The 59,528-nt window shown below is 40.5% G+C and overlaps 4 protein-coding genes across 4 annotated transcripts; 2 read left to right on the forward strand and 2 right to left on the reverse strand.

The window, feature by feature from the left end:
• Window positions 1-365: 365 nt before the first annotated feature.
• On the reverse strand, window positions 366-15,075 carry LOC139465833 (deoxyribonuclease-1-like). Its single transcript, XM_071247768.1, has 10 exons — window positions 15,030-15,075; window positions 9,661-9,773; window positions 7,540-7,628; window positions 6,189-6,275; window positions 5,005-5,117; window positions 4,183-4,295; window positions 2,568-2,722; window positions 1,538-1,634; window positions 1,336-1,387; window positions 366-793 (listed from the first exon to the last, which is right to left on the reverse strand). Exons 1-10 carry the CDS (start codon window positions 15,073-15,075, stop codon window positions 366-368), a joined length of 1,293 nt encoding a protein of 430 aa, XP_071103869.1.
• A 3,711-nt stretch (window positions 15,076-18,786) lies between these two features.
• Window positions 18,787-22,402, reverse strand: LOC139465829 (uncharacterized). The gene is made up of 6 exons (XM_071247764.1): window positions 22,227-22,402; window positions 21,911-22,021; window positions 21,507-21,578; window positions 21,030-21,200; window positions 20,254-20,318; window positions 18,787-19,722 (listed from the first exon to the last, which is right to left on the reverse strand). Exons 1-6 carry the CDS (start codon window positions 22,327-22,329, stop codon window positions 18,787-18,789), a joined length of 1,458 nt encoding a protein of 485 aa, XP_071103865.1. The 5' UTR covers window positions 22,330-22,402.
• A 12,531-nt stretch (window positions 22,403-34,933) lies between these two features.
• On the forward strand, window positions 34,934-39,890 carry LOC139465832 (uncharacterized). Its single transcript, XM_071247767.1, has 4 exons — window positions 34,934-35,058; window positions 36,058-36,173; window positions 36,455-36,595; window positions 37,252-39,890. Exons 1-4 carry the CDS (start codon window positions 35,042-35,044, stop codon window positions 38,214-38,216), a joined length of 1,239 nt encoding a protein of 412 aa, XP_071103868.1. The 5' UTR covers window positions 34,934-35,041; the 3' UTR covers window positions 38,217-39,890.
• A 4,636-nt stretch (window positions 39,891-44,526) lies between these two features.
• On the forward strand, window positions 44,527-48,777 carry LOC139465828 (uncharacterized). Its single transcript, XM_071247763.1, has 6 exons — window positions 44,527-44,629; window positions 44,835-44,945; window positions 45,068-45,172; window positions 45,302-45,496; window positions 46,048-46,112; window positions 47,842-48,777. The coding sequence occupies exons 1-6, from the start codon at window positions 44,527-44,529 to the stop codon at window positions 48,775-48,777; spliced, it is 1,515 nt and encodes a 504-aa protein (XP_071103864.1).
• Window positions 48,778-59,528: the final 10,751 nt, after the last annotated feature.

Here is a 59,528-nt window from a genome sequence, read left to right on the forward strand (position 1 = left end):
GTTACTTAAATTTCAGGTTAATTCCTTACGCCCATTAAGGAGAAGTGTGCGGAACGATGGTCGGTCGGTAAACTCGTCACGTCGTAGGCTAACTGGTGAGCTATAGATATGGAATTAATGAGTGAGTATGGTTTTACGCCGCTTTTAGCAATATTCCAGCAATATCACGTCGGGAGACACCAGAGATGGGCTTCACAAATTGTACACATGTGGGGAATCGAACCCGGGTCTTCTGCGTGACGAGGGAACGCTTTAACCACTAGGCTACCCGACCGCCCCTGGAATTAATGAGAACAAGGAGTGACAGACAACATATACAGACACACAGTGTTAAGTACTGAAGAAACACGCTCACTACTGTCGGATCAACTTCTACGATTTGTGACCTTCACGTGACATGTCAAAGGAGCTCTTAAACGGCACGTGATTGTGACGTCATAGGACTTCTTGGATTCCACAGTGCATAGCCCGTACACATACGGCGGCTTGTCAAACATCCCAGAGTCCATGTATGCCTTGGCCATTCCGATAGACTCGGTAAACAGCACCTCGGGAAATAATTTCTGGAATTTCTGCAAACTGGTCACCACGTCTGACTCATGCTCCTTCACAGCAATCACTTCCAGCAATGTCTTCCTGTCGCCATCTCGTTTGCGTTCAATCGTGAAACCAGCACCTTTGGCTTTCTTGGTTCGGTACAAAGCTCGAACATGGCTGACACTTGAGATGTTCTGCATCTGTGCGATGTTGAAGGACAGCTCCGTATTTAGCATCTTTTGCAGTTTCGTATTTTCTATGTGAGAAAGTGTTAAACTCGTTATTCAAATGCAGAGTTAGGAAAGTGGCATGTTATTGTTTTAGCACAATCTTGGTCAAACCAATGGATGTTACGTTCTTGTCGATAGTAAACCTAGGGCGTGTATGATTTAAGGTCGCCTTTAGCAATACCCCGTCTTTTCACGGCCGGGGGCACCAAGAAAGGGTGTGTTTGTTTGGTTTAACGCCGCACTCGTAAATATTCAAGCTAATCGAGTCTGAACCAGACAATCCAGTGATTGATATCATGAGCATCTATCTACGCAATTGGAATATGATGACATGCATCATCCAAGTCAGCGAGCCTGGCCACCCGATCCTGTTAGTCGTCTCTTACGACAAGAATAGTCGTCTTTTACGACAAGAGTGGGTTACTGAAGACGTATTCTACCCCGGATCTTCACGGGTCGAATCGAACCTTGTATTCGGCTTGGATAGCCAAGACTTTAACCACTGTACTACCTCATCGTTCCAAATACGTCTCGAGTGCATGGAATTATGAAATAAAAAGAAACTCACTTTTCCCCGCAATGGAAAGTTCAATGGGATAGTGGTCGCTGACATCTTCGGCCTGAAACAATGACAAAGTACATAACGTTTTAAAAAACACAACGTAACACCTACTTTCGAACAAGTTTGGTAAAAATGTTGACAGTTAATCATCGAAACAAGCGAGCCTGTTTGATACTACATAAACTATAAGCCGGAGGGAAACACTCACCTCTTCCTGGGAGAGACTGAACTCCGTGTCAAAGCGGAACACCTTGCAGCTGCCTGGAACTATGTTGGTCTTCAGCTGGTGCCCGGTCACGACAAACCTGAAGTACCAGTGACAAGGCGTGACAAGGTGTGACATATATACTTCATTGTGATATAGGGCTATCATATATCCCAACATTTGATCAGCAACCCATGCTTGCCGTAAAAGGCGACTATGCTTGTCGTAAGAGGCGACTAACGGGATTGGGTGGTCAGGCTCGCTGACTTGGTTGATGCATGTCATCGTATCCCAATTGCGTGGATCGATGCTCATGATATTTATCACTTGATTGTCTGGTCCAGGCGCGAATATTTATACAGACCGCTGGCATATAGCTTGAATATTGCTGAATGCGGCGTTAAACAACCAACCAACCCAACATTTGATTTGATATGGGGATACGATATATCCCTACATTTGATGGCGATATGAGATTTATGACATTAATGTATCTCTTCACTTGATCGATGAAATCGGGGTACCATACCCCTCTACCTACACATACATAGTGCCATATCTCGACGTCCAGTATGGTAACGTGTAACACATTTTGAGTGGAGACATACAGTCTGAAAGTTTAAAAATATTTTGTCACGTATGTGAATTTATAAAGGTATTTGAAAGTTTCGTCTCTTCAGTTAGTAATAAGGCAATGTTTATTATATATTTTCTTGAACACAGATAACCATAACTAACATTACAGATGCTGTGAATTTGAAATGTAGAATCCGTGTATCCAAATGTATGTTTGTAAAAGTAGATTTCAGAATTACCCTTTGGCAGTTGTAAAATAAATATACTGCCGGACAAAAGAAAGTATACACCTTTTTTTTATTGTGGCTAAAATGACATGCTTATTCGATGATGATGATGATGATGATGATGATGATTTTATGGTCAAATCCAATTGTATGTTTTCTTCTGGCCGGCAGTTAATATTTAAAGATATTGTATCACGTCCTTGGTGATTTTTCAATGTCAAGAATCGAACCTGTCGTAGCTGCAGTCGGTGCTGCTGACGGTGGTGTCTGCGTTGTCCTTGATGAGCCAGGTGAAACGACGATCACTCCTCAGGGATATCCTCTCCCAGTCTGAGCCGGACACGAAGTCGCCGTCAGCGTTGAAGTCGCCTGCGATGATGATGTTCTGTCGGTGAGGAAATAATCATACAAGCCAAATTTCATCACTTATTGTTTTTCAAACTTTCATTTGAGATGCACCATAGGTAATCTTATCACTCTGATTGTATACAGTCAGTCAGTTCTCACTAAATGCATGACGTAGGTTGTATGGAGGAATCGCAGTGTAAACCTAGAATACTACCTGTTACGTTTTGAAACAACGCGTGGACGAAACATTTTACACCTGTCAATTGCTTACGGAAAGTTTGGTTTCACGCAGCTTTTAGCATCATTCCAGCTATATGACGGATGCCGGTAAGTAATCGACCCTGGACAAGATAATCCAGTGATTGATATTATGAGCAGCGACCTATGCCGTCGGCGTACATCTTCCCGAGGCAAGAGAGTTAACTGACAATAAAAGTCAAGTTTCCACCCTTGCCGAACTAGGCTGGTATTATGGAGTTACATTATGGCTGGACTAACGAGTGTATGCGTAGTCCAGTCAAAATCGCGCACCGAAATCGAAATTCGGTTCGTAAACTGTCGTGTAGATTTCGATCGATTGCAGGATTTGCAAAGCATGTGCACCGCCAACTCGTTGTCAGCAGATACTTTCCAAATCTTTTTTATGTTTTAAATCAAGGTGCTCACGTGATTTGATGCATTTCGCGATGTAAGACCCGTTTTATCACAACATAGATCTTGATTATCGATCAGATCGTCCTGAATGGGCGACACCATTTTGTGATACGAGAGGTTGAATCTGATTGGCCCATAGGAGAGGCTTAGAAGGGACATAACTGGTAATAGCTACTGGTGGCGCTACGATCGAGCCCAGTAATTCCAGCCTTGTTCGGCAAGGGTGGAAACTGGACTTTAAAGTCAGTTAACTCTCTTGCCTCGGGAAAATGTCGGCGTACGATGATATGCATCAACCAATTCATCGTGGCTGATCACTCCATCCATTTGATCGCCTCTTAAGACCAGCATTGTATTGGTGAATATATATTCTAACCCGGAATCCCCAAGAGGTTCTAGAATGTTAAGATTGGCGAATCCAAAACTGGGCTTCAGACACGGCATCGTGTGGGAATGGCATCTGATTCTTCAGGGAGTCAGGCTACCCCACTTGTTTGTTTGTTTGTTTGTTGTTTAACGCCGCACTCCAATATTCCAGCTATATGACGGTGGTCTGCAAATAATCGAGTCTAGACCAGACAATCCAGTGATTGGCATCATGAGCATCGATCCACCAAATTGGGACACGATGACATGCATCAACCAAGTCAGCGAGCCTTGACCACCCGATTCCGTTAGTCGCCTCTAACGACAAGCATAGTCGCCTTTGACGGCAAGCATGGGTTGCATGGGTCACGGGTGATCACCCCACCGGTCCAGCTGATGCCATGTGTATCATTACGGAAATGTTCACTTCCAAAGTTGGGCAAGCTTCGTATAGGTCTGCTGCCTAGTTCAACTCACCTCGATGCCCCAGTGTTTCTTGGTTGCTTCCCACACGTGCACGAGGGCGTTGATCTCAGCTACAGCTTTGCTGGGCGACGTGTGGATGGCGATAATAGCAAAATCGTCAATTTCTACAACAAACATTTGCAGTGAGTGAGTATGGTTTCACACATAGTAATCATATCGGGAATCGAACACGGGTCTTCGGCGTGACGAGTGAACGCTTTAACCACTAGGCTACCCGACCGCCCCCCATATATTTGCAGGCTGAGAAAAAGTTCTGCAGTATTTTTTGTTGGCTGTTATATTATTTCTATATACTACTAAATGACAACACATTTGAAACGCACAGTTGTTCAACAATCCACATAATGAAATACACATGATATGCAAGGCTGACGGTGGTTGAAAGTAAACTTGTAATACATTGTTCTAGATATTCACCATATGTTTACACTTTCTTATATCACGAAAATCGATTTGTGTATAATAACGAAGAGAATGGTTGTGTCATCTGATACATTTGTTTGTTTGTTTGTTAGTCGTTTAACGCCACACTCAGCAATATTCCAGCTATGTGACGGCGGTCTGTAAATAATCGAGTCTGGACCAGATAATCCAGTGATTAATATCTTGAGCATCGATCCACACAATTGGAATACGATGACATGCATCAGCCAAGTCGAGGAGCTTGATCCAACGATCCCTTTAGTCGCCTCTTACGACAAGCATAGTCGCCTTTTTGGGCAAGCACGGGTTGCTGAAGGCCTATTCTACCCCGGATCTTCTCGGGTTGTCAACAGTTTATCTACCAGCAACTGCATTACCGAACCAACGTACCCAAGTTTGGACACGTGAACCTGACGGCGTACGGTTCTCTCTCGAAGGAGTCCGTGCCGTCATCGACGCCGTCCTCGTACTGGTAGCTGCCCACGATCTGGACTCGACTGGGTCTAAAGACAGAAAGTATAAGTCATGATTTCGGACTAAGTACTAATAGTGATGATTTTTTTAAAAACAACTAAAGAAAGCGTTTTAATCTTGTTATGAAACTGAATGTGTTCCAATGGTATGTCATATGACATTTCTGTCAAAAGCAGAGTCGATTATACGGTTTCGACTACATCGTGAGCATGTGTTATGTATCACTATCAAATAGTGATGACACCAGGTGTTCGCGAAAAGGTGACCGTGTCCGGCCCCTCCGGTGACACCCGTCACAAACACATACAAAGGCGAATCAATTGTTCACCTGAAAGACACTGGAAGTCAAACTAGGGAATTGCATCGGACATAATTGTCTTCACTCATGTATGAAATTTTGAAATGGCATCCGCATGTCTACCAGTTTTGCTGAGGCCTCGAATATTGTAACCTTGAACAAAAGTTGTGAAAAGTAAACACCAAAATTGATTGTTGGAAAGTTAAAATCATCCCTCTTGTCATACAGTATCCGGAGAATATAATAAGTCAAAGTCTGATTTGAATAAAAGTGCCTCTGAAAACCTCGAAGTCCGTTTTCACGCGTTGTAGTCAAGCCTCTAGAGTTGAAGTTTTAATCCAAGACTTGCTAGATATGATTCAAATGAACAATTAAATTAAATTTCAGAATGGTTCTATAAAACGTCCTCAAAAAGGACCCTTAAAATGCCTTGTCATTTTCGTCTTTCAACCTTGCATTATTCGCTTAGTGCATCTTCCCGAGGCAAGGGCGCTGACTGACTATAAAAGCCGAGTTTCTACCCTTGCCGAACTAGGCTGGAATTCCGCGGTTACATTTTGGCTGGACTAACGAGTCTATGCGTAGTCCAATCAAAATCGCGTTCGTTAACAACATAATTTCGGTTGACTGAAGAATTTGCAACGCATGTGCACCGACGTGTGGGCATCGACAGATATTTTGCAAATATTTTCATGTTTCTAATCAAGGTGCTCAAGTAAATTTGTCCACTTCGCGAGGTAAGACCCGTTTTATCACATAGAGATCTTTATTATCGATCAGTTAGTAGGTGAGAGGGACTCACCTGTAGAGGAACGCGTACTGTTCCTTCGAGACGGTCCTTCCTAGCCTCTCGCTCACATCGGCCACGAAAGGGTCATCGGGGTCGACTCTGCAACACAGCATTCAGTGTGTCAGTTTCAGTCAAACACTTCAGAACTATTTGATTTAAGAAGTGCATTTGTGATCCTAGAGAGTTGTCATGTCGACGACACGATCCTTATAAAAATAATACGCTGACACTAGTCCATTCCATAATGTTCAGTCACTATACAAAGATAATAGGCTTCTTCATCAAACTGGCGTTTGTTGTTTCGTCTTACAGAAAGGCACATATATTTGACAATTTACTTCCCTCAAGAAGTGGTGAAAGTGATATCAATACGATATCCTGGCTAAGTATTGTGAACATTCAATGATAACTACATTCATAAACGTTTATGGGGGCACAGTAGAGATTCAGTACTCAATTCCTGCCTATTTAGAGCATGATATGGAAAAAAACGTTTGTAACATCTGCTTCATTGAAAGATGCTGCTGAATATTTACACGCTCAGCTTCGTCTTCAACTTTCATTCCAATTAACAGTAGATCAAACTGCTTCAAACAAACGTTGGTGTGCTTCATGACACGTTTCATCAGTTGAGAAGGAGGCGGCGACTCGGAGTTCACTACGATTAATCAGGGGAGCTTACAGCAAGGAAACAGTATACGACCTTACCTCTTCACTGTAGACTGTTGATGGCGTTAGGCCATGTACAGTATAGAAGCGTACTTGTTCAACATGGTGAGTGTAAGATCACGTTACAGGACGTAAAGAGATCTACTTGTTCATCATGAGTTACTGTTAGTTCATGTAACAGGACGTCTAGAGGCCTACTTGTCCAGCATGATTTACTGTTAGTTCATGTTACAGGACGTCTAGAGACCTACTTGTTCATCATGAGTTACTGTTAGTTCATGTTACAGGACGCCTAGAGGCCTACTTGTCCAGGATCTTTACTATTAGTTCATGTTACAGGACGTCTAGTGGCCTACTTGTTCAGCTTGAGTTACTGTTAGTTCATGTTACAGGACGCCTAGAGGCCTACTTGTCCAGGATCTTTACTGTTAGTTCATGTTACAGGACGCCTAGATGCCTACTTGTCCAGCATATTTACTGTTAGTTCATGTTACAGGACGCCTAGAGGCCTACTTGTTCAGCATGATTTACTGTTAGTTCATGCTACAGGACACCTACAGGCCTACTTGTCCAGGATATTTACTGTTAGTTCATGTTACAGGACGTCTAGAGGCCTACTTGTTCAGCATGATTTACTGTTAGTTCTAGAGGCCTACTTGTTCAGCATGATTTACTGTTAGTTCTAGAGGCCTACTTGTTCAACATGGTGAGAAGGTTGTCCAGCGCTGTCTTCCCCTTGTCTCGGATCTCCTGGAGCAACACCAGGTCATATCTGTGCACCACCTGCAGCAAGAGGAGACCCTTAGTTCATCCTTCTACATGAACAACCGAGTCCCAATGCATAGGTCTTTTGCGAAGACACAAGTACTCTCTGTGTGACACATGCTACTGACAACGCAAACACTTGGGGTGGTATAGTCACTCAGGGGAGGTACAAACACTTGGGATGGTATAGTCACACAGGGGCGGTACAAACACTCAGGGTGGTATAGTCACACAGGGGCGGTACAAAAACTCAGGGTGGTATAGTCACTCAGGGGCGGTACAAACACTCGGGGTGGTATAGTCACTCAGGGCGGTACAAACACTCAGGGTGGTATAGTCACACAGGGGCGGTACAAACACTCGGGGTGGTATAGTCACTCAGGGCGGTACAAACACTCGGGATGGTATAGTCTCTCGGGGCGGTTCAAACACTCGGGATGGCATAGTCTCTCGGAGCGGTACAAACACTCGGGATGGTATAGTCTCTCGGGACGGTTCAAACACTCGGGATGGTATAGTCTCTCGGGGCGGTACAAACACTCGGGGTGGTATAGTCACTCAGGGCCGTACAAAAACTCAGGGTGGTATAGTCACACAGGGGCGGTACAAAAACTCGGGGTGGTATAGTCACACAGGGGCGGTACAAACACTCAGGGTTGTATAGTCACCCAGGGCGGTACAAAAACTCAGGGTGGTATAGTCACACAGGGACGGTACAAACACTCAGGGTGGTATATTCACTCAGGGGCGGTACAAACACTCAGGGCGGTACAAACACTCGGGGTGGTATAGTCACACAGGGGCGGTACAAACACTCAGGGTGGTATAGTCACTCAGGGGCGGTACAAACACTGGGGGTGGTATAGTCACTCAGGGGCGGTACAAACACTCAGGGTGGTATAGTCACTCAGGGCGGTACAAAAACTCGGGGTGGTATAGTCACACAGGGACGGTACAAACACTCAGGGTGGTATATTCACTCAGGGGCGGTACAAACACTCGGGATGGTATAGTCACTCAGGGGCGGTACAAACACTCGGGGTGGTATAGTCACACAGGGGCGGTACAAACACTCAGGGTGGTATAGTCACACAGGGGCGGTACAAACACTCAGGGTGGTATAGTCACACAGGGGCGGTACAAACATTCAGGGTGGTATATTCACTCAGGGGCGGTACAAACACTCGGGGTGGTATAGTCACACAGGGGCGGTACAAAAACTCAGGGTGGTATAGTCACACAGGGGCGGTACAAACACTCAGGGTGGTATAGTCACTCAGGGCGGTACAAAAACTCAGGGTGGTATAGTCACTCAGGGCGGTAGAAAAACTCGGGGTGGTATAGTCACACAGGGGCGGTATAAACACTCGGGGTGGTATAGTCCTTCGGGGCGTTACACACATTAAAGATGGTATAGTCACTCGGATGGTATAGTCACCGAGTGTGGGTACCGCCACACACACTCGGGATGGTATAGTTACTCAGGGCGGTACAAACACTCGGGGAGGTATAGTCAATCGGGGTGGTATAGTCCATCGGGGCGGTATACAAACTCGGGATGGTATAGTTACTCAGGGCGGTACAATCACTTGGGGTGGTATAGTCAGTCGGGGACGATACAAGCCAGCCGGGAAAGAAAGGTGACTTGTTGACTGCTGAGCCCCAATCGCCCTCCTCCAGGCTTTCTTCTGGCTATGCCCATCCAGCTCCCCCCCCTTCCGTGAATACAGTGTGGATCAATAAACAGGTTAGCTGCATTGAAAGAACACATAAAATAGTCGCATCCACCTGCATAACAACAGAATGTGCGACACGCTAGAAAAAACATCGCGTCGCAGTCAATAGAACCTGCTGGTAACAACAGAAATATGGGGTGGTTCCCCTTGCGCCTGTATAGGCACAATAGCCGCAGAAGACGCTGAAACACCCTGGGTGACCTATTTTCGTTGATTGTGTATTGTTTTCAGGTCCGTGGTTCGAATCCCATCGCGTGAATCGGAAATGTTACGGAATCTACATCATTGTTATATGAAACAGTCGATGAACTTACCTTCGAAATAATACTGGTGACATTTTTGTTTTTCATCTTCTTCCTCCCAAACACCTGTATGTTGAATGCCGCCACCCGCAGGGGAGGGGCAGCGAGCGCGGGGATGGAGTCATCTGGGAGGCAAACAAAACGTGATATGAATGTTAATCGATACGACAGGGGATAGGAGTAGGGTAAATGTTTTATTACATATATGTGGTCTGTAAGAGGAACGAGTATTGTCGCTGACATGTATTACACATTTACTGAAACTCCTAAAATTATCGATCTCGAAATTCAGGGCAAATTCCAACAATTATTTAAATTTGAGTGCTAATGTAATTCAAAATATCCAAAATAGCCCACACGCTCAGCAGTACTTAAATATATATAGTGAGTGCATTAGACTAAACGTGCTGTGTTTTCAATGTAGAGGTAGGTTACCTGTAGATTTAACCCCGCTAAATTGAATTTGGAAACGAACGCGCAGTGTGAGGTTTCAAATGTTAAATTTAGCGCGGTTAAATCTACAGGTAATCTAGCTCTACATTGAAAACACAGTACGTTTATCTCCATTCTACCATGACTAAATAATATATAAAACGCGAACTCTTTGGTCTTAGCAAATATAATGAGTGAATCGACATGGGTTGAGTCCAGTGTTTTGAGTGGGTTATCGATCTGAATTACGGAATCACTAAACAAATTATGGCCTGTATATACTCAAGCAGTGTGTTTACACCGTAATACTTCACTCGAACATATGACAGGCATTGAAAGCATATAAGCACGGCCCCCTGGTAAGCTAACATGAGGTGGGCATCCGTAAAGAAAGCAGAGCAAGCTTTGCAAGGCTTTCGCTCGACATCGCGCGTCACCATTATGACGTCATATCGGTCATTGTGACGCAAAAGATATGACGTAACAGTCGTATATAGAAAAGCGCCAAAATTCTAAGCTCTCTGTTGTCTCCAAAACGTAAATACATTCCCTTTGTAGATTTCTGTGGTGTTTTCTGCATGAAATGTATTGCCACACATCCTTTGAATATTTCAGTAACCGCATCTGTGCATTTTGCAACCTGTTATTTTAGATATAATTATTCAAATATGCCTACCGACAATGACTGAAAATAGTACTATTCTATGAATATTAGCTTCCGCGGTGATGCGGCTGTCAAACCAGATGTTTCAATCAGAGGGGGTTTATTGTGATTTAATAGCCTCTGATTGACCAATCAGAATCGGGTAAATTTCAAATTCATGGTAGAATTAGTTAGTGAGTATGATTTTACGCCGCCATTAGAAATATTCCAACAATATCTCGACGAGGACACGAGAAAGGGGATTTACACATTGTACCCATGTAGAGAGTCGAATCTAGGCCTTCGGGTAATGAGAGAACGCTTTTACTACAAAGCTACCCTACTACCCTCTTTTCATAGAGAAAAGATAGGTTTAAACAAGACAATCACTAACAGTAGGTCTCATGTATTTTCCGCTGTTGAATTCACTCATTTGTATAAATGGTATTTCTTGTTTATTGTTTAACGCCTCACGCAATATTCCAGCTATTTAACGGAGGGCTGTAAACAATCGAGTCTGAACCAGACAAACCAAGGGTTGATATTATGAGCAACGTCACGCGCCGTGATGCTGTGACACCTATTCAATTCTAACCCAGAGACCCCACGTTGTCTGTCTCACAGAGGTAACCCAGCAGCGTTAACGTTGCAAGGGTTGTTGCATTATCCAACCAAAGGCTTAATCCCCTTTCCCTTGTCCGTGCACTGGTAACCACGGTGATAAACACATAACACAACCGATGTCACCTGTCCTCCGTCAGAACACAGCGGACATTGATCCCACCAGCAACCACCATACAGATAAATGAGAGACGTCCCGTCGACCGTCAACCTTGCACATGGTCTGTCACACAGTCCCTGCACCATATTAGTTCCCTCCCGCCCAGCCCTATCTGTAATGCTATAGCTCTACATGAGTGAGTGAGTGAGTTGGGTTATGCGCCGCTTTTAACAGTATTCAAGTTATATCGCGGCGTGTCAGCTTAATGTGGGAGGAAAGCTCGAAGTTACCCAGACATTTACCACTTCGGTGAAACCCACGAGCACGGGTGTGGTGCTGACAAACCGAGAAACATAATCGGGACGAACCGGGATTCGAACCCACAATCATAGGTTTCTGGCGTGTCCAAGGGACGCAACTCTGCACAGCGAATCGCGGCGCCTTAGACGACTGGGCCACCCGTGCCCCTAGCTCTACATGAAGCAAGTCTTGAGTTCCACTGGTTACATTTAAATCTCTCATCTCACCGGGGTTACTATTTAATTTAAATTCAGCTGCTTGTTTCTATCAAAATTATATAATTTCAGATACTAAGCGTTAGTGTACTTTGCATGTGGAATCTGAAATCGTCTTGTTCACGAATAATGAAATAACCGGACGGCTGCAGACGGCTACAGAGGAGAAGATAGAGGCGAGGGTTCGAGGTGTGGGTGATGGTTTGGGAGTGAGGATCGGGCCGGGGTAGATTGGGCCGGACCGGGGAGACGTTCGTCGTTGTACAAAGAGCTGATTGTACATTTTTCAATTTCTGACAACTGAATAATATTTGTGTCGATGAATGGTTTCTTTTGAGTTGACGATAGGCATGACGAGGTTCCGTCAAACATAGAACATCGAAGGTAAAATGAATAGCCGGGGATAAGCAGTAGTCACAGGTTCAGGCTAAAATATAATCCTTTGTACCCGTTTTAAACCCCGCGCCACATTTATTGGTCCATGACTGCCGGGAAGCTTACAGGTCTTCGCGCTTGCCTCGCTTTGCGTTTTACTGTGTGAAAGTTTAAAATTCTAGTGGTATTTACCGCGATTTCAAAGTGCATTGCGTTTTACTGAGGGTTAGTTATAAACCTCTTCGCATTGCCTCTATTTTAAAGTGCATTACTTAAGCTGGTTTTGTTCCCTGATCCTTCCATGTATTTAGTTATTAATAAAACAGAGTTTGTTCTTACTTTGTTATCACGCTGCATGGGATTAACCGTTACTGTGTGTATAAACGCGCTTACAGTAGTTAGTGACTGATACTAAAGTACTCACGGAAATGAAAAAAAAACCTGTTCTCAAATTAAAAATCGACACAAAGTGTTACGTAACTGTAAATACGAAATAACAAAACAACTCGAAAAGTACTAGTCTGGATTTGCTAGTTTGATCTCAGTGAACAATACAAAATGTACTTTACAGGAGGTAATTTGTCGGCACTTTCAACATTCAAAAATAAAATAACATCCAAATTGACATAGCAGAAACAGACTATAGGCATTATGCACCTGTTCTCACCTGTCGTCAAGGTGTCATAGGTCACCTTGATCTACTTACACCTGGTTATGCCCTGTTTCACAATAGTCTGTTTTATTCACATTTTTACACACTTTTACGTGTAAAAAGGCATAAAAACATTTGATACGCTGTATTTGTGCCACGGCCCAATTAGTACTAATTTAGTTGTTTGAATATTTACATATTTTGTATATTAACTGCATTTATTTAAGATCTGAGGTCGAAAAAACAGGTTTTTTCCATTTCCGTGAGTACTTTAATGCATATTTTTGTTGATGCTATTATGATAATATTTTTAAATATTCACAGTGGAATAATTAATGTTTGGAAATATTGGAGGATGGGTCTGTACAATCTAGTAACATTAATTGCAACATAATGCGAGTCACAAATACCGAATATCAAATACAGTTTCCACTGTGGGAAGACAAAATGTCTCTGAAAATTTGCAAAATCTTATCACACGCCCAAACATCTCATTGCTTTTAGACCAGGGGGGATTATCTCTCACAGGTTAGTCCTTGCCTCACTTAGTAATACAACTTCTAAATGCCTCTCAAAAAAGGTATTGAGCTGTCATTGAGTACTATAACTCAGGATGAATGTGTATCTATGATCATGTGAATTGTATTCGCTATATCCAAATGTACGAAAGCTCACTAACATGTAAGTAAACTCAGTTCACTGAAATTTAAGTACGTAATTGAGACAATCGCAATGACCAGTTAACAAGAAATCACTAAGATAATAATTGATAGTGGGAAAGCCAAAAACATTATTGCAAAATGGCATTGCACTTGTGTGAATGTCGAATATATTCCCAACGGTCGGTGTGGCCGTAGCCTTGTATACCAGTGTTTTAAGTACCGAGTGAAACGAACTCGGTGACACCATGCACTGGAAATGTTGTTTTGTTTCATGTCAAACAACTTTCATCGCTTCTGATGATGTTATCACCACCCAGAACTATTAGCCGTTCTGGAGCCAGGGGCAACCAGATGCTGTCAGGTGGGCGCCTGTTTTTGTAGTATGTGTTGTTGGAGAATCGTTTGTTCAAATGGTTATTCATATTCATATTCATATTCATATTCATATTCATATTCATATTCCCCCCTCCCCCGGCCGTGTCTGCCCCTTTCACATAGATACAAGTGTACAGTTTTATATGACAGTGAATGCATTTCCAGAAGTACGTACTACATTCTAATTGGACAATATAAGCAACAAATATGATCTCGTTTGACTGGACATGAATAAATTGACTTTACCCGATTGACCGGTTGACCTTTATCTTATCTATGTATAATGAAGCTGATACTTAATATGGACAGATATCATGTCGCTTGGAGCGTCAATCAGCAATCCTTAATTACAAATGATGGACAACGTCACAAAGGACGGACAGGTCAAGCTGGACACTGAATTATCTAATATTACATTTATTGCGTGACGTCAGTGCGCCAACTGTGCTTCACGATCAGGTTTCAACGATTTAACTTCTAACTTTATATTTCTTAATGCTTATTAAGTATTATTCCGTGTGTATATTTTGTAAACGTCTACATGTAAAAGTAGTTTATGACAGTAGTTTTATATGATCTGATAGTTCATTCGTGACCAACTTGTGTTATTCCCGGACAAGTCTTCTTGCAGGTTACGGATGGGGCGAGCGGTGACGAATGCTGATAGATCGATCTGTGGAAGTGTACAGCTAATAAAAGATTGACCCTTGCTGTCTGTTATTGTTTTCTAATCGCCACTCATTACTGCTTTACCTTTTCTAAACAATAGATGGTGGCAAACTGACGAGACCCGGATCACGTTTCATAAATGACGATACAGTTTCACAAGATGTCCATTTTCAATAATAGACGTCGATAGAACATCAACAACATTGCCGATAGGACATACGTACATACGTGGAATCACAGGTGCGGAAACGTCCCGTCAACATTATTATCTCAAGGAAACAATTGTCCATAATGGTGCCTATGTGACGACATTATTGAAACACTGTCTGGAACTAACCTTCCAACGCCGCTAGTCTTTTTGTCCCTCGTCTTGAGGTAGCCATGATGTATCCACTGATAGTATGGACGACAAGCGATTGGTTCTGGGGAATATTTCGATTATAAAAAGGGAAGCCCTATTCACACGAGGTGACTTTTCCCCGGGGGGAGGGAGTCAGGTACAAAGGACATATTCATAAGGGTCGCGGGACAACTGGTTTCACCTGTTTTTTATCTCGAGGGGGCGCATAAGGACACGTGGGTCATATATCATATGATTCTGGACGTCGACTTTGTCAAGTGATAAATTATTGCTGTGCTTGAAGAAATAACTGTATTTACACTGTTAATAACAGGGCAAGGCTTTATCGTGTTAATGTCTCTGAACATGGTGTATGAAGTTAGCATTTGTTACACAGGGATTAGTACTGCCAATTATACTGGTTTTCAAGGATATATATATATATATATATATATATATATATATATATATATATATATATATATATATATATATATATATATATATATATGGGGTTGGGTGAATAGAAATTCTGTAATAAGCTTGTTTGTATATGTGTTTTTCTTTCCAACAACCGTGAACTTCCGTCATGCTGCGCTGAGACAGAAACAGTCCGATCATTCTCAGTTCAAGCCTGAAAAGTTTCTCAGCGCCAGTACCTGGATTCCCCATCTCTAATCAAACTCTGCCCCTCACTGCAGATAATCCAAGCGTACCGAATATCGCGGTTCAGCGCACAGTGCGAGGTCAGGCAGGAAACGCTTCATATTGGTGAAGCTTATGAAACAGCTGGGATCGCGAGTGTTTGGTAATAACATATCATGGTGTGGAGTGCAGGAGGGGTGACGCTTTTAATTTGATGAGTCTTCGGCAGGGAATATGTCCCATCCGCTGGTATGATAGTATAAAATGAGGTGCTTGATAATTTCGGCGATTTGGAAGACATTGGTAGTTTGGAATTCGTATCCTCATATCTCATGTTTTTTGTAGACCATTGTGGAATGTAAATACGTAACATTATATGTAATTGTTCTGTACAACCCCCCCCCCCCTCTCTCTCTCTCTCTCTCTCTCTCTCTCTCTCTCTCTCTCTCTCTCTGCATTGACGTATAAGTTCATTAAACAACATAATACCCCGACTCTTGGCTAGGATATTCAAGCAATTAATATGTCACATATAATCCTCTCTCTCCTTGGAGAATCCATGAAGGCTGACATAAAAGTCATAACAACGGGTAACATTTCTGTGTAATAAATAATAAATTCCTTAAATATACAGTGTATACACCACAACATGGTCTTGGTGAGACTGCGCGAGAAGTTGCTTTTAGTAACATAAGAAAAATGATAGTTTAATATTGAGTCACACAACAGACCGTTATGGTGTACACACTATAGTATATACCAGTATTACTTAGGTGTGCTTGGTACGTACATGGTTAATGAATTCAGTACACTCAGTTGTCTGAGCTGAGAGGGCACGGGTGGCCCAGTCGTCTAAGGCGCCGCGTTTCGCAGTGCTGAGTTGCGTCCCTTGGGTACGCCAGAACCTATGATTGTGGGTTCGAATCCTGGTTCGCCCCGATTACGTTTCTATGTTTGTCAGAACCATATCCGTGCACATGGTTTTCACCGAAGTGGTAAACATCTGATACCTGCATCACTTCGGACTGCCACTCCTCGATATGACTGGAATACTGTTCAAACCGGTGTTAAACCCAACTCACTCACTCACTAAGCTGTGATATTTTAGCATATGTATATTATAAGAAGATGGTTCGAATGTTTCCCTTTTTTACATCACCGTTTGAATTAATTGATATGTTATTTTCATGTTTTAATTGGTCTTTTATAACCCAAATTGTGTGGCCCATGTTCATCATTGTAGAATGTATATAAGTAAAAATATATGTAATTATTTGTACAACCTTTGAGACCAGAATATATACGTTAACACACAAAGTGAAAATCAATTCTTAAATAAAACACCGAACGGAGGATAAACCAATCGGGGCTACGCTCCTCGTGGTTTATTCTCATTGCTATGTTTTATTGAACGATAATCAACACACATTCGTCGTTTATTTCTTAAATATAGTAATGTTTGAATTTGGCGCTACCGTGATTATAAGGACGACCAGCACACCAGTCCGCACTGGAACCCATTTCCTTCCATTGTGACACTATCAGGTACATTAAATCATTAAGAAGGTAAGAATAATTATATCTTTAAAAAGGATTAACATAAATATGCACTGCTTCTTACAATAACATTACATGTGGCATGATAAAACATATTTTCGTGGAAGACTTAAATGATAATATGTCCATTATATATTGTTTATTATTTAACGCCGCACTCAGAAATATTCCAGCTATAAATAAGTGAGTCTGGAAAAGACAATCCAGTGATTGACATCCTGAGCATCGATCGGTCCACGCAATTGGGATAGGATGACCTGTATTAACCAAGTCAGCGAGCCTGACCACCCGATCCCGTTAGTCGCCTCTTACCACAAGCATTGTGGCCTTTTACGGCAAGTATATATATTAACACAGACTGTTCGGTTGAATTCGGAATCCTCGGGAAACTGATAATTTGCTAGTGGTTTGTGATTATGAACGACGATAGATCACTAACATATTTCCCGAAAAAAATCAGTGACCGTTTGTCGTCGATGGTAGCCATGATCAATCCAACGCCGGGAAGTTGCCATGTTGAGACCATATTGTTTTTAAAAAAAGTTGTTGAGTAGGTTATCTTTTGATATATGTTTAGGACAAAAACGTCTGAATAAATAACTAGGTATACATAAGACTTAAGAAAATTAAACACAGATGAACGAATAAAGCGCAAAAATGTGCATCCGCGAGCTTGAGCTGTCACTGTGTGGCCGGGCCATTTCCAACATTCACGGCCGAGTCTTCTTTGCGTTTACGGAAGTGGACGAGAATTGCCGATTGCATCAGCGCGTGACGAGATGACGTCACTGATACGCGCCTTCAGGTGAATTCAATAAGCCGTTTCTCTACGGTAGAGGCCGCCCCTCACACAACTTAGTGAGTGAGTATGGTTTTACGCCGCTTTTAGCAATATTCCAGCAATATCACGGCGGTGGACACCAGAAACGGGCTTCTCACATTGTACCCATGTCGGGATTCGAACCCGGGTCTTCGACGCGAAGAGCGGACGCTTTAACAACTAGGCAACCCGACCGCCCCCTCACACAACTAAGGCATCTTACGTGTTTAATTTTGAAGGCATTTTATTTAAGACATTGAACATGATACCTTGTACATTGTTCATTTTACACGGTACGTTTGACATGGTACATGATTCCTTACACATGGTATATTTGACATTGTACATGATACATTGTACATGATTTATTTTACATGGTACATTTGACATGGTACATGATTCATTTTACATGGTACATTTGACATGGTACATGATTCATTTTACGTATACATGGTGCATTTTACATGGGAGATGATACATTGTACATGGTCCATTTTACATGGTACATTTGACATGGTACATGGTTCATTTTACATGGTACATTTGACATTGTACATGATTCATTTTACATGGTACATTTGACATGGTACATATGACATGGTTCATGATGCATTTTCGTGGCACATTATATAGTTTACATGAAAATGGGATATTATATATAGTGACATCGAATTGCCGTAGCGCATAAATCATACCACGTGGTACAGGAAATGTCATTCTGCATTAAAGGTCTCATTCATAGCTGATCTGATCTAGACGGTCCATCTCATTGCAAATTTCCGACAGTGATTTCGGGTTGTTTCTCCCAATTGTTAAAATATAGTTTGCTACATTCGTTGCGGTTTTCTGAGATAGATCACACTCTATATCTGTCAGTTCCTTTGTGAACAACCTGACACATGAATCTTCCACCACCTGGTTATGACGGATGGGGACTCCAGGTGCTATCTCACGTGACATGCTCCGAAGCATCGGTAGCAGTTTCCGCAGTGCCTCTGACTGATGCTTTCCATGATGTATGACGCTATTCAAAAGTTCCTGAACAATGGGCCGGTCGCGCTCATCTACCTGCTTCAATTGCTCCAGCAGGTGCTTCAGCATCATCTCCCTACCCTCTGTCTCTCGGTTGACGTGTCTAGATGGAACCATTCCTGGAGTCCAGCATCCGTCAGCGGCGTCCCGTGTTGGTGTGCCATCTCCACCTGTCTTGAAGTCCATATTCTCATGTGCAGTCGTGCATTCCTTGACCTGATTCCCGAGTCGGATGTCCTTTGTATCCGGATGCTTGCTGCTCGCGTATTGTGCAGATGCGCAACCTCCGGTGCCACCATTCAGATGGCTTCCACCTGTGTCAAATGGGATTTGAACAGGCATTCCTGCATGGTCAGTATTGTCAACATCGACGCGAATTGTAGCAAGCTCATTGACACGGACTTGGTAAGGAATACTGCAAGCATCTGAAGATTTATCGGGACTTTCCCCGTGAAGAACAGGCTTGGAACATGATGCATTCTCTCCTTCTGGTGACACAATTACCCAGTCACCTTCCACCAGGTCGTCTGTATTCCCACATTCGGTTTCTACATCACACCTGTCTACTGAAAGACGTTTGGACTGAAGATTCAAACCAGGCCTGCGAAGCTCTACACAAGGCATACATTCTTCAAGCTGAAATGAAATAATATGCTAAAAAGTATATGGGAACAATCATCATTAAGTGTTAAACACTGAGTAGTGTATTGCAAGGATAGCTTAGAAAAGTATTATACTATTCAACTATATAATAAATATTTTATTTAGTTTCTGTTTCTTTCCCACTAAATTGCAAACGTCGAGATTTGACGACTCGTGTTCAGGTTCAGGAGGATGTCCCACTTAATCATCCTCAATGCCTCGATGTGTACATGTATTGTCATTCAGGATTAGTAGCTGCAGAATTTACTGTTTGTTTGTTTGTTTGTTGTTTACGCCACACTCAGCAATATTCCAGCGAAATGACGACGGTCTGTAAATAATCGATGTAGGGTGTGGATTTGGCGGATTTGTAATATGCATTATATGTAAGCATATTATTACATTATCATTATACTTAGCTTGACAACGTATCGAAATCACAGGTAACTGATTATGTATATCATGAGGCTGAGACACTGATTCACTCGTTGCTCGTTTTTGTGTGAATAGTCTGTACGTACTTACCTGAGTTTCGTCACTTGTTCGAAACAATATTCCCATAGTATTGTACAGGACGGATAAGAAGGATGCTGAAACAAGCACCACATGCCTATGGTGATGTAGCAAAGTTGGAAGAACTTGCATGACATAAACACATACAAGGCGTATGTACATGAAGAACGAGTGTTTACAGGATGAATAAAAAAACCAGAATAAAACTGCCCATCACATAATCTATTACAAATTCAATGCGTTAATTTTATCGATTGGCATAAAATTGCCAATCACATTCATTTAACATTTGATCCCAATATTATCCGGTTTGAAATGATATAAAAAATGTTCTTATCATTACATCCTGAAATTAGAACTATCAACAGAACACCCAATGTCGTGCCACAAGGTACCTAGATCAATCTACTGAACAGACATCTTGCCGAGGCAAGAGCGTTAACTAACTGTAAAAGGCCAGTTTCCACCCTTGCCGAACTAGGCTGGAATTCCTGGGCTCGATTGTAGCGCCACCATCGACTATTACAAGTTATGTCCCTTCTATATCCCTCCTATGGACCAATAAGATTCCTACTCTCACATACGATCTGATCGATAATCAAGATCAATATTGTTATAAAACGTGTCTTACTTCGCGAAATGCATCAAATCACGTGAGCACCTTGATCAAAAACTTGAAGAGATTTGGAAAATATCTGTTGACGCCGAGTTGACATGCTTTGCAAATTCTGCAATCGTCCGAAATCGGCCTCTGGAAGATGTTGAACAGACAACTGGGATTCACTTACGTTTGCTGTTGTCGAGATGATGGTCGTCATTGCCAGACTCTGCAGCAGCGTCTCGTGTGTGTTGTTGGTCCTGATGTTCGACCATCACGTGTTTTTCACTTGCGCTGTCAAGTCGGACTCGTGATTTCCTTTCTGTCAGTGATGTGTCTTTAATACAATCATCACGGGTTCCTGGACAATAAGACAGCAGTGATAATAGCAAAGGATGCGTTTGAGAACACACTGCACACGTACTTCACAGGGAACATCCATATATACGATAGGGGGCGATGGGTTAGCCTAGCGATTAAAGCGTTTGCTAGTCACGCCGAAGACCCGGGTTCGATTCCCCACATGGGCACAATGTGTGAAGCCCATTTCTGGTGTCCCCCGCCGGGATATTGCTGGAATATTGCTAAATGCGGCGTAAAACCATACTCACTCACTCACTCATATATACGATAGGGAAATGACACTGTGCACTTATCTATCACTTACCCAGCCTTGACTTGAGGGCAATGTTGTCTTCCTGTGACCCAATTCCATTAAAGTGAAAGTAGACGTGATTATCTGAAATTAAGAATGTCAGTGTTACACATCGGGATTGATACATAGTCATGGCATGGCCTAACGGGAGTACAGCTGTGTGGCGTTAGGCAACAAACGCACACTTACTTTTATACGCAAATGGTGTAAATAGCGGGTGCTACTAATGGAGCAGGACATGCTTACCCTTTTCGCAAGCATCTGATTTGCGGTGATGCATTCATATAATATTCACTGCCATTTGCCTTTTACGCCTAATGGAATCTGTTTCGATGGATAACAGAGACAGGTTGATCTCTGGCATTGACGTTAATTATATATTTAAGTATTACAATGTCTCAAGTACCAGTACTTACACGTGTTGCCCATCCCACCATGGATTACTCCACCCGTGTTGGCAGTTTCGACTGAGCCTCCTTGGACACCATGGATGGAGGTTTCTGGGACCCCCGATTTCCGACCTGATTCTACAACATCATATATTGAATCCATGATTAGAACTTATAGCTTGTCTCTGTTTCTACTTTCACTTCGAAAACATTGTAATATCTCCACGATCAATTCAAATGTACATGTAAATATGCACAAAATTAGAGGATGTATGCCATCTATTAAAGTAAAAACATAATCTGCTGTCGTAACTTTAGGTACATAATGTGTTTAAGTACTAACCATCTGGTAAGCCTCTTGAAGACACAGACCTCTCCACATCTTCGGACCTTGGGTGCAGCTCTACAACCTTATTGTATTCCATGTTTGTGCCCGTCTTCTCCATCCTTGCCTCGGGTACACTCCTGTAAAGTCTCCTTTTTCTGGTTTCTGAGGCCCTGTGTCCTCAGAGTCCTCAGAGCATGTATGGAAGCCAGTGTGCAGACAACAGATTAATAAACAAACAAACACTGTCCTTATTTATTAATGATCAATTTCTAACTACCCTTTGTTGGCATTGAAAATAGATACTCTGTATATGCAGATGCAGTGCTGATATCACTGCATACACTCGTGATCCACCTGTAACCTTTATGTAGTCTAAACACAGTACGTTATTTTGAAACGCATAAGCGATATGCACATGTCATTTGTCAGTGATATACAGATATATAGAGGTGTGAGCAGGGTATTATTTCACTTGATATTGATATTGTTGCTTATTAAGTATTTTGACAAACAACTAATAAAACGAAGTCGGCTTCCTTGTTGGAACGTTTTGTATAGTCTATTGATAAAGGTGTACGGGAAATCCCGAGTGAAATCAGCAAAGTAGGTTTAAAGATAGATCCTCTGCCGTGTACATAACCACGAACTGTCACCTGGATCAATCAATTGAGAGTCTTTTTTGGAGCATGATTCATTTGAATCTCGGACCCCGTTACCTTTTTTTTAATCTAAATTCCAAAAAAGAGCCGAGGCCCATTTAGCATACAAGCCGTGGGCTCGCGCTCAGAATATGCTGATGTTCTCACAGTCCCCTTTCAGCTGCTTTTCATCATCCGGAATAATATTAAAAATTATAACAGTTATCGAAACAATTAAAATAGGGATTCAGCCTCTTCTTTTGAATAACATGAATATGCTGTATCACCAATATTAATGGTAAGATTTGTTTGTTTGTTGTTTAACGTTTAATTCAGCCATATTCAAACTACATGACGGCGGTCTGTAAATAATCGAGTCTGGACCAGACAATCCAGTGATTGACATGAGCATCGATCCCTGCAATTGGGATACGATGACATGCATCAACCAAGTCAGCGAGCCTTACCACCCGATCCCGTTAGTCGCTTCTTACAAGCATAGTCGCCTTTTATGGCAAGCATGGGTTGCTAAAAACCTTTTCTACCCCGGATCGTCAAGGGTAGTTAATGATACGAACAACAAATAATGATACAATTAGTATTTAAATTATAATGAATACCATGCCACGTAGCTTCTGTGCTTCATGAAAACATTATATTACGGAAAGTAATGCTTGCGATATTGAACTACATGTGTTTAACGAATACGCAACACGCACAGAGGGAAATTTTATACTTTACTTCATTTCTTTATTTCATTTTTAACATTGACCTATGTTTACAGACAGGGTAACATCAAGTACCATCTTTTAACGTCTTTTGGTATGACGCGGCTGGGGTACGAACCCCGGACCTTCCGCTCTCCGGGCGGACGCTCTACCATTAGACCACGGAGGCGGTCTCAGTGATATTCAGATATATTAGAGGCGTGAAAAGGGTAATATTTCACTTGACACTGATATTGTTGCTTATTAAGTAGTTTGACAAACGACTAACAAAACGAAGTCGACTTCCTTGTTGGAACTTTTTGTATAGTCTATTGATAAAGGTGTACGGGAAATCCTGAGTGAAAACAGCAAAGCAGGTATAAAGATAGATCCGTCTGCCGTGTACATAACCACGAACTGTCACCTGGATGAGCAATCAATTGAGGGTCATTTGGGAGCATGACTCATTTGAGTCTCAGACCCCATTACCTTTTTTATCCAAACTCCAAAAAAGGACCGAGGCCCGTTCAGCATACAAGCAGTGGGCTCGCGCTCAGAATATGTTCATGTTCTTATAGTCCAATACAGGACTGTTAATAGCCCGAGGCGCTACGTCTTTTCAGCTGCTTTTCATCGTCCGGAATAACATTTAACACTATAACAGTTATCGGAACAATTAAAATAGGGATTTAGCCTCTTCTTGTGTAAAACATAAAGAGGCTGTATTACGAATAGTAATGGTAGAATTGTTTGTTTGTTGTTTAACGCCATATTCAAGCTTTATGACGGCGGTCTGTAAATAATCGAGTCTGGACCAGACAATCACGTGATTGATGTCATGAGCATCGATCCATGCAATTGGGACACGATGACAAGCTTAAGCATCAATCAAATCAGCGAACCTGGCCACCTGATCCCATTAATCGCTTCTTACAATCAAAGTTGTTTTTTATGGCAAGCATGGATTGCTGAAGACCTTTTCTATCCCGGATCTTTACGGGTAAATAATGATAAGAACAACATATAATAATACAATTATTATTTAAAGTAGCTCCGACGTTCATACAGTTCGGCCCTCACTCTACGAAGGTTCATACTCCAATGAACTCACACAAAGTGAATGTCAATTCTTAAATGTGAGTGAGTGAGTAGGGTTTTACGCGGCTTTTAGCAATATTCCAGCAATATCACGGCGGGGGGACACCAGAAAAGGGCTTCACATATTGTACCCATGTCGGGAATCGAACCCCGGTCTTTGGCGTGACGAGCGAACGCTTTAACCACAAGGCTACCCGACCGCCCTAATTCTTAAATGAATACCATGTCACGGAGCTCAATTCGATACATTACATTATCGAAAGGAATGCTTGCCTGTCCGATGCTATAATGAACTACATGTGATTAACACGCACACGCACAGCAGGAAATGTTATACTTTACTTCGTTTCTTTATAACATTTTTAACATTGACCTATGTGTATATGGTGTTTTACTTTATCGTAAAGATATCACAACAGTCATTGAATAACGCTTGAGATGTGTTGATAAAAGTGAGTGAGTATGGTTTTACGCCGCTTTTAACAATATTCCAGCAACATCACGGCGGGGGACACCAGACATGGGCTTCACACTTTGTACCCATGTTGGGCATCGAACCCGGGTCTTCGGCGTGACGAGCGAACGCTTGAACCACTAGGCTACCCGACCGCCCCTTCTCTTTAGAAGAAACGGTATGCAGTAGTATCACGTGTACTTTGTCGTTGCGGATAACAATGGCCTTGGAAGTTAGCTATATCACTGACTACTTCAATCATAGATAATTAAATAAAAGCATAGCGAAAGAGTGATCAAACAAGTATCTCATATGTGCAGATATGATGATGAAAACATCGAATACGTTTTCACGTCCAAGCATTTGCGGCAGTGTTTGGCTCCGTTCTTCCCTCATTTGTGACTGATGGTGCAGCGGCAACCTTCGTTTCTGTTTGTTTCTTATGTACTGCTTGTTTTTTCAATGTCGCCTGTATATCGGCGATTCTTGTCAATGCATTCTCAACGCTCTCAGCAAGATCCGAAAACCTTTGATTCAAATTTTGAACATCATCCACATCCCGAGGTGAGGTGAGGTGAAATGGGGTTTAACGTCTCGTCCAAGATTATTGCACTTATACAGCGACGTGCATGTACGTGTTTGTGTTTGTGTGGCTGCTTGTACTAGTCCGGACTGATGCCGAGTTATAGTGCTAGCTCACTGAGATACCATGTCGCAGTTTAATATGAATACCCCACTCAGACACAGTATACTGACTCCGAGCCGACCAGTCCTTGTTTTAGCCCCTTAATGTCGAGCGCCAGACAGGGTAACAACAAGTACCATCTTTTAACGTCTTTTGGTATGACGCGGCTGGGGATCGAACCCCGGACCTGCCGCTCTCCGGGCGGACGCTCTACCACTAGACCACAGAGGCGGTCTCCACAACCTGATGACAATTGAGAATGATTTTATAGGTCTACCCCGTACTGTAAACTACTTGTGACGCTCGTTTATCTCATGGGTGCAACATGTGGGTGCATTCTACAAATATCACCTGGGGAAAACCCTTCCTCGCGGTTAACCTATATTACGCTGGGCATGCCCATTCTTTTATTTTCATGAGTCATGGTTAATAATACACATAAGCTGATATAACGTTACTTGATAAATATATACTTTGATCGGTAAATAGTAGAAATATGCATGAATAAAATAAATAAATAATATCTGACATACCTGACAAATATGAATATTAAAGAAGAACATAAAGATTAACTTTCGATTCCTGAAAATGAAATCACCGAACCCGGTGGGCTCAAAGGTTATCTAATTACTTTGTCATGACAATATCTATACCTAACACAATGCTCCACAACATCATACATATTAATGTCTAAGCTTTTAATGATCATACTAATATTTAAAAGTACTGAATAGTTAGTTTCACACCGTTGTGATACGCCCCAGACGTCGAGCCCCGACACAAACTTTAAAATATTCCATTGAGCGTCCATATGAAAGAAAATTCCTTTAAGTGTACATTAATTTAAATGTCATTTCAATATTATCTAGGCGTAGATAATTGACATGCAAGTCCAGCAGTGAAACAAATAGATAGTTTAAACAAGAGAGTGACGTAACAGATATGTATTAATTAGCTTTGATGCACAGAGCGTCTTTCTTCAGTGAATGCTATTCCATTCCAAACGAGTCGATATTTCTAAAATCACAAGTGGATCAGTCGTCTAAGGCGCAGCAATTCGCTGTGCACAGTTGCGTCCCTTAGACGTGCCAGGGATCGTGGGTTCAAAATCCAGAACCGCCTCCGTGGTCTAGTGGTAGAGCGTCCGCCCGGACTAGTACATATTAAACTGCGGCATGGTATCTCAGTGAGCTAGCACTATTAATCGGCATCAGTCCGGACTAGTACAAGCAGCCACACAAACACACACACGAACATGCACGTCGCTATATAAGTGCAATAATCTTGGACGAGACGTTAAACCCCATTTCACCTCACCACCTCAAAATCCAGATTCACCCTGATCATGTATCTAGGTTTGTCAGCACCATATCGCAGCTCTTACCTGTAATATTTCGAATTCTGGATTTCCTCCCACATGAAGCTGATATGGCGTGATATAACTGAAATACTGCGTTAAACCAAACACAAACACAAACATTTGCGTAAATATATGCACAATGAACAGGATACGATTGTGAAGGTAGTTTTACAGATAAGGCCTTGATGTCATATGCCGTACATAGAGCTTCGACTCTCTCCCGGGGAACGTACTCATTTGGGAAAAGCCAGGGCATGTGTCTCTGTATTTAAACACGTGGGTCAGGATAACCGTATCGCTGGGGTCGGGTTGTTAAGTAGGACCCTCAGCCTTTTATCGCAACATATGACAGCCCTAACAGTGATAACAAAGTGCCTGTGATAACAAAATTCGCCGACCGCCTTGGTCTAGTGGTAGAGCGTCCGCCAGGAGAGCGGAAGGTCCGGGGTTCGATCCCCGGCCGCGTCATACCATAAGACATTAAAAGATGGTACTTGTTGTTACCCTCTGGCTCTCGGCAATAAGGGGCTAAAACAAGGACTGGTCCGCTCGGAGTCAGTATACTGTGTCTGACTAGCGTATTCATGTTAACCTGTGGCATGGTATCTCAGTGAGCTAGCACTATAAATCGGCATCAGTCCGGACTAATACACGCAGCCCCCCCCCCCCCCCCACACACACACACGTACATGCACGTTGCAATATCAGTACAATAATCTTGGACGCGACGTTAAACCCCATTTCACCTCACCTCAAAATTTGTCTGTCAGAATAATACTTGAACCTGTCGAAGGTATGTACGTATAATAAATGTAGCAATCTAATACGTACAAATTCGATGTGAAATATTAAATATAAGTATATGCGTCATGGCAGAAATATATCATAGATGTGTACCGATGTATATTACTCAATATTTGATAAGGATCACCACTTTAAAAGGTGATGTGTCAATTGTAGCCAAAGTAGCCAAAGACATGTTTATTGAACAACAAGTTCGTTGTCATGTGCAACACAATACCCACAAATAACATGTGGCCAGAAAATCAGTCACATCACCCAACAAAATGAGGGTACCTGACCAAAACTGATCCATTACGAAAACGAAAACATATCAAAACGTGATCCTCAGTTACTGGCTTTGATTGTTATAGAACATGGCGGACTAGTTCCATTGTCGGAATCGGAATTTCGACATGGTATCTATGCAGATAAACAAACTAACACAAGATGCGTGCCCACAAACAAATATGCCTTCTATTGTTTATTTTGTTATAACTAGCTGAAGTTCAGAAACTAACTGGCAATGATGCCACCTTTGCAGTGGATACTGGCATAATTAAGGGTCTTTAAGCATATTATTACAGAGACCAAGTATACCGATTGACCACCAGAGATTTGACAACAGTGCACAAAGTAGAAGAAGAAGAAGTTTATTTCTGTATAAAGGCCACAGGCCCAGGTACAATATAGATACATGTGTTATATACTGGTGCTGGTACAATAACAAGAGGCACAGAGTGCAAATAAAGTGCAATTAGAATTATAATAATGAAGAAGAACGTAAAGATAGGGCATCTTTCATGTATTTAGCACATAATGACCAGGTTTCAATGGTAGACGTTTGTATTAAAGTTCTGAGTGAGTGAGTGCGTTTGGTTTAACGCCGTTTTTAATAGTATTCCAGTTATATCACGGCGTGTCAGCTTAATGTGGGAGGAAAGCCCGAAGTGATGCAGGTCACAGACGTTTACCACTTCGGTGAAACCCACGAGCACGGGTATGGTGCTGACAAACCTAGAAACATAATCGGGGCGAACCGGGATTCGAACCCACAATCATAGGTTTCTGGCGTGCCTAAAGGACGCAACTCTGCACAGCGAATGGCGGCGCCTTAGACGACTGGGCCACCCGTGCCCCAAAGTTCTGAGGGAGTACTCATTTTTTAAGTTACTGTTGGGAAAATATGTGTCTTAAAATATCATAGGTTGGGCATACTTACCCTAGATACACCCTCCCGCCTACCTATATTTTTCATAATTTGTAATTCTCCAATTCTTTATAATGTTAAACAGCTCCTTTGGTCTCTTTGGTGTATATGAGTTGCGAAAGTTGACTTTATAGTGGAGTAAAAATCTAATTTTGAATGTTCATTTAACTTATATATACAATATAATAATATGTAATATATATAATATATATAATAATAATATATAATAACACATATCTATACAACTGAAAACTCTACTTGGAAGGCCCATAACAAAGGGAATATATATTCCAGCATTTCAAAAGACGATAAACGAATCTTTGCTTGCTGTGATCTGTGTATGACTAAAATATGTGATTATTTACAACATTAAAACGTCCTATTATGAATGCAAAATACATGTATTTGTTAAAAGAATGAATTCTATAAAATAATTTAAATCTAAAGCGTACAATGATTCATTATAGTACCTCAAAGATTGATTTTAGTTCACCCTTTGTCTTACAAATAGAACCATACTTATGCTATCTATGACAGAAGTTAAGGTGATAAATAGGGCTGACACATTTTGATATCAATAAGCAATTTCGGCGTTTCAGTGTTCAAAGTGAGTGAGTGCATGTAGCAATATTCCAGCAATATCACGGCGGGGGACACAAGAAATGGGTTTCACACATTGTACCCATGTGGGGAATCGAACCCGGGCCTTCAGCGACGAGCGAACACTTTAACCACCACACTCCACCCACCGCCCCACGTGATCAAAGTTCTTAGAGGGAAAAAGGAACACCAACTCAGTACTTTGGGGTATATACACGTTTTATTAATACAAGTAGCTATGTACAAGAAGGCATATATGTGCTGGCTGGGCTAAGAGCAATTCCAATCCTAGAATATTCATCCATTGTACTTTTCTCCATTCCATTATGATAAATATGCTTGACCAAATTTGTCACCAATCAAGTAAAGTTGAAGTTACTATCACATAGATTGCGATTGGCGTCTTCTCCAGCGGTTGGATTCAGTGTGCTCATCATAATAGAATAACGTAGAACACAGGATTGGGGGAGGCCATATGGTTTCAATAACATCAAATTGCTAATAACATCAAAGGCATATGACAAAGAAGATGTAATAAATATAAAAATAAACTAACAAATGAAAAAAGAATGTATACACAGTTTAGGTTGTCTGACAATAGGGGTAAAATGCATTAGAAAATGTAAGGATTAAGATATCACGTTTTATATCACTTTTCATGTGTCTGTACAAGATCACATAAAACAAAGGTGTTATTGCTAATATTTGACATAGCACGTGCAAATACATGACACCCATAAGAGGTGGCGCTCGTTTTAATTTGAGCAAAAAGATCCTTTATCTGCTTCATGGGCATGTCTGCATCTTGCAATGTATTACAACCTGGAAACATAATGCATTACTGTTAGTCCATCTATCTCAATAACATCAGTAATATTACCATATCACATGTATCAACACCAAGTTACAACACCATTTTCATAATCATAAAAAAATGCTAAACGAATAGTCCATTGTACGATTCCGACAATGACTTAAATATGTGTTAGCCAATCTCTAACAAAACGTTCCTGCAAGCCGTAAACATGTTTTGAAATGTTATCCATATTGCAGTTGTTTTCCATTTAAAACAATTCCTGTAACAATTCACTTTTGATTTAGTACTGTAATAGAAGTTTATCATGTGTAATACTATTGTGGTCATGGAAAGATAGTCTGTGCACTTTAAATACATATTTCACTATTCTGCAAAAGGTACAGTAATAGTAATAGCCCATCAATAGTTGAATAACGGAATACATTTAACTAAACTAAACTTGTTTATGGTTAGAAAACGTTGTTGATGAATAGCAAATCCCCCAAACATTGATGTTAAAAATATATCACATGATCTGATTTGATAAAAGTGTTCACGTCCATCAAAGCTATGCGATATTATTTGACAAATATTAATCCGGATGCTGAAAACCACAAAATGATTTGTTGTTTAGTTATAACCTGGGGACTCGTGCATATTCCATGCAGAACTTACTAGGAAAGACCCTGCCAGTTTGGATCCATCCATATACCCTCCTGACGCCCCTGTCGTCATTGTTGTGCACAGCTGTTCATCCTGAACTGATGAAGCCACATTGTGTACATTTTCTAAAACTAATCAAATCTTGAATAATGATATCTTACAAGCGCATTACAACAACTCCATACGATAACGTCCAAGACATCAAAAACTCAAGCTAGGTAACTTTATAACTGTTTGTCTTCACACCCCTCTTGAGGCGTCAATCACTAAAAGTAATCATTATATTGATCCATTCTCGATTAATTAAGCAAGCACAATCACAAAGGAATCTTAGACATCCATAGCATTAATGCATCTTTGTCTATGCCTATATACAGTGAAACACCGAAAGCCTATCTACCTGTGGGATGGGGCGTCTCCTGTGTGTGTCTCTGTGCCTCTTCTAAGGCCGGTGCCACTTCATCCTTACCCGCCAAGACATCAGGTAAATTGCGTTCTTCTCCTGTGTGAACCATTCTGAAACACCGAACACATGTGATAAGCATATTGAATGGCGTTGAGTTGAAAATCGACCCACGCAATTGCACGAGGACATGCAATCAACCAAGTCAGCGAGCTTGACCACCCGATCCCGTTAGTCGCCTCTTACGACAAGCATGGGTTGCTGTAGACCTTTTCTAGCCCGGATATACAGGGGTGGGGCATGTGAGTACTTTAGACAACAACATACGGCTTGATTGATAATAAATAGGAGCTAACGACCCACAAAGTGATGTTTTAGGAGACTTGAGGTCCACTTTTAACCATGCTTTACATCGATCCTATTAATGAGAGAGCGTGAGTGACGAGAGTTTTTTTACTTGCCAGACCTTAAAATGAAATTAATACCTTGACCTATGTTGAGACTTATCTGGTAAGTGATGCAGCTGTAGTTGTTACAGGTAGATGTGTCATCAAGCGTATTCCTGACAGGAGCAACACCAAGACAACACAGCTCCTCTACCTCAGACTGAATGTCAACACAGCAACCACAATTACACCTGTAACATTATTGCATCAGGAATATTTATTTTCATGATTTACACTTTGTTTAAGTATACAGTTCATTACCAGGCCAAGGCATATAAATTAATATCAAGTGAAAACAATTTTACATTTTTACTAAGGGATATGCAATTAATAATTACAACACAGGGTATCTGACTTGAAGTATCCATGATGTCCGAATGATAAAACATATTTTAAAATGCCAAGTAAATTTTAATAGTGGCACAAACTTATGGTTACTGTTAGGTCTATTTAAGAGGTATCAAATATCTGCCTGAAGAAATTTTCCAGTGACCAGTTATGCTGGGGTATGTAACAGTTCCCCAGCAATGTTGCAATAGCTTTGTTGTTATTCCGTGGTGAGAACAAGCCAATAGTATAAACAATGATCTATTAAACTGATGTCAAACAAAACACAAAATATTGGGACTCATCTGGACCGTCTTTTCAAAAGGTGCTAGTCGCGTACAACGGGTGGCAGATCGGACAGCCGATTGAACACGACATTGAACAATATGACAGTCGTTTTGAATATGAATTTGGATCTTAAATATTATTTCATAGATCTGGAGAGGTGAACATGTGGCTCTTGTCAGTATGTTTACAATCGGAAACAACGTGTTGACTCAGCAGCCTGCGGGACGAACACCTAAATCGTGTTACGCAAAGAGTAGCAACGGTTAGCGACATATCTATTTGTTTATTAAAATTGCCATGTAGCCTTCGAAGAAGCCCATCGTGTGGTGAGGATAGTGAAACATTTTTTATAAGCTTGGATTGGACGATATTGGCATGGAATCGTGACAGGGTGGCACGTGATAAAAGGTTAAAGAAGAGTATGGGTTAAGCTACCAGGCATGGCAAATATCTCTAAGAATACGTTTCGCTTCTGGGGGTGTACATTAACAGGACCGCGCGTCTGTCTGGGCAACGTGAGAGTTATGTACTGGAGCATTGTCTTGCAGGAGACGGACACTTTTGGTCAGGATGCCATGCCCTTAAGCTTGATAGCGTCCTGCAATTTCCGCAGCAGTGAAGCATAATAAGCTCCTGTAATTGTGGTACCCTTTGCCAAGAAATCCATCATCACTACTCCGTGCTGGTCCCAAAACACCGTGAGCATGGCCTTGCCTGCAGAGGGTTGGACACGTGCCTTCTTTGGGGATGGTGACCCCACATGCTTCCATTGCATCGACTGAACTTTACCCTCAGGATCATAGTGATGGACCCATCCTGTGTGATAAGTCTGTCACAAACGTTTGCCTGTTGTTGTTTTTTGGCACATATCCAAAAGATCCTTTGAGCAATTGACTCGTTCCTGCTTTTGGAAAGGTGTGAGCAACCTGGGAGTCCATCGTGCAGACACCTTATGCATGTTGAAATTGTCATGGATGATTTTTTCCACAGACCCTATACTGGTCTTGACATCTTATGCTAACTGGCGAACAGTTATACGTCGGTCTGCCAAAATGGCGGTCTCCACTTGATGGATAGTGTCCTCATCAATGGCTGAATTGGGGCGACCCGGAATGGCAGCTGTTTCCACAGATGTCCGACCACACTTGAACTGGCGATGCCAGTGTTTAACAACGTCATATATTAGGGCATCTTCCCCATAAGTTGCTTTCATTTCATCGAAAGTTTATTTTGGTGTGCGACCTTTCAAATATAAAAACCTAATCACTGCTCGGTATTCTACTGGCTCTATTGTCACACCCTACTCGATCATAACACCTGTATAAGTGGTAAGATTAATAGTTCGGTGCTGCAAATTCAGACATAACCCATAGCTACATGTATCATTACACATGTGAAATTTCAAGCAAATATGATAACCCTAAGTGGTTGAGGGGAAATCTTTAATGAACACCCCTCGTACACTGAGCTGTAATGAAATATTTAGGCCAAGTTTATTCTTACCACAGTGGCCTCGTCGGTTGTTCAGTAGATGGGTCGGAGGCCGATGACACGAATAAAAGGTCTTCGCTTGATTCCTCTTCGTCACCATACCTTGACTTTATCTGGCAGTTCTGGAAATTTTCTGGTGAAGGTACTTGATATCTTTTGCGTTGAGAATAGACAGGAACCCAGTTGAATTGTCACCAATTACGTCATAATCTAAGGGGGATAACTCAGGTCTGTTTAGCTCGGAAAACGAAGGCCTCATAACGGCATATCATTTTCACACTGTTGTGAGCTTCCTACGTTCACTGTGAAAAAAATGAGTGTATATTTTCAAACACTGATACAAACTAATTCTAAAATTGCGTTTTGTTTACAAAAAGAAAGAAAGTGATTTTTGCGTGTACACTTTGAGACCATATTGTTTTAAAAGGTTGTTGTGTAGGTTATCTTTTGAATATATTTAGTACAAAAACATCTAAATAATTAACTAGGTGTATATAAGACTAAAGAAAATTAGACACAGTTGAACGATTAACGCGCAAAAATATGCATCCGCGAGTTTGTGCTGTACACTGTATGGCCCATTTCCTACTTTCACGGCCGAGTCCTCTTTGCGGTTACGGGAATGGGCGTGAATTGCCGATTGCAATTGCACGTGGCGAGATGACGTCACGGATACGGTATGTCCTTCCGGTATTGATGATAACCTATTTTTAGATCGTGGGCCTTCCCACATTTTACACAAGGCGTTGGGACATCGAGGCAACAACGTTAACACGTCTACATATTGTCTCACCGTTTGACCGCTGAAGACAGCAATCGAATAAGATTTACCTCTAATTTCCCATGGAATTCAAGTTTATACCGGTACAACTAAATCTCTCTGGATGTGTTCACGAGAGAGGTAAGCACAACCTTTACTGAGTGTAACCCACATGACATGAATTCATACCTCCATGTCATGTTCACACAATTCATTTTCTGTTCACAATAGTAGTATCCACCATTAATGTCCCAGATTGCCTTGTATATCGTCTTTCTAAACGACAATCTCTTTATTAACATTCCTTGCTTTAATTGGCTTCTTCCCCTCGGAATATCTCAAGTCTCAACATAGGTCAAGATGTTAATTTCATTTTAAGGTCTGGCAAACTACTGTTTACTTCGCAAATCGTTACTTTAACCATTACCTACTAATTCTGTAGCATTCTGAACGTATAACATTATAAAGAAATTTAGCATGCATACATTAACCTTGATGAGAAAAATGACACATATCTAAATATAAATATGCAAATGTAAAAAAACTCTCGTCACTCACGCTCTCTCATTGATAGGATCGATGTATAGCATGGTTAAAAGTGGACCTCAAGTCTCCTAAAACATCACTTTGTGGGTCGTTAGTTCTCATTTATTATCAATCAAGCCGTATGTTGTTGTCTAAAGTACTCACATGCCCCACCCGTGTATATCCGGGTTAGAATAGGTCTTCAGCAACCCATGCTTGTCGTAAGAGGCGACTAACGGGATCGGGTTGTCAGGCTCGCTGACTTGGTTGATTGCATGTCCTCGTAAACCAATTGCGTGGGTCGATGTTCTTGATATCAATCACTAGATCGTCTGGACCAGATTCGATTAATTACAGACCGCCGTCATATAGGTTGAATATTGCTCAATATCTGCTATATCCATCTAGGACAAACTGAAATTCAAATGTTTTGTGTTGGAATTGTCCTGGATGGATATAGCATGTATATAGCATGTATATATAGTTTAATTGTTCAAAGTAGATATTGTGCAGTCTGCTTACAATTTGATGAACCCCTTAACATTCCTGGCACACAACATCGTATTCCAACTCAACGCCATTCAATATGCTTATCACATGTGTTCGGTGTTTCAGAATGGTTCACACAGGAGAAGAACGCATTTTACCTGATGTCCCGGCGGGTAAGGATGAAGTGGCACTGGCCTTAGAAGAGGCACAGAGACACACACAGGAGACGCCCCACCCCACAGGTAGATAGGCTTTCGGTGTTTCACTGTATATAGGCATAGACAAAGATGCATTAATGCAATGAATGTCTAAGATTCCTTTGTGTTTGTGCTTGTTTAATTAACCGAGTATGGATCAATATAATGATTACTTTTAGTGATTGACGCCTCGAGAGGGGTGTGAAGACAAACAGTTATAAAGTTACCTAGCTTGAATATTTGATGAATGTCTTGGACGTTATCGTATGGAGTTGTTCGCCTATCTGCTTGTAAGGTATCATTATTCAAGCTTTGATTTGTTTCAGAAAATGTACGCAATGTGGCTTCATCAGTTCAGGATGAACAGCTGTGCACATCAATGACGAAGGGGGCGTCGGGAGGGTATATGCTTGGATCCAACGTGGCAGGGGCGCACCATGGAGATAATTACATTCTGTACTTTCCAAGTAAGTGTTGCATGGAATATGCACGAGTCCCCTTGTGTTGACCAGGATGAATTTATAACTAAACAACAAATCATTTTGTGGTTTTCAGCATCCGGATTAATATTTGTCAAATAATATCGCATAGCTAGGGGATGTGAACACTTTTATCAAATCAGATCATGTGATATATTTTTCACATCAATGTTTGGGGGATTTGTTATTCTTCAACCGACAACGTTTTCTAACCATAAACAAGTTTAGTTTAGTTACATGTATTCCGTTATTCTTCTATTGATGGACGTATTACCTTTTGCAGAATAGTGAAATATGTATATAAAGTGCACCGACTATATTTCTATGACCATAATAGTATCACACATGATATAATTCTATTGCAGTTGTACACAAATCAAAAGTGAATTGTTACAGGAATTTTTTAAATGGAAAAAAACTCTGCAATATCGATAACAGTTCAAAACATGATTACAACTTGCTGAAACTAGAGATTGGCTAACGCATATTTAAGATATTGTCGGAATCGTACAATGGACTATTCTTTTAGCATTTTTTTATGATCATGAAAATGGTGTTGTAACTTGGTGTTAATACATGTAATATGTTAATATTACTGATGTTATTGAGATAGATGGACTAACAGTAATGTATTATGTTTCCAGATGCAGACGTACCCTTTAAGCAGATAAAGGACCTTATTGATCAAATGAAAACGAGCGTTTCTTCCACCAGGACTGCACAGAATCAACCGTGCCAAACTCCTATGACTGACAAGGGAAACGACAATGCTGATGAACACATCACGAGTGGGGTCTCATATGCGGAACATGAAGAGGAACACCTGATGACAGATGAGGAACTCTACTTTCACCTTCATCAGTGTCACATCGATGTAAGTGATGAGGACATTAATGCCTTAAAGGATGATGAGGTGTATTGTTATATTGTGGATTTCCTTGCGTGCTACAATATCAGGAGGTCAGGACCAAGATGTGATTCCACCGCATTGGGAGTTAAGATGAGAAATACAGTGATTCACCATACACGTAACAAGATAGACCCGCCCAATGCTGCAACAGAAGAAACTACTTCAGATGTCAAACTTAAGTTTAATGTCAAAGGTGGGAAAGATTCCGGGAAGCAGGGAAAGGACCTTCTTGATGATGTCGACTCAGAGCATCTGATGGAAGATTGTACAATTGCACCAACACAACTACATGGACTTAATGACATCCCTGGAAGATGTGTGGAGTTTACATATGATTTGAGATGGATCCAGTCTCGCGCAGTGAGAGTCATTACCAGGCACAATGTGGAAAAAACTGTTGAGATAGGAAAATTACTTTCTTTAGAAAAAGTGCGCAATGTTTTCTCATTTTTGGACGCTATTCTGACTGAATTTGATCAACATTGGACTACGCGCGGTTCAGGGTTTTATCCACTTCATCCTGAATCTATTTCAGAAATTATCAGAATTGATTTGAGAGACATTCAGAACATATTAGTAAGAGTGAAAACTAAACAAAATGTCGAATTGATTTTGCAGATTAGTGCCATGAAACCATCAAAGATCAAGATTCAAAAGATCGAACATTTTCTGTCTGGCATGCTTTTAGAAGAATATTGAGCGACACAATTACATCAATTGATGATTGGGTCATATGATACACCATGTCGTCAGTACTGCCCTGTCACTTCCTATGGGTGTCATGTATTTACACGCACTATGTCAAATATTAGCAATAACACCTTTGTTTTGTGCGATCTTGTACAGATATATGAAAAGTGATATAAAACGTGATATCTTAATCCTTACATTTTCTAATGCATTTTACCCCTGTTGTCAGCCAACCTAAACTGTGTATTAACCTTTTCTTCATTTGTTAGTTTATTTTTATATTTATTACATCTTCTTTGTCATATGGCTTTGATGTTATTAGCAATTTGATGTTATTGAAACCATATGGCCTCCACCAGTCCAGTGTTCTACATTATTCTATTATGATGAGCACACTGAATCCAATCGCTAGAGAAGACGCCAATCGCAATCTTTCTGATAGTAACTTCAACATACATAGATCAGTGACAAATTTGGTCAAGCATATTTATCATAATGGAATGGAGAAAAGTACAATGGATGAATATTCTAGGATGGGAATTGCTCTTAGCCCAGCTAGCACATATATGCCTTCTTGTACATAGCTACTTGTATTAATAAAACGTGTATATACCCCAAAGTACTGAGTTGGTGTTTCTTTTTCCCTCTAAGAACTTTGATCACGTGAGCGGTGGGGGGATAGTGGTGGTTAAAGTGTTCGCTCGTCGCCGAAGGCCCGGGTTCGATTCCCCACATGGGTACAATGTGTGAAGCCCATTTCTTGTGTCCTCTGCCCTGATGTTGCTGGAATATTGCTACATGCAGCGTAAAACCATACTCACTCACTTTGAACACTAAAACGCTGAAATTGCTTATTGATATCAAAATGTGTCAGCCCTATTTATCACCTTCTGTCATAGATAGCATAAGTATGGTTCTATTTGTAAGACAAAGGGTGAACTAAAATCAATCTTTGAGGTACTATAATGAATCATTGTACGCTTTAGATTTAAATCATTTTATAGAATTCATTCTTTTAATAAATACATGTATTTTGTATTCATAATGGGACGTTTTAATGTTGTAAATAATCACATATTTTAGTCATACACAGATCACAGCAGGCAAAGATTCGTTTATCGTCTTCTGAAATGCTGGAATTTCTATTCCCCTTACTATGGGCCTTCCATCTATGTCTCAAGAATAGTTTTCAGTTGTATAGATATTTGTTTTATATTGGTTGTAGAATAAATGATCATTCAAATTTAGATTTTTATTCCACTATGAAGTCAACTTTCGCAATTGAACAATATTTGCTTCATATACACCAAAGAGACCAAAGAAGACGTTTTACATTATTTAGAATTGGAGAATTACAAATTATGAAAAATATAGGTAGGCGGGAGCGTGTACCTAGAAACCTTAGATTTTGTCGTTTTTGTAAACATATTATAGAAGATAAGTTGCATTTTTGTTAGTATGCCCAACTTATGATATTGTAAGACACATTTTCCTAACAATAACTTATAAAATGAGTACTCCCTCAGAACTTTACTTCAAACTTCAAACATTGAAACCTTGTCATTATGTGCTAAATACATGAAAGATGACCTACGTTCTTCTTCATTATTATAATTCTAATTGCACTTTTAATTGCACTCTGTACCTCTTCTAATTTTACCAGCACTTTGTATATAATACATGTATCTATATTGTACCTGGGCCTGTGGCCTGTATACAGAAATAAACTTCTTCTTCTACTTTGTGCACTTGTGTCAAATCCTGTAAATAGATATGCTGGGACATCTATTGGGATTTCATACCCAAGTGGAAAACCAGGATGAATGTACATAGTCAATGAGTCCGAAAGATTCTATTTAGGAAGAAGGGATCTCTGGTGGTCAATCGGTATACATGGTCGCTGTAATAATATGCGTTAAGACCCTTAATTATGCCAGCATCCACTGCAAAGATGGCATCATTGCCAGTTACTTTCTGAACTTCAGCTAGTTATAACACAATAAACAATAGAAGGCTTGCATATTTGATTGTGGGCATGCATCTTGTGTCACTTTGTTTATCTGCACAGATAGAATTCTGATTCCGACTATGGAACTAAAAGTACTCACGGAAATGAAAAAAACCCTGTTTTTTCGACAACAGATCTTAAATTATTGCAGTTAATATACAAAATATGTAAATATTCAAACAACTAAATTAGTACTAATTGGGCCGTTGCACAAATACAGCGTATCAAATGTTTTTATGCCTTTTTACACGTAAAAGTGTGTAAAAATGTGAATCAAACAGACTATTGTGAAACAGGGCATAACCAGGTGTGAGTAGATCAAGGTGACCTATGACACCTTGACGACAGACGAGAACAGGTGCGTAATGCCTATAGTCTGTTTCTGCTATGTCAATTTGAACTTAGTTTTATTTTTGAATGTTGAAAGTGCCGACAAATTACCTCCTCTAAAGTACATTTTGTATTGTTCACTGAGATCAAACTAGCAAATCCAGACTAGTACTTTTCGAGTTGTTTTGTTATTTCGTATTTACAGCTATGTAACACTTTGTGTCGATTTTTAAATTAAGAAAAACAGGTTTTTTTCATTTCCGTGAGTACTTTAGTCCATCAGGTTCGATAACACTCAAAGTCAGTAACTGAGGACCACGTTTTGATTTGTCTTCGTTTTCGTAATGGATTAGTGTTGGTCAGATACGCTCATTTTGACGGGTTATCTGACTGATTTTCTGGCCACATGTTATTTGTTGGCATTGTGTCGCACATGACAACGAACTTGTTCATTAAACATGTCTTCAAGCAACATTGTCTTTGGCTACTTCAACAGATGCACACAATTTGACGCATCACCTTTTAAAGTGGTGGTCCTTAGCAAATATTGAGTAGTATACATCGGTACACATCTATGATATATTTCTGCCGTGATGCAATTACTTGTATTAAATAAATCACATCGAATCTGTACGTATGGCATTGCTACATTTATTCATACAACATACACACCTTCAACAAAGTATTATTCTGACAGACGAATTTTGAGGTGAGGTGAAATGGGGTTTAACGTCGCGTCCAAGATTATTGCAGACAGACAGACAGACAGACAGACAGACATGCAAATTTATTCGGTACTACAGGCCACCGGCCCATAATACAACGGAAATATACTGTATATATATTTGCATGCTGAGGAGATTTGATAATGATTTGCCGTTCAACACAGTGTTTCCGTTCGAATATTCATGACTTGGAAGAGAAATTTACCTAAGCCTTTTATAATTTGTTCGTTTTCAGCTGACGTAAGTCTTATATATATGTAATTCTCAATAGAGGGAGGGGTAACGAGACACTTGGGAAAAGAGTTTCTTCTTGCTCTAGAATACTGGTCACAAATTATAAGAACATGGACTTCATCTTCAACATGGTTATGTCCCTTTGAAAAACAGAAAGTGCAAACACGTTCATTATATGGGATGTTGTTGTGACGCCCCAGTTCAACAGCAAGTCTAAAAATGATTACACCGGAACATGTCTAAAAGTCTACGTTGGTACGAAGACATATCACAAGTAATATATGATTCCACATTTAGTAATGACTTGAACTGTGAGTTGTAATTGCATTTCGTTGATGATGTCAGGGAAAAGTGTCAATTTGAGTGACGCAGTCGTAAAATCTCCGTTTAAAATCTGTCAGGAAATGTTGAATATTACCAATGTCTTGGCTTGGCCGAACAAAACCAAATCCAAACTGGAATAAAATCATTCTTATATGTGATGCCCATGTAATTTTACCATTATCATCAAGAGATTTACGTATATAATAAGCTTGGATGGGTAGCCTGTGTTGTTCCATCTGAATTAGTCTGCACCAGTACTTGACTGCTCTTGACATGTAGTTAAACTGTAGGGGGATCCTACCGCAGCCTCCTAGAACCATGTTGTTATTTGTGAACTTATTTTCTTTCAAAAAGGATTTGCAGAATCTGTTATGGACACTCTAAAAAATGTTACAGTAGCTGGTACCTCAGATCTCTGATCCATAACATAGGATTGGTGAAATCCTAGCATCAAAAATATTAAAAAGATCATGGTGATTAATGTATCCAAATTGTTTTTGATAATAATAAAGTGATAGAAGTGCTTTCCTTGCCTGGGCTGCTAGACATGCTTGGGCCTTGGTCCAAGATAACTTTGGTGAGAAAACAATTCCTAAATATCTGCACATGGTGACAGCTTCTATCTGTTGACCATTCAAAAAACACTTTTCATAACTGCGAAGAGGACTTCCATTCCGAAATACTATTATTTTAGTCTTATTCAGATTGACTTTCATGCCAGTATGATCACAGAATTTCTCCAGGGTCTTTATTTTCTTTTGAAGCTGTAGAGCTCTATCAAAGACGGTTGACACATCATCAGCAAATAACAGAGCAAATACATCAGGGATATGAGTAGATATAAACACACCTCTACCACTTTCTTCAGGTGGCCAGGTTCGCTGATTTGATTGATGCTTATCATCGTGTCCCAATTGCATGGATCGATGCTCATGACATCAATCACGTGATTGTCTGGTCCAGACTCGATTATTTACAGACCACCGTCATAAAGCTTGAATATGGCGTTAAACAACAAACAAACAAATCCTACCATTACTATTCGTAATACAGCCTCTTTATGTTTTACACAAGAAGAGGCTAAATCCCTATTTTAATTGTTCCGATAACTGTTATAGTTTTAAATATTATTCCGGACGATGAAAAGCAGCTGAAAAGACGTAGCGCCTCGGGCTATTAACAGTCCTGTTTGGGACTATAAGAACATGAACATATTCTGAGCGCGAGCCCACTGCTTGTATGCTGAACGGGCCTCGGCCCTTTTTTTGGAATTTGGATAAAAAAGGTAATGGGGTCTGAGACTCAAATGAGTCATGCTCCCAAATGACCCTCAATTGATTGCTCATCCAGGTGACAGTTCGTGGTTATGTACACGACAGAAGGATCTATCTTTATACCTGCTTTGCTGATTTCACTCAGGATTTCCCGTACACCTTTATCAATAGACTATAAAAAACGTTCCAACAAGGATGGCTATTTGGTTTTTTTAGTCGTTTGTCAAAATACTTAATAAGCAACAATATCAGTATCAAGTAAAATAATACCCTGTTCACGCCTCTAATATATCTGTATATCACTGAGACCGCCTCCGTGGTCTAATGGTAGAGCGTCCGCCCGGAGAGCGGAAGGTCCGGGGTCCGATCCCCAGCCACGTCATACCAAAAGACGTTAAAAGATGGTACTTGATGTTACCCTGTCTGGCGCTCGACATTAAGGGGCTAAAACAAGGACTGGTCGGCCCGGAGTCAGTATACTGTGTCTGAGTTGGGTATTCATGTTAAACTGCGGCATGGTATCTCTGTGTGCTAGCACTATAAATCGGCATCAGTCCGGACTAGTACAAACAGCCACACACACACACACACACACACACACACACACACACACACACACACACACACACACACACACACACACACACACGTGCATGCACGTCGCTAAATAAGTGCAATAATCTTGGACGCGACGTTAAACCCCATTTCACCTCAACTGTATATCACTGACAAATGACATGTGCTTACCTCTTATGCGTTTCAACATTACGTACTGTGTTTAGACAACAAATAAGTTACAGGTTCACCACGAGTGTATACAATGATATCAGCCCTGCATCTGCATATACAGAGTATATCTTTTTTAAATGCCAACAAAGGATGTAGTTAGAAATTCATCATTAATAAATAAGGGCAGTGTTCGTTTGTTTGTTTATTAATCTGTTGTCTGTATACTGGCTTCCATACATTCTCTGGGGACTCTTGACTGTGGGTGAGTGATTATGTTTTTGTTTTTTTACACTGCCATCGTAACTGTTATGAGGCTATATGCGCATATATGCGCATCCCTCTGTGTTCTGGCCTAACTTTAAACAGTATCTCTGGAATGAATCGTCCTCAATGTTTTAATATATTAAGGCGTTTTACAACCTTTCCAAAATACTATAGCAGATATTTCATCCATCGAGCCTGCGTACAACTCGGACACATACTCTGTTACAGTCTACGGAAGGTCTGAAAGGCTACTAGCGGATGTAACAGACACAAGTGACTACAAGAAACTATAACAGATACACGAGGCTACAACAAATAAATCAGCTTCGAGAGGATACTATTGATATATGGGGCTACTTGAGACCATTATTATACACAGGGCCTCAGAAACCAAAAACAGGAGGCTTTACAGGAGTGTACCCGAGGCAAGGATGGAGAAGACGGGCACAACAATGAAATACAATAAGGTTGTGGAGCTGCACCCAAGGTCCGAAGATGTGGAGAGGTCCGTGTCTTCAAGAAGCTTACCAGATGGTTAGTACTTAAACACATTATGTAACAAAAGTTGCGACAGCAGATTATGTTTTTACTTTAATAGATGGCATACATGCTCTAATTTTGTGCATATTTACATGTACATTTGAATTGATCGTGGAGATATTACAATGTTTTGGAAGTGAAAGTAGAAACAGAGACAAGCTATAAGTTCTAATCATGGATTCAATATATGATGTTGTAGAATCAGGTCGGAAATCGGGTGTCCCGGAAACCTCCATCCATGGTGTCCAAGGAGGCTCAGTCGAAACTGCCAACACGGGTGGAGTTATCCATGGTGGGATGGGCAACACGTGTAAGTACTGGTTCTTGAGACATTGTAATACTTTCCGTCTTCACATGACTCTTTAACAAATATTAATTCCATACATTGGCCGAATGTCACATCCGATGTGTAACATAGATTATTTATTTCAGATAATCTCATCCAAGTTAGTTTAAAAGAAGAGGCCCTCACGGCCATGATCACTGGAAGGGGACTTGGGACACTGAAGAACAACATTGCCCTAAAGTCAACGCAAGGTAACTAGTAGATTAGTGCACACTGTCATTTCTTTGTCGAGTATATTCAAAAGCATGTTCCATATGAAGTCCCTATACGGACATTTTCTCAACTGTCTCTTATACTATAAATATTATATTGTTGTCCAGTAACAATTGTGGATACTACAGATACTTCACTGAGTGAAACAAAATCACGAGTCCGACTTGACAGCGCGCCAAGTGACAAAGACGTAATGGTTGAAGATGGACAAGAAGCTGCCACAGAAGCTGCTGCAGAAGCTGCTGCTGTTGCAGAAGCTGTTGAGTCTGGCAACGACGGTGATCATATCGACAACATTAAATGTAATTGTATCCCAGTTGTCTGTTTAATAGGTTGATCTATTTTTGTTGCGACACGGTATGTAGGGTGTTCTGATGATAAACTGATTGCAAATATACTCATGGAAATCCCTTACAAAGGACGAAAACCTTTTGATATCAATTCTGATAAGGGATTCAAAGTGAGTGAGTGTTTGTGGTTTTACGCCGCTTTGAGCAATATTCCAGCAATATCACGGCGGTGGACACCAGAAATGGGCTTCACACATTGTACCCATGTCGGGAATCGAACCCGGGTCATCGGCGTGACGAGCGAACGCTTTAACCACTAGGCTACCCGAGCGCCCTTCAGTGATTAAATGTTAGATGAACACAATTGATTGGCAACCATATGCCTATCGATAAAATAACACTTTCAACTTGAAAATAAGTGAAGTAATGGATAGTTTTTTGTTTGTTTGCATTCAAGCCGTGAACTCCTTCTTCCGATAATTGACATAAGCCTCCATTGCATATGTCATGCATGTTGTTACCAACTTTGCTATGTCACCAAAGGCATGTGATGTTCGTTTCAGCATCCTTGGTCTCCATGCTGAAAAGTACTATGGGTATATTGTTTCGAGGAAGAGACGCATCTCAGGTAAGGTCTTCATACAATAACGAGCTACGAGTAAAATGAATGTCTCAGCCTCGGCAAGATACCACCTTGCACACGTCAACGTATAGTCAGTAACTTAGGGTTATAGTTATAATAATGTAATAATGTGCAAAGTATAATAAGTAACCAAGGATTATAGTTATAATAATGTGCAAAGTATAATCAGTAACCTAGGATTATAGTTATAATAATGTAATAATGTGCAAAGTATAATCAGTAACCTAGGATTATGGTTATAATAATGTAATAATGTGCAAAGTATAATCACTTACTTAGGGTTACAGTTATAATAATGTAATAATGTGCAAAGTATAATCAGTAACCTAGGATTATAGTTATAATAATGTAATAATGTGCAAAGTATAATCAGTAACCTTGGATTATAGTAATAATAATGTAATAATGTGCAAAGTATAATCAGTAACCTAAGAATATAGTTATAATAATGTAATAATGTGCAAAGTATAATCACTTACTTAGGGTTGTAGTTATAATAATGTAATAATGTGCAAAGTATAATCACTAACTTAGGGTTATAGTTATTATAATGTAATAGTGTGCAAAGTATAATCAGTAACCTAGGATTATAGATATAATAATGTAATAATGTGAAAAGTATAATCAGTAACCTTGGATTATAGTAATAATAATGTAATAATGTGCAAAGTATAATCACTTACTTAGGGTTACAGTTATAATAATGTAATAATGTGCAAAGTATAATCAGTAACCTAGGATTATAGTTATAATAATGTAATAATGTGCAAAGTATAATCAGTAACCTAGGATTATAGCTATAATAATGTAATAATGTGAAAAGTATAATCACTTACTTAGGGTTATAGTTATAATAATGTAATAATGTGCAAAGTATAATCACTGACTTAGGGTTACAGTTATGATAATGTAATAATGTGCAAAGTATAATCAGTAACCTTGGATTATAGTAATAACAATGTAATAATGTGAAAAGTATAATCACTAACTTAGAGTTACAGTTATAATAATATAATAATGTGAAAGGTATAATCAGTAACCTAGGATTATAGTTATAATAATGTAATACTGTGAAAAGTATAATCAGTAACCTAGGATAATAGTTATAATAATGTAATGATGTACAAAGTATAATCAGTAACCTAGGATTATAGTTATAATAATGTAATAATGTGAAAAGTATAATCAGTAACCTAGGATAATAGTTATAATAATGTAATAATGTGCAAATTCATAATCCATATTGTAATGCGTCAAATCCACACCCGATAAAGCATGCTGAAATCGAGTTTGTAAATAAACTCTCGACCACATAGAGATCAAGTTCCCTTACGACACTTATGACACACTAAATCGTTGTGACGTCATAAAGTCAGAATTGACGGGCGATCGAGACGTGATGATACTCAACTAATCAGACTTTGTAAATTCTGAAACAACTCATTATGAATGGCAATTCATATTCAAATACACATCGAGGCATTGAGGTTATAGTAGAGGGAGATACCTCCTTACCTGTTCACGAATCATCAAATCGTACCTTGCAAATTAGAATGAAAGAAACAGAAATAGAATTAAATATTTTCATTTACAGTTCAATACCATTGTACTTTCCTAAGCTATATTTGCAGCCTATTACAATCTCAGTGTTTAATATTTATGTATTCATTTTGTATATTAATTATGTTTGTTCCTATATCTTATTTCATTTCAGCTTGAAGAATGTATGCCTTGTGTAGAGCTTCGCAGGCCTGATGTGATTCTTCAGTCCAAACGTCTTTCAATAGACAGGTGTGATGTAGAAACCGAATGTGAGAATACAGACGACCTGGTGGAAGGTGACTGGGTAATTGTGTCACCAGAAGGAGAGAGGGCATCATGTTCCACGCCTGTTCTTCACGGGGAAAGTCCCGATCTGTCTTCAGATGCTTGCTGTGTTCCTTACCAAGTCAGTGTCAATGAGCTTGCTACAATTCGTGTCGATGTTGACAATACTGACCATGCAGGAATGCCTGTTCAAATCCCATTTGACACAGGTGGAAGCCATCTGAATGGTGGCACCGGAGGTTGCGCATCTGCACAATACGCGAGCAGCAAGCATCCGGATACAAAGGAGATCCGACTCGGGAATCAGGTCAAGGAATGCACGACTGCACAAGAGAATAGGGACTTCAAGATAAGTGGAGATGCCACGCCAACACGGGACGCCGCTGACGGATGCTGGACTCCAGGAATGTTTACATCTGGACACGCCAGCCGAGAGACAGAGGGTGGGGAGATGATGCACAAGCACCTGCTGGAGCAATGGAAGCAGTTAGATGAGAGAGACCGAGACATTGTTCAGGAACTTTTGAATAGCGTCATTCATCATGGAAAGCATCAGTCAGAGGCTCTGCGGAAACTGCTACCGATGCTTCGGAGCATGTCACGTGAGATAGCACCTGGTGTCCCCATCCGTCATAACCAGGTGGTGGAAGATTCGTATGTCAGGTTGTTCACAAAGGAACTGACAGATATAGAGTGTGATCTATCTCAGAAAACCGCAACGAATGTAGCGAACTATATTTTAACCATTGGGAGAAACAACCCCCAATCACTGTCGGAAATTTGCAATGAGATGGACCGTCTTGATCAGATCAGCTATGAATGAGACTTTTAATGCAGAATGACATTTCCTGTACCACGTGGTTTGATTTATGCGCTACGGCAATTCGATGTCATCATATTTAATATCCAATTATCATGTAAACTATATAATGTGCCACGCAAAATGCATCATGAACCTTGTCAAATGTACCATGTAAAATGAGTCATGTACAATTTTTCACGTACAATGTTTCAAATTATATGCCTTCAAAATCAAACACGTAAGATGCCTTAGTTGTGTGGCGGGTAGCCTAGTGGTTAAAACGTTCGCTCGTCCCGAAGACCCGGGTTCGAATCCCGACATGGGTACAATGTGTGAAGCCCATTTCTGGTGTCCACCGCCGTGATATTGCTGGAATATTGCCAAAAGCGGCGTAAAACCATACTCACTCACTTAGTTGTGTGAGGGGCGGCCGCTACCATAGAGCAGGTAATGTTTACTCCTTTCGCGAACACCTGGTGTCATAAGTGATTTTCAGTGATCCATTTACCATTATAAAACCTTTTGCGCCAAATGGAATCTGCTTCGTCGGATAAGCGAGACTGGTTATTCTCTGGTGTTGCCGTTTTATATTTTCATGCTTCACTTATCATGTAAAATGCTTATTTACTATAAGCCACGCTGATGTACCATGCAAAATGCATAGTAGTCTATATAGCAATGAAAAGCCTGTAACATGCCTTGTAAGATGTGTACACATGGTGTGCAGCGGTATATGCAGTGGTTCGGCTCCCCTCGTCGTTGACCTACTGGTACTGTATTCCTGATCAGTAGTGTGCATATGTCCTGCTTAACAAAACATGTAGTTCTCCGTACCAACATTTGACCTAAAATGTGTAACGGTTCCATTCTGATTATTAACAGGTGATCCTAAAATGTTATCAGTCAATGGTATTCTCGGGGTTTTTTTGTCGTTTCTTTTTTTTTTTGAAGGGTAAGTAACTCGGGGTCGATGTTAATAGAGAAGAGAAAAAACTTTTGTATTTGGTAATGTATTCATAATTATCTTGAAGTTGTATTATGTCGAATTGATCCTATAATAGAGTATTAGAGGGTTTACATATATGTTGATAATGTCTCCAATAATTTGATATAAGTATCGCGAGAACCCCGACCCCGACCCCGACCCCGACCCCGACCCCGACTCTTTTAAAGTTTTTTTTAGGGGTAGTGGCTTCATAGATCGTAAGTTCAGTTTACCTTTTCGTTAATACATTAGTTTTTATTATTTATCCTTATTTTTGTCCTTGTGTTAATGCCAATCTATCAGTATACTATTTTGACCTAAATGTGGGAGCGTCACCACGCCTGGCATAGTTCCCTTAGATGAAGTAGTCCGCACCCCTTCAGTATTCTATACTTGTCGTACGAGTCGAGTAATGAGTGGGTGTGTTCATGCGGGGTTTGTGATTATTATAAAAGTCCCTTTTATCCGAGTTCTGTGCGATGTGGTACGGGGTGGTGCTACAAAGAAGCGCCATAAAATCTCACCAATTCCATAACGACCAGGTAAACAACTTAAGGAAACACTTTTACTGTGAACATAATCTGGCTCACAGTCCCAAAACCATATTAATTTCTCCTATGCCCAGCCCTTTCTGTAATGTGATTTATCAAATTAAGCAAGTCTAGATTTTCTTAGGTTCAAAATCTCCCATCTCACTGAGCCGCCTTTTCAATTTAATTGGAATTATTTCTGTCCATCAAAATATTTTATTTTCAGAGACCAAGCGTTAGTCGATGTGAAACCTCGTCCGAGTCTTATGCCAAAATACGTCGAGTTATCCGCAGTTGCACTGCCAATGTAACAAATTCTGCTAAAGGTATATTTTAGAGACTCTTCAAAGAGAATTTTATACTTGAACACAGTTTAATTTACCGTGTCTCAGATATTTATACCACTTGTTGAATTTAGAACATGTCATCATAGATTACCAGTTAAGAAGATGTAGATGAATCATAGATTACCAGTTAAGAAGATATAGATGAATCATAGATTACCAGTTAAGAAGATGTAGATGAATCATAGATTACCAGTTAAGAAGATGTAGATGAATCATAGATTACCAGTTAAGAAGATGTAGATGAATCTGATTCATACATTACCAGTTAAGAAGATGTAGATGAATCATAGATTACCAGTTAAGAAGATGTAGATGAATCATAGATTACCAGTTAAGAAGATATAGATGAATCATAGATTACCAGTTAAGAAGATGTAGATGAATGTGAGTCTCTCGTCTTGACAGACTGTGTTAATTATGCAACGGAAACGACTTGGGTGATGAATAACATTATTTACTTTCTGCCCTACTTTCAACAGTATATATAAACCCGTGAAGATCCGGGGTAGAATAGGTCATGACAGACTGTGTTAATTATGCAACAGAAACGACTTCGGCGAAGAATAACATTATTTACTTTCTGCCCACTTTCAACAGCATATATAAACCCGTGAAGATCCGGGGTAGAATAGGTCTTCAGCAAACCATGCTTGTCGTAAAAAGGCGATTAACGGTATCGGGTAGTCAGGCTCGCTGACTTGGTTGATGCATGTCATCTTATCCCAATTGGGTAGAGCCGCCGTCATATAGCTGGAATATTGCTGAGTGTGGCGTAAAACAACACACCAAAACCAGTTGCGTAGATCGATGCTCATGATATCAAGCACTTGATTGTTTGGTCCCGATTTTTTACAGACCGCTATAATAAAGCTGGAATATTGCTGAGTGCGGCGTTAAACCACAAACAAACAAATTCAACAGTGTAGTAATAGGTATACCCATGTGTAGTGATACCTGATGGTCCCAAGCAAAATAGTTTCTTCATCATGAACATTAGTAACTTATTAGAATTACAAATGGTATCTCGATTTATTGCCGTTATAAAACCATGAACCGTTATTATTGTTTAACAACAGCTGCTGTTAATCATTTTAGACTCTATTGTAAACGCCTCTATTTGTCATTGCTACCCTTAATTTAAAATTTAATCTATGGTACGCTTCAGATATCGTTGTATGACCAGGGGCTGTAATAAAGTGATTCTGAGTTGAGTTGATCATAAGTTGAGTTGAGTTGATAAGAAAGCCGCCTGGACAATGATGTTACATCTTTATGAACGTTATATCGGATTAAAGATAACGTCGTTATTGCACTTATATAGCGACGTGCATGTACGTGTGTGTGTTTGTGTGGCTGCTTGTACTTGTCCGGACTGATGCCGATTTATAGCGCTAGCTCACTGAGATACAATTCCGCAGTTTAACATGAATACCCTACTCAGACACAGTATACTGACTCCGAGCCGACCAGTCCTTGTTTTAGCCCCTTAATGCCGAGCGCCAGACAGGATAACAAGAAGTACCATCTTTTGGTATGACGCGGCCGGGGATCGGACCCCGGACCTTCCGCTCTCCGGGCGGACGCTCTACCACTTGACCACAGAGGCGGTCGCACCAGTAATGAAGAACTGACGGGGAGATGTAGTGCAAAGTTCGCAGATGATGATTGCAGTAACATTTCTCAGACTTAGCATGACTTAAATGATGCCTACTGGTCTTAAACATTAGCATGCGTAAACTTTGAATAAAGACCTAAAATTTATTGTTTTCGTATTTTTAAGTGCACTTTGATTGAAAATATAATAACACGTAAAGTGACGTTCACACCAAAACTATAATAACGGGTAAAGTAACATACACGTTAACTTACGATAACACGTAAATGGTGAGTGAGTGAGTGAGTTGAGTTAAACGCCGCTTTTAACAGTATTCCAGTTATATCGCGGCGTGTCAGCTTAATGTGGGAGGAAAGCCCGTAGTGATGCAGGTCCCAGACGTTTACCACTTCGGTGAAACCCACAAGCACGGGTATGGTGCTGACAAACATAGAAACATAATCGGGGCGAACCGGGATTCGAACCCACAATCATAGGTTTCTGGCGTGCCCAAGGGACGCAACTCCGCGCAGCGAATGGCGGCGCCTTAGACGACTGGGCCACCCGAGGTCCCAACACGAAAATAAAGCGACAAAACCCTTTCCATATCCAATATAAATATCTGCGTAAAGCAGAGTCGATTGTATGATTCTGACTATATCATGAGCATGTATTTATGAATCACTATCAAATAGTGATGATACCAGGTGTTCGCGAAAAGTGAAAATGTGACATGCAGATTACATACATATGATAACACATAAGACAACGTGCACATTAAACATATTGTATTCCGTTAAGTGAGTGAGTGAGTGAGTGAGTTGGGTTTAACGCCGATTTTAACAGTATTCCAGTTATATCACGGCGTGTCAGCTTAATGTGGGAGGAAAGCCCGAAATGATGCAGGTCTCAGACGTTTACCACTTCGGTGAAACCCACGAGCACGGGTATGGTGCTGACAAACCTAGAAATCATCATCGGGGCGAAAAGGGATTCGAACCCACAATCATAGGTTTCTGGCGTGCCCAAGGGACGCAACTCTGCACAGCGAATGGCGGCGCCTTAGACGACTGGGCCACCCGTGCCCCTATTCCGTGCCGGACACATTAGACATATGATAACACGTAAAGTGACGCACACATTAAACATATGATAACACGTAAAGTGACGCACACATTAAATAATTATATGATAACACATAAAGTGACGCACACGTTACACATATGATAACACGTAAAGTGACGCACACATTAAACATATAATAACACGTAAAGTGACGTAAAAAAGGAAAATATCATAATGCATAAGGTGACGGGCTTTTTAAACATAATTATGATAACACTCACAGTTACGAACACAATAAAACATAGATCTAATACGTTTTAACATTACATTAGAAACATGCATGTGAACCCATTATGAAGAGAATGATTAAATGCATTAAACATACATTGTTACGTCAAAATTAAAACACGATAATGTCTCAAAGAGCACCTGACATTTTTGACGTATTGACTTGTATGCTTTGCTATGCTATGCTATTGCTATGCTAAGTGTACTGTTGTAGCAAAAGTTATGTGGCTGTGATCAACTTCAGTGCGCATGAGGCGAAGGGGATATCCATGAATATCAAAAAAAAAATTTGCTTCACTAAAATGCAGTTGTGATAGTCTCTCAGTCCCCACTAACATTGATGTGTTGCTTGGCACGGACATTATGGATCACATATCCCCATGCTCGGAAGAAAGGAGACAACAAAACCCATTGTGTGAAGACATGAGCAGGAAAGTCACAAGAGGAGGCGTTATGACGAGTGACGTCATACCTTTGTCGCTCTGATTGTCGCTCGACATATATGCCTGGCAGAGATGATCTCTTCCACAGTTAAACACTCGGAATGACGTTAATGTTATATGCAGTCACATGATATGTGTTAACTTCACTCTCTGCACCGCTCATCAGCAATGAGTAATGCAGCATTATTAAATATGTCAGAAAGACAGGCAGTGGGAAGTCGTTAAATTCCAAAAAAAGTATACGTAAACTCTAATTAATGTCTTTAAATGTATTCAGAAAGACATATTCGTTTTTAGGCCTCCGGTCGCATACTGGATGCTCCAGAATATAATATCTCTATTCTAGTATGATAAATACCCTGGACCCATATGGCACCATGCTTCCATTTTGGAAATGACCCCAATCGTTTTCTCTCGCTCAGGGGAGTGATTTGATTGGATGGTTATTATTTGGTGTCGGGCAATGCGAATCGGGTTCAAAACTATGCCATGGTAGCGGAATGGGTCCATTGTTTTATCATATATATTGTCTTGGGCAAGGTACTTCGGTAAGGGTCATACCATTTGATATTTGGGGAATGGGGATTTTATCGGGGAAAAATTGTTCCCGAAACTTATATTGACAATGTTGAAATGATTTTTTATAAACAAATATTTTAGCTCATAGTTTTAATTATAAAAATATCTGGATGTAGCTGAAAAGAAATCTGGTCTTAATACCATATCCAAGGTCCCCCGAAAGATTACCAAATGGTTGGTTCCTTAGTGCCTAGTGCAATGGTTACCCTGCATCCCTGGTTACACCCAGGTACCTGAGATCGTGGGTTGTCAAATAGCCCAGGATCGCACGTCTAAAGCAGAACAGGCCACAAAGCACAAAGGCAAAAACTAGGTTTATGTACATTAATTGCAAATACAGTAAACTACGTTTATAACGAACACGCTTATAAAGAACTGACGGGTATAACGAACGTATTATTTGGTCCCGGTATATGCTGTACATATGCTTATAACAAACTACGGTTATAACGAACTGAAATTAGTGGTCCCTTTGAATTCGTTATAACCGTAGTTTACTGTAATGCAATTTTCTGCTGTTTAATCGACCATGTAAGGTGTGATTCGGCGTGAGTGTTTGCCAGGATGGCAATCGTGGAGCCAATGCATGGGTTGGGCGTAGCTGGCTCTGGCAGACACTACAAACAGGATATATTGTTATACAGGTCCTTTTGGTAGGACATGAACCTTAGACCCCATCGCATTTTTAAAGAAAGCCGGACACTCTCAGAAATGAATTGGGTAGTTGTTGAAAACAACACCATTCATCACTGACAACGTGTGGAGAATGCAAACAAAAGATTTGAGTGTTTACTTTCGTAGATTGCCGTTTCCCATATCAATTTACAAATGACATATCTTTTATAATAATGGGTATATTCATTATGCGTAAAATCCACTGTATGCTCAAAGCCTACATTATCACGCCGGTCAGTGGACTGGATCTTCATTCTCAGCTCCATAGGGAGAATACAATCCAAGCTGTAATTGATATCCTAGAAGGTTAATAAGCTAACATTTCATCCTACCGGGTACCCATTCACTGCTGGGTGAATAGAGGCATATTCGAACAAAGTGCTTGTAGCAGATATTTCATCTGAATATCGAAAGGGTGTTGTCGCTTTTATTTACACTACCCAAGCCTTAGAAACACTTAGCTGTTAATCTGCCGAACATGGTCACCAAACCAACGACTCTCCGAGACCGACGTTGCTTAACATCGCCTGATTCGTGACCAGTTTTAATGTCATATAACTGGAATAGTGTGGCGTTAACCAAACAAACAAACCTGTTGATCAGTGCACAGGACCACGTGCCACCCGTCTGGATCCTGTCTGTCCCGATCTACGCCTTCCGGATGTTACCGGTCGACATCTCTTGTAACGGTACTATCTAGATCAAAGATCTTTCCCTTTAAGCTCTATTTGTTGGTTTGTTTGTTTGTTTGTTTGTTGTTTAACGCTGCACTCAGCAACAGCGGTCTGTGAATAATCGAGTATGGACCAGACAATCCAGTGACTGACTTTATGAGCATCAATCCACACAATTGGGATACGGTGACATGCATCAACCAAGTCAGCGAGTCTGACCAGCCGATCCCGTTAGGCGCCTCTTACGACAAGCATAGTCGCATTTTTGCGGCAAGCGTGGGATGCTGATGACCTAATCTACCCCGGATCTTCACGGGTCTGTTACCTAATAGTATAAGAAATAACATTTAAAGACTCTCATGAAATATTCAAAATAAAGTGAAATTGTATATGAAACAAAATGCAACAAAGCGAATTAAACCTATAAATATAAAAATAAAATATAATAATTGCTTTAATAACTCTTTTTGTACGGCTTTGCGGCTTGTCAGGTGACAGGGCAACATCTCACCGGAACACGTGTTTAAGAGCAATTAAACAAAATCTACATGTTTTATGCGCGCACAACGAAAGTTTGTTTGATGACATTTTACATCCTGTTTAAATCCATATGGATGACAGGATGTCTTGTGTTGCAATACTTTCTGACAAAGGTCAAGGTCGTTTTCAAGGTGAGTTTTCAAGAACGTCTGCTGAATATGTCAGCATGTGAGATGGAGTTTTCCATAAGATCTAGACATTAAGACATGGCGTTACCTGTGCACTTCTACATACATGTCACACGCTTATGTGGACATGTGGGGCGGTGGAAACAAAGGGTTCATGGGAAAGGCCCGGTTCGATTTCCCACATGGGTACAATATGTGAAGCCCATTTCTGGTATTCTCCGTCGTGATACTGCTTGAATATTGCTAAACAGACATAACATCGCAGTATCGACATATACACATTCCCCTAAGCATATGTTCGACACATGAACGTGCATATGTTTGAACGAATCTAAATTAGGCGCACATTTTCCTGTACCCCGGTACGTTTATGCTACAATATGCTAGCACTCACTCACTCACCCAAACACAACCACCCACCCACCCACCCACCCACCCACTCACTCACTCAATCACTCACTCAATCACTCACTCACTTACTATTAATAATTCACCCCTTTCCGATTGCCTAACATCAACAACGGTGAGTGAGTTGGCTGTTTATGCCGCTATCGGCAAAATTCTAACAATTCACGGCGGAGGGACACAGTATATGGGCTTCACACGTTGTACCCATGTTAGGAATCGGACCGGAACCTTTGGTGTGACGAGCGAACGCTTTAACCACAAGGCTACCACTAGGCTGTCACTAACAAGACTCAGATGTGAATAGGGGGACACGGGTGGCCCAGTCGTCTAAGGCGCCGCGATTCGCTGTGCAGAGTTGCGTCCCTTGGGCACGCCAGAAACCTATGATTGTGGGTTTGAATCCCGGTTCGCCCCGATTATGTTTCTAGGTTTGTCAGCACCATACCCGTGCTCGTGGGTTTCACCGAAGTGGTAAACGTCTGATACCTGCATCACTTCGGGCTTTCCTCCCACATTAAGCTGACACGCCGCGATATAACTGGAATACTGTTAAAAGCGGCGTTAAACCCACTCACTCACTCACTCACTCAGATGTAAATAGATGAATATGTCCCACGTCAGGCGTTAAATATGTGCCGAGCGTTGCTGCCCATGTGATAACACTCCAGTACATCATGCCCAACAGCGTTATACAGCTTCACAGCTCCAACAACCGAACAAAGTACTACAAATGAATTAACGGTGTTGGAGTGTGTGTATTAGAATCGGTGGCAGCCGTCGACGCATAACAGATAGGTTGTCATGGAAGCTGTTCATCAACAAGACAAATGGTGACGGAAGGACAACCACTTCATTGTCTTAATCCATTACCATTGTCTGTCCTCCTAAAGTCCACTGTGGGTCAGACAGGTGAAATCTAATTTCCCATATGAAGGATTGCCTCTATGCGGTGTAGCGGTCAGGATGTGACTGTATTACGGCCTTCAAACTAATAGTCAGTGTATTATGTATTTGCGAGGATTATACCCCCGGTAACAGAGGGCTTAATGTTGAATTTATTCAAATAGTGAGTGTCACATCCAATGTACAGTCCATATCCTGTAGTTGATCTTATACAATATTTAGTGGCAACCTACCACTGGGACATGCTGTGATGTAAACAGACAAAATATGCTACATGGAAACGTGTGAAACGGCAAATACAGCTATTAAGAAGGATGGTAGTGTTCTTATACAATACGGCCCGTGAAGATCCTGGGTAGAATAGGTCTTCAGCAACCCATGCTTGTCGTAAAAGGCGAATATACTTGTCGTAAAAGGCGACTAACGGGATCGGGTGGTCAGGCTCGCTGACTTGGTTGATTGCATATCATCGATCCCAATTGCGTGGAACGATGTTCATGTTGTCAATAACTGGATTGTCTGGTCCAGACTCGATTACTCACAGACCGCTATCATATAGCTGGAATATTGCTGAGTGCGGCGTTAAACAACAAACAAACAAACTTATGCAATACCGTACTATTCAGATGCATGTGGAGGTAAATGTACACACCTCTACTATCGCAATAAGGAAAATATACAATATCTCTTACTGAGATATGTGGGACGGTATATACGCAGCATTCTTTTATTAATCGTTGGACGGTACATATGCAATTATATTGTTTTATCAAATCTTGTGGTACGGTAAATATGTAATATATAAGTAACAGTACTATCGAGACATATGGTAACTATTCATTACTCTACTATTTTGACATGTCGTGAGGTATAGTATACATTACTCTACTGTTGGCACATATGGAAACTTAAGGTAAACTATACATTACTCTACTATTGACACATTGAATCTTAAGGAAACTATGCATTACTCTACTCTTGACACACGTGGTAAGGTAAATTATACTCTACTATTGACACATAGTGAATCTGAAGGAAACTATACATTATTCTACTATTGACAAACGTGTTAAGGTTAATTGTACTCTACTATTTACACATATTGAATCTTAAGGAAACTATACATTACTCTACTATTGACACACGTGGTAAGGTAAATTATACTCCATTATTGACACATATTGAATCTTAAGGAAACTATACATTACTCTACTATTGACATACGTGGTAAGGTAAATTATACATTACTCTAATACTGACAATATTCCACTATACTGTCACAGCTAGTGAGGTAAATACACTGTTTCCACTATTACAAAAGTATACATAAAATATACAATGCTCTTCTATCATGACATTTTGGAAGGTAAATCCAAAGATTAAACTCCGGGTTTCAGAGAGATTAATGTTGCATTTATTCAAACAGTAAATGCCACATTCCATGTACACTTCATATCCTGTAGATGATCTTGTGCAATGTGAAGGTAAATACAACTGCCCCGCTGCATGGAGGCTGTGAACATCCATCAAGGCATGTCGTGTCCAAGTCTCCAAGGCTGCTTCGGTACATGAAGAGAATTAAATCCGTATCGTGTCTCGCTGTGTGCCATCGT

This window comes from Haliotis cracherodii, unplaced genomic scaffold, assembly GCF_022045235.1.
Source record: "Haliotis cracherodii isolate W230 unplaced genomic scaffold, xgHalCrac1.p SCAF_18, whole genome shotgun sequence".
NCBI classification, from domain to species: Eukaryota; Metazoa; Mollusca; class Gastropoda; order Lepetellida; family Haliotidae; genus Haliotis; species Haliotis cracherodii.

Excerpts from the sequence above, each read along its gene's own strand:
- LOC139465832 (XM_071247767.1), top strand. Across the intron at positions 36,174-36,454 it reads GGAGACGCCCCACCCCACAG|AAAATGTACGCAATGTGGCT; the intron begins GTAGATAGGCTT and ends GATTTGTTTCAG. Across the intron at positions 36,596-37,251 it reads TTACATTCTGTACTTTCCAA|ATGCAGACGTACCCTTTAAG; the intron begins GTAAGTGTTGCA and ends TTATGTTTCCAG.
- LOC139465828 (XM_071247763.1), top strand. The coding sequence starts at position 44,527 with ATGGAGAAGACGGGCACAACAATGAAATACAATAAGGTTGTGGAGCTG. Across the intron at positions 44,630-44,834 it reads TTCAAGAAGCTTACCAGATG|AATCAGGTCGGAAATCGGGT; the intron begins GTTAGTACTTAA and ends ATGATGTTGTAG. Across the intron at positions 44,946-45,067 it reads TGGTGGGATGGGCAACACGT|ATAATCTCATCCAAGTTAGT; the intron begins GTAAGTACTGGT and ends TATTTATTTCAG.
- LOC139465829 (XM_071247764.1), bottom strand. The coding sequence starts at position 22,329 with ATGGAGAAGACGGGCACAAACATGGAATACAATAAGGTTGTAGAGCTG. Across the intron at positions 21,579-21,910 it reads TGGTGGGATGGGCAACACGT|ATAATCACGTCTACTTTCAC; the intron begins GTAAGTACTGGT and ends TCTTAATTTCAG. Across the intron at positions 21,201-21,506 it reads TGCCCTCAAGTCAAGGCTGG|GAACCCGTGATGATTGTATT; the intron begins GTAAGTGATAGA and ends CTTATTGTCCAG.
- LOC139465833 (XM_071247768.1), bottom strand. The coding sequence starts at position 15,075 with ATGGCTACCTCAAGACGAGGGACAAAAAGACTAGCGGCGTTGGAAG. Across the intron at positions 7,629-9,660 it reads TCACCAGTATTATTTCGAAG|GTGGTGCACAGATATGACCT; the intron begins GTAAGTTCATCG and ends CTCTTGCTGCAG. Across the intron at positions 5,118-6,188 it reads CAGTACGCGTTCCTCTACAG|ACCCAGTCGAGTCCAGATCG; the intron begins GTGAGTCCCTCT and ends TTCTGTCTTTAG.